Raw genomic sequence first — 72,089 nt, forward strand, 5'->3', positions numbered from 1 at the left:
TGAGGCTCAGGCTGATTCTCTGGGTCCCACTCAAGTGAAGTTCTTCACTATGATTGCCTGGAACTGAGAGAGTGATCTTGGGGTTTCTCTGTATCTTATGATGCTGAATGGTTTCTCCAGGAAAATGAGCTTCAGGAGTAGTCTCTGTTTTCTTGTGTGTTAGAAGTGGGAGCATGTTGACACACTACAGTTTTGACCCCAGAACTGAGCCTTGCATTGAGTTCTGGCCTTTTTCTGGCATTTAGAGAAAAGGACATGTAGTGGGAAAGTCAGTCTAGGTGCTGAGAGGGCAAGTTTGCATTCAGCTCCACCACTATGTGTTCCGAGCCCTGGACAGGTTGTTATGCTTAACTTTTCTGAGCTTCAGTTTCCTCATATGTGAAATGAATGTGATAACCCCCATCACTCATGACCATTGCAAGAATTAAAGCAGATGAAACAAATGGGAAGTGACTGTTATATGGGTGTGTGTGTGTCTCAGGTTCAGGCCCTTTAGACAAGAACAACACAAAATAGAACAAAACAGAACCTAGTTCCATGGTATTTATCCTGCTCAAATTACTACATGTGTCTCCTCTCATGAGCCAAGCTCATCTGTGTTCTTGTTTCTTTTAAAGTTATAAAATATACAAAATGCATATAAAATATACTTCATCAACTGTTAGCACTTTACCATATTTTTCATGTATTCTTTGTAGACCTTAACCTTTTAGGTACACATTTGAAATTCTTGTGTGTGCCTTTTCCCTCCTTGTGCACCAGAAATATCTGCTCTCTAACTTTGGCATTTGTCATTCCCACATGTTTTAAATTTTTCACTACATGTTATAAGCTTTTATTATATATCTGTACAAATGGTAATACTCTTTTGTTTATTTTCTTGAAGTCATTTAAGGTGTTTCCAAATGTTTATTAGAAACAAAGTTATGGTGAACATTTTTTACTTGTCTCCTAATGGGTATGAATAAGAGCTTTTGGGATCAGCGTGCCTTTCAAATACCAAGTCTTGGCCTATTACTGGGTCATAAAATCAAATAGTGGTCAAGGTCAGCATGACAAAGAAGGTGGCATGATAGAATACAAAATAACAGTGTATCACATGTGAAAAGGATAGTATTTTTCATGGAATAAACATACACATATACATCATACACACCTATGTGTTCTGTATATTGCATTAATATGTAAATAAAGTGGGTTTTCTACATGGATCCAGGTAAGAAGCATTTGGAAGCCTAAGTTCTGGTTATATACCTAAGAGAGATTTGCTGATCATATGGTAGGTGCACCTTTCAATATGCCAGATATCTCCAGATTCATCACCAAAATGGTCATGTTAACTTTTATACAACTTGCCCATTTTTAAACTAATTTGTTGGTTAAGAAATTGTATCTCATTATGGTTTTAATTTGCCTTTCCTAGATTAGTGGTCTAGGCTGAGCACTTCACCACATTTATTTCCCATTTAAGTTGCCTGCACATGTTTCCCGCCCCCCTTGTTTATTGAGTTATTTGCTTTTTTCTTTATGATTTGTTAGGCATATATACTTGACATGAATCATTTTCTTTTACATGTATAGCTAATCTTCTCCTTGTCTATCTTGTCTTCTCACATTATTTAACATGTCTTTTGTGTAAGTTTGTATTTTATTTTTATTTTAGTTTTTTAAAGATTTTATTTATTTATCTGACAGAGAGAGAGACAGCCAGAGAGGGAACACAAGCAGGGGGATTGTTAAAGGGAGAAGCAGGCTACTTGCTGAGCAAGGAGGCCAATGTGGGGCTCAAACCCAGGACCCTGGGATCCTGACCTGAGCTGACAGCAGACACTTAATGACTGAGCCACCCAGATGCCCCATAAGTTTATATTTTAACATGTCAAAATGATCGATCTTTTCCTTTATGAATTGTTCCTTTTGAAACTCTTTTTTTATTATGTTATGTTAATCACCACATTACATCATTAGTTTTTGATGTAGTGTTCCATGATTCATTCTTTGAGTATGACACCTGGCCCTCCATGCAGTATGTGCCCTCTTTAATATCCATCACCAAGCTAATCCATCCCCCCACCCCACTCCCCTCTAGAACCCTCAGTTTGTTTCTCAGAGTCCAAGTCTCTCATGGCTCATCTCACCCTCCAATTTCCCCCCCTTCATTTTTCCCTTCCTGCTATGTTCTTTTCTTTTTTTTTCTTTTAACATATAATGTATTATTTGTTTCAGAGGTACAGGTCTGTGATTCAACAGTCTTACACAATTCACAGCGCTCACCATAGCACATACCCTCCCCAATGTCTATCCCCCAACCACACCAACCCTCTCACCTACCACCACTGCAGCAACCCTCAGTTTCTTTCCTAAGATTAAGAATTCCTCATATCAGTGAGGTCATATGATACATGTCTTTCTCTGATTGACTTATTTCGCTCAGCGTAATACCCTCCAGTTCCATCCATGACACGTTGCAAATGACAAGATTTCATTCCTTTTGATGGCTGCATAATATTCCACTGTATATATATACACCACTTCTTCTTTATCCATTCATCTGTCGATGGACATCTTGGCTCTTTCCACAGTTTGGCTATTGTGGACATTGCTGCTATAAACATTTGGGTGCACGTACCCCTTCGGATCCCTACATTTGTGTCTTTGGGGTAAATACCCAGTAGTGCAATTCCTGGGTCGATTGGTAGCTCTATTTTCAACTTCTTGAGGAATCTCCATACTGTTTTCCAGAGTGGCTGCACGGGCTTGCATTCCCACCAACAGCATAGGAGGGTTCCCCTTTCTTGGCATCCCCGCCAAAATCTGTCCTTTCCTGACTTGTTAATTTTAGCCATTCTGACTGGTGTGAGGAGGTATCTCATTGAGGTTGATTTGGATTTCCCTGATGCTGAGTGATGCTGAACACTTTTTCATGTGTCTGTTGGCCATGTGGATGTCTTTGGAAAAAATGTCTGTTCATGTCTTCCGCCCATTTCTTGACTGGATCATTGTTCTTTGGGTGTTGAGTTTAAGAAGTTCTTTATAGATTTTGGATGCTAGCCCTTTATCTGATATGTCATTTGCAAATATCTTCCCCCATTCTGTCGGTTGTCTTTTAGTTTTGTTGACTGTTTCTTTTTTTGTTTTGTTTCTTTTTTTTTTTAAGATTTTATTTATTTATTCATGAGAGACAGAGAGAGAGACACAGAGGGAGAAGCAGGCTCCCAAGGAGCAGGGAGCCTGATGTGAGACCCGATCCCAGGACCCTGAGATCATGACCTGAGCCGAAGGCAGACGCTTAACAACTGAGCCACCCAGGCGTCCTTGTTGACGGTTTCTTTTGCTGTGCAAAAGCTTTTTATCTTGATGATGTCCCAATAGTTCATTTTTGCCCTTGCTTCCCTTGCCTTTGATGATGTTTCTAGGAAGAAGTTGCTGTGGCTGAGTTTGAAGAGGTTGCTGCCTGTGTTTTTCTTTAGGATTTTGATGGACTCCTATCTCACATTTAGGTCTTTTAACCATTTTGAGTCTATTTTTGTGTGTGGTGTAAGGAAATGGTCCAGTTTCATTCTTCTGCATGTGGCTGTCCAATTTTCCCAACACCATTTGTGGAAGAGACTGTCTTTATTTCCATTGGACATTCTTTACTGCTTTGTGGTGGATTAGTTGACCATAGGGTTGAGGGTCCATTTCTGGGCTCTCTATTCTATTCCATTGATCTATGTGTCTGTTTTTGTGCCAGTACCATACTGTCTTGATGATGACGGCTTTGTAATAGAGCTTGAAGTCCGGAACTGTGATGCCACCAGCTTTGGTTTTCTTTTTCAAAATTCCTCTGGCTATTCAGGGTCTTTTCTGATTCCATACAAACTTTAGGATTATTTGTTCCATTTCTTTGAAAAAAGTTGATGGTATTTTGATAGGGATTGCTTTAAATGTGTAGATTGCTCTAGATAGCATTGACATCTTCAAAATATTTGTTCTTGCAATCCATGTGCATGGAACATTTTTCCATTTCTTTGTGTCTTCCTCAATGTCTTTCATGAGTATTCTATACTTCTCTGAGTACAGATCCCTTGCCTCTTTGGTTAGATTTATTCCTAGGTATCTAATGGTTTTGAGTGCAATTGTAAATAGGATTGACTCCTTAATTTATCTTTCTTCTGTCTTGTTGTTGATGTGGTAGTAGTGGTAGAAAGGCCACTGATTTCTGTTCATTGATTTTATATCCTGCCACTTTACTGAATTCCTGTATGAGTTCTAGCAGTTTTGGGATGGGGGTCTTTTGGGTTTTCCACATAAAGTATCATATCATCTGCAAAGAGTGAGACTTTGACTTCTTCTTTGCCAATTTGGATGTCTTTTATTTATTTTTGTTGTCTGATTGCTGTGGCTAGGACTTCTAATACTATGTTGAATAGCAGTGGAGATAGTGGACATCCCTGCCGTGCTCCTGACCTTAAGGGGAAAGCTCTCTGTTTTTACCCATTGAGAATGATGTTCACTGTGTGTTTTTCATGGATGGCTTTTATGTTATTGAGGTATGTACCCTCTATCCCTACACTCTGAAGAGTTTTGATCAAGAAAGGATGCTGTCCTTTGTCAAATGCTTTCTCTGCATCTATTGAGAGGATCATATGGTTCTTGTTCTTTCTTTTATTAATGTATTTTTTAAATTTTTTTATTGTTATGTTAATCACCATATATTACATAATTTGTTTTGTGTAGTGTTCCATGATTCATTGTTTGTTCATAACACCCAGTGCTCCATGCAGAATGTGCCCTCTTTAATACCCATCACCAGGCTAACCCATCCCCCTACCCTCCTCCCCTCTAGAAACCTCAGTTTGTTTTTCAGAGTCCATCATCTCTCCTGGTTCATCTCCCCCTCTGACTTACTCCCCTTCATTCTTCCTCTCCTGCTATCTTCTTCTTTTTCTTTTTTCTTAAAATATGTTGCGTTACTTGTTTCAGAAGTAGAGATCTGTGATTCAACAGTCTTACACAATTCACAGCGCTCACCGTAGCACATATCTTCCCCAATGTCTATCACCCAGCCACCCCATCCCTCCCACCCCCGACCACTCCAGCAACCCTCAGTTTGTTCCTGAGATTAAGAATTCCTCATATCAGTGAGGTCATATGATACATGTCTTTCTCTGATTGACTTATTTCACTCAGCATAACACCCTCCAGTTCCATCCACATCGTTGCAAATGGCAAGATCTCATTCCTTTTGATGGCTGCATAATATTCCATTGTGTATATATACCACCTCTTCTTTATCCATTCATCTGTCGATGGACATCTTGGCTCTTTCCACAGTTTGGCTATTGTGGACATTGCTGCTATAAACATTGGGGTGCACGTACCCCTTCGGGTCCCTACATTTGTATCTTTGGGGTAAATACCCAGTGGTGCAATTGCTGGATCGAATGGTAGCTCTAATTTCAACTGTTTGAGGAACCTCCATACTGTTTTCCAGAGGGGTTGCACCAGCTTGCATTCCCACCAACAGTGTAGGAGGGTTCCCCTTTCTCCACATCCCCGCCAACATCTGTTGTTCCCTGACTTGTTAATTTTAGCCATTCTGACGGGTGTGAGGTGGTATCTCATTGAGGTTTTGATTTGGATTTCTGTGATGCCGAGCGATGTTGAACACTTTTTCACCTGTCTGTTGGCCATTTGGATGTCTTCTTTGGAGAAATGTCTGTTCATGTCTTCTGCCCATTTCCTGATTGGATTATTTGTTCTTTGGGTGTTGAGTTTGATAAGTTCTTTATAGATTTTGGATACTAGCCCTTTATCTGATATGTCATTTGCAAATATTTTCTCCCATTCTGTCGGTTGTCTTTTGGTTTTGTGGACTGTTTCTTTTGCTGTGCAAAAGCTTTTTACCTTGATGAAATCCCAATAGTTCATTTTTGCCCTGGCTTCCTGTGCCTTTGGTGATGTTTCTAGGAAGAAGTTGTTGCGGCTGAGGTCGAAGAGGTTGCTACCTGTGTTCTCCTTTAGGATTTGGATGGACTCCTGTCTCACGTTTAGGTCTTTCAACCATTTGGAGTCTATTTTTGTGTGTGGTGTAAGGAAATGGTCCAGTTTCATTCTTCTGCATGTGGCTGTCCAAATTTTCCTAACACCATTTGTTGAAGAGACTGTCTTTTTTCCACTGGACATTCTTTCTTATTAATGTATTTTATCACATTGATTATAATGTGGGTGTTGAACCAAACTTGCAGCCCACGAATAAATCCCACTTGGTCCTGGTGAATAATTCTTTTAAAGTACTGTTGGATCCTTTTGGCTAATATTTTGGTGAGAATTTCTGCATCCATGTTCATCAAGGATATTGGTCTGTAATTCTCCTTTTTGATGGGATCTTTGTCTGGTTTTGGGATCAAGGTAATGGTGGCCTCATAAAATGAGTTTGGAAGTTTTCCTTCCATTTATTTTTTTGGAACATTTTCAGAAGAATAGGTGTTAATTCTTCTTTAAGTGTTTGGTAGAAATCCCCTTGGAAGCCATCTGGCCCGGGGCTTTTGTTTGTTGGGAGATTTTTGATGATTGCTTCAAGTTCCTTAGTGATTATAGGTTTGTTCAAGTTTTCTACTTCTTCCTGGTTCAGTTTTGGTAGTTGATACATCTCTAGGAATGCATCCATTTCTTCCAGATTAGCTAATTTGCTGGCATATAGTAGCTCATAATATGTTCTTATAATCGTTTGTATTTCTTTGGTGTTCATTCGTGATTTTATTTTTTTTGGTCCTTTCTCTTTTCTTTTTAATAAGTCTGGCCAGGAGTTTATCAATCTTGTTAATTCTTTCAAAGAACCAGCTCCTAGTTTCATTGATCTGTTCTACTGTTCTTTTGGTTTCTATTTCATTGATCTCTGCTCTGATCTTTATTATTTCTCTTCTCCTGCTGGGTTTAGGCTTTATTTGCTGTTCTTTCTCCAGCTCCTTCAGGTGTGGGGTTTGATTGTGTATTTCACCTTTCTTGTCTCTTGAGAAAGGCTTGTATTGCTATATACTTTCCTCTCAGGACTGCCTTTGCTGCATCCCAAAGATTTTGAACAGTTGTGTTTTCATTTTCATTTGTTTCCATATATTTTTTAAATTCTTCTTTAATTTCCTGGTTGACCCATTCATTCTTTAGTAGGATGCTCTTAGCCTCCATATATTTGAGTTCTTTCTGACTTTCCTCTTGTGATTGAGTTCTAGTTTCAAAGCATTGTAGTCTGAAAATATGCAGGAAATGATCCCAGTCTTTTGGTACTGGTTGAGACCTGACTTGTGACCTAGAATGTGATCTATTCTGGAGAATGTTCCATGGGCACTAGAGAAGAATGTGTATTCTGTTGCTTTGGGATGGAATGTTCTGAATATGTCTGTGAAGTCCATTTGGCCCAGTGTGTCATTTAAAGCCTTTATTTCCTTGTTGATCTTTTGCTTAGATGATCTGTCCACTTCAGTGAAGGGGGTGTTAAAGTCCCGTGCTATTATTGTATTGTTGTCGATGTGTTTCTTTGCTATTGTTTTAATTGGCTTATATAATTGGCTGCTCCCATGTTAGGGGCAGAGATATTACAATTGTTAGATCTTCTTGTTGGATATACCCTATAAGTAGGATATAGTGTCCTTCCTCATCTCTTATTATAGACTTTGATTTAAAATCTAATTTGTCTGATATAAGGATTGCCACCCCAGCTTTCTTTTGGTGTCCATTAGCATAGTAAATGGTTTTCCACCCCCTCACTTTCAATCTGGGATGTCTTTGGGTAAAATGAGTCTCTTGCAGAGAGTATATCGATGGGTCTTGTTTTTTTTTATCCAATCTGATACCGGTGTCTTTTGATTGGGGCATTTAGCCCATTTACATTCAGGGTAACTATTGAACAATATGAATTTAGTGCCATTCTATTGCCTGGAAGGGGACTGTTACTGTAATTGTCTCCATTCCTTTCCGGTCTATGTTACTTTTAGGCTCTCTCTTTGCTTAGAGGACCCCTTTCAATATTTCTTGTAGGGATAGTTTTGTGTTTGCAAATTCCTTTAGTTTTTGTTTTTCCTGGAAGCTTTTTGTCTGTCCTTCTATTTTCAGTGACACCCTAGCTGAATATAGTGGGGCTGCATATTTTTCTCATTTAGTGCTTTGAATATATCATGCCAGTCCTTTCTGGCCTGCCAGGTCTCTGTGGATAGGTCTGTTGCCAATCTAATGTTTCATACCTCTTGTCCCGAGCTGCTTTCAGGATTTTCTCTTTGTCTCTGAGACTCATAAGTTTTACCATTAGATGTCGGGGTGTTGACCTATTTTTATTGATTTTGAGGGGGTTTCTCTGTGCCTCCTGGGTTTTGATGCTGTTTCCTTCCCCAAATTAGGGAAGCTCTCTGATATAATTTGCTCCAATATACCTTCTGCCCCTCTCTCTCTTTCTTCTTCTCCCGGTATCCCAATTATTCTAATATTGTTTCGTCTTATGGTATCACTTATCTCTCGAATTTTGCCCTCGTAATCCAGTAGTTGTTTATCTCTCTTTTTCTCAGCTTCCTTATTTTCCATCATTTGGTCTTCTAGATCACTCATTCTCTCTTCTGCCTCATTTATCCTAGCAGTTAGACCCTCTATTTTTATTGCACCTCATTAATATCCTTTTTGATTTCAAACTTAGATTTTAGTTCTTTTATTTCTTCAGAAAGCATTTCTCTAATATCTTCCATGCTTTTTTCAAGCCCAGCTAGTATCTTTAACATCGTCATTCTGAACTCTAGTCCTGACATCTTACTAATGCCCATATTGATTAAGTCCCTGGCAGTCGGTATTGCCTCTTGTTCTTTTTGTTGAGGTGATTTTTTTCTGTCTTGTCATTTTGTCCAGAGGAGATAGATGAATGAGAGAACAAAATACTAACATGATAACAACGACCCCAGAAAAATATACACTAAACAAATCAGAAGAGATCTGAAACTGGAGGGAAAGAAAAGGAAAGAAAGAAAAAAAAATAAAGAAAAAGAAAAAAAGAATATGATCAACTATGATCAGGCTGGTGCATAGATCTGTGCCACTTACTAGATTTTGGGTGTATTTTGGTCTGTTAGAAGAAACTGCCTCCCAAAATTTTAAAGAAAGAAAAACTTATATATGTACAAAAATAAGGGTAAATATCATGAAGGGCTGGAATGTGAGTGTAAAGATGAAAATTATAAAAGATTTTATAAAAGGAATTGATAAGAAACTGGTTGCAAAAAGGAGGATTAAAAAAAGGGGGGGAGAGAATGTGATCAGGCAGGAGACTAGAACAAAGCCATACACTAGAGATTTAGGGTATATTTTTGTCTGTTAGAAGAAGCTGTATCCCAAAATTTAAAAGAGAGAAGAACTTATATATATATATATATATATATATATATATATATATATATATATATACCAAAAATAAGGTTAACTACTATGACGTGATAGAATATATCTGTAAAAATGAAAAATTAAAAAGATTTTTTAAAAAAGGGATTCATAAGGTGTTTGAAAAATGGGAAAAAAATTCAAAAAGAAAAAGAAAGTTAAAAAAAATTAACTTTGAAAGACAAAGAATCATGGGGAAAAAGCCATGAATTCTATGTGCAGTATTTCCCCTAGCACTGGAGTTCTGCCGTTCTCATTGATCAATAAACTTGGTCTTGGCTGGCTGTTCTTGCTGATCTTCTTGGGGAGGGGCCTGTTGCTGTGGTTCTCAGATGTCTTTGCCAGAGGTGGAATTGCCCCACCCTGGCTGGGTCCAGGCTAAGTAATCTGCTTGGTTTTGCTCTCGGGAGCTTTTGTTCCCTGCAAGGTTTCCATACAGCTTTGGAGGATGAGAGTGAAAATGGCGGCTTCCCAATCTCGGCCTGGAGGAGCTGAGAACTCGGTGTCCCACTCCTCAGTGAGCCCCCAGAGAAAAGAAGTCAATCACTCCTGTGTCCCTGGTCTCCAGCTGCACCCTGTGCTCACCCGGCCTGTGACTGAGTATTTCTATCTCTGGCACACAACCCCGTGTAGAGTCTCCAAACCCAGCAGATTCCTGCGGTGTACTCCTGCTCTCCTTGTCCAGGTGGAGGAAGGAGAGTCTCCCTGGATCTGCCACTTGTCGGGTCTTTGCTGGAAGAGCAGTGGCCCGACTGTGCCGCGGATCATGGTTTATGGCAACCCCAAACTGAGAGCCCACTCCTCGGCTCTGTCTCTGCAGCCAGCTTCCCTGCTCTGATACCTGGGAGCTCTGCCACACTCAGGCACCCCCAGTTTCTCTGTGACCACCAAGGGTCCTGAGACCACACTGTCCTAGCGATGGTTCCACCCCTGCTTAGCCACTGGAACGACGTCCCTCAGCGGAACCGACTTCTAAAAGTTCTGATTTTGTGCTCTGCTATCACTTGCCAGTAGCGGCTGATGGAGGCCCCCTCCCCTGCTGTCTATCTTCCCAAATATCGCCTCAGACTCACTTCTCTGCACGTCCTACCTTCCAAAAAGTGGTCGCTTTTCTGTTCAGAGAGTTGCTGCTATTCTTTTCTTCGATCTCCTGTTGAGTTCATAGGTGTTCAGAATGATTTGATCCCTATCTAGCTGAATTCCTGGGACCAGATGAAATTTGGGTCTCTTACTCCTCTGCCATCTTGCTCCCCGCCCCCCTTTTGAAACTTTTTTAAGGAATCCTTTCCTATCTGGAGGTCAGAGAGATATTATCCTATGTTTCCTATTGAAGCATTCAAAGAACAAATTAACTCTGTTCCATCTATCAAATAGTCTATGCCTCCTCTACTGATATATTACATACCATATATACATGATTTTGTGTCTGGGTTTTCTGTTCTCACCTTGAGTCTACCTCTGCCCCAATGTCAGCACCCCATTGTCCTAATTGTATTATTATCTGCCCTGATAGGGCCAGGCACCCACATTCTTCTTAAAAACTGTCTTGTTTGTCTCTGTCCCTTTGGCCCCTTTATAAAATTATAGAATCTTGTCAAGTTCCATGAAAATTTTATGGCATTTTTATTATAATGTCATTGAATTTATATATTTGGGAATAATTGACCTTTTTTGATATCAAACCTTCTAATTTATGGACATTTCTCTCCATATATGCAGGTTTTCTTTAATGGTTTTCAGTCATGATTTTTAAGTTTTCCTATAATTTCTTTTACACATTTATTCTTATAAATGTGAATAATTTTTAACTACTTTTGAAAAATTTTTTATTGCATATTATAATTGGTAATTGTTGATGTGCAGAAGTACTATTTATTTTTGAATGTTGATCTTATATGTAGTCAGCATGTTATTCTCTCTCCTTAGTTATGATTTTATCCATAGCTCCTTTTCAATTTTTATGTAGCTTATCATAATTTCAAAACAAGGATGATTTAGTCACTTCCTTCACAGTTTTGATACTTTTCTTTGTTTAATTTTTACACTCACATCCTTAATGAACATTGTTTTTTCAAACTGAAGTGTTATACGTGCACTGGTTAAATGTTTTAAACTACAGAAATGTAGAATGAAGAAAATGAAGTCCATAATGTTGCGACTAGAGTAAAATTGTTAATTTTTTTTTACTATTTAAAAACTTAATTTTACATACAGTAAAATTTATTGTTTTTTGAGTACACTTTGTGAATTTTGACAGATGTATAGAGTCTTGAAACCATCAATATATTCAGGATACTTAAAAGTTCCCTCATCCCTCAGTTTTCCTTCTTGCTGCCTCTTTGCAAACAAACCCTCCTTTCACGTCTAATCTCTGGAGACTATCAATCTATCCTCTCTCCTTATAGCTTTGACTTTTCCAGAATGCCATATAAACAGAAGCATATAGTATGCAAGCTTTTGATTCTGACTTCTTTCACTTACAATAATGCATTTTAGATTTATCCATTGATAGGTGTATCAATCATTCATTTTTTGAATGTTGAGTAATATTGCATTATAGAGATATACCCGTTTGTTTCTCCATTCAACTACTGAGAGATTTGAATTGTTTCAGTTCTTGGCAATTATGACTAATGCTGCTATAAACATCCAAATGCAGGTTTTTGAGTGAAAATAAGGTTTCTTTTTTTTCATTTTTTAAAGCATATGATAAATGTATGATTGAAATATAAAAAAAAACCCACACCAAAAACCAAGAAATAAAACAAACTATTTTCCATAACACCTTTACCATTTTGCACTCCTTCTAGCAATATATGAGATTTCTAAATGCCTTGTATCTTTACCAGCACTTGATGCTGCTTTTTTTTTTTAATCTGCACTCTTCTGATAGGTGAATATTGGTATCTCATTGTGGTTTTAATGTTCCAAATGACTAACGATGTTTAGCATCCATTCGTAAGCCACCTGTCTTCTTCAGTAAAGTGTTTGTTCAAATCTTTCAACCATTATTTAATGGTTCTTTTTCTTTATTGTTGAGTTTTGAGAGTACTTTATAAATTCTGAATACAAGTCCTTTGTCACATTTATGATTTGCAAATATGTGCTCTTAATCTCTAGTTTTCCATCTTTTAGACAATGTCTTCCATAAGGGGAATTTTTTTCCATTTTAATGAAGTCCAATTATTATTTTTTCTTTTGATTATTATGCTTTTAGTGATGTATCTAAAAATCTTCACTAACCCAAGGACACAAAGATTTTCTTCATTTTTTTCCCTAAGAGCTTCATAGTTTTACCTATTAACTTTAGGTCTATGATCCGTTTTAAGTTACTTTTGTATAAAGTGAGAGGTATAGGTCAAGGTTTATTTTATTTTAAAGGTTACACAATTATCCCAACATCATTTTGGAAAATACTTTCTTTTCTCCACTGAATTGCTTTTGAATCTGTCAAAACCTCATTGGCCCTATTTGGTGGCTCTATTTCTAGACTCTGTTCTGTTCTGTTGATACATGTGTCTGTCATTTCCCCAGCACCACAGTCTTGGTTACTGAAGCTTTAAGCATTATCTTCCTTGATGACTACATTTCCAAGGGGTGGTCCCCAGGTTCTTTAGGAAGACATCTCCTGAGTTGTAGAACTAGCAAGACACTGTGACAAGATTTACATATGTATCAAAATGGACAGAGAGGGGGCTTACAATTATAAGTTTTCTTAAAAAAAATGCTCTGAGCACTGGATGCTATATGTAACTAATAAATCATTGAACACTACATCAAAAGCTAATGATGTACTATACAGTGGCTAACTGAACATAAAAAAATGCTTTAAGCAGCACTGTCTACAATAGCCAAACTGTGGAAGGAGCTGAGATGCCCTTCAACAGATGAATGGATAAAGAAGATGTGGTTCATATATACAATGGAATATTACTCAGCCATCAGAAAGGACGAATACCTACCATTTGCATTGGCATAGATGTAACTGGAGGGGATTATGCTAAGTGAAATAAGTGAAGCAGAGAAAGAAAATTATCGTATGGTCTCACTCATATGTTGAACATAAGGAATGACACAGAGGACCATAGGGAGGGAAAACCGAAGGGGAAGAAATCAGAGAGGGAGACAAACCATGAGAGACTATGGACCATGGTAAACAAACTGAGGGTTTCAGAAGGGAGGGGGTTGGGGGGATGGGGTAGCCTGGTGATGGGTATTAAGGAGGGCACGTGTGGTAATGAGCACTGGGGGTTACAGGCAACTAATGAATCATTGAACACTATATCAAAAACTAATGATGCACTATATGTTGGCTAACTGAACATAATAAAAAAATGCTCTAAGGAATGGAAGCTCAGGGGATGACAGGCAGAAAGAAGACTGACTAAGGTTTGGTCAAGCTAAGGGACACTTGAAGGATGTCTTGGTCACCCCTGAGAGAAACAATTTTATCATTAAGAACTCAGTGCTTATGTGCAAGTGTTTTTTTGCCATTATAGATGTCACATATTTTCAAAATTACTTCAGTCAGCATCTTTTCCCCCACTCTCTTCAGTAAGGTTGTTCTATATGCTTATAATAGAGTTAGGTTGTTTTTTGACATTCTGCAGTTCATGCTGGGATCCTTCAACCTCTTAATTTAAAAATAACATGCATATATTAAGGTTTACTTTTTGTCTGGTGAAATTCTATGGGTTTTGAAAAAGAAATAATGTTATGAATCTATTGTATTAGTTTCCTAAGGCTTCAAAATACCAAAGGATGCGAAGTTTAAACAACGGAAATTTATTTTCTCACAGTTCTGGAGTTTGGAAGACCAAGATCAAAGCATCATAAGATTGGGTTTCTTCTGAGGCCCCTCTCCTTAGATTGTAGACAGCCATCTTCTTTCTGTTTTCCTCTGTGTTCTAATTTCTTGTATGACACCAGTCACTTTGGATTAGGATCCACCCTAATGACCTCATTTTAACTTGATCACCTCTTTACAATCCTGTCTCCAAATAAGGTTATCTTCTGAAGTATTGTGGGTTAGAACTTCAATATATGAATTTTACAGGGACACAATTCAGCCCATATCTACTATTAGAGTATCAAGCAGAATAATTACACTACCTTTAAAAAATATCATATGCTTCACCCATTCCACTGCCTCCCCAGTCCAAACCCCTAGCAACCTCTGATTTTTTTTTAAGATTTATTTATTTATTTATTTATTTATTTATTTATTTATTTATTTGACAGAGAGAGACACAGTGAGAGAGGGAACACAAGCAGGGAGAGTAGGAGAGGGAGAAGCAGGCTTCCTGCTGAACAGGGAGCCCGATGTGGGGCTCGATCCCAGGACACTGGGATCATGACCTGAGCTCAAGGCAGACACTTAACGACTGAGCCACCTAGGCACCCCTGATATATTTTTAAAAATTGTCTCTGTAGTTTTACTTTTTCTGGAATGTCATATAATAAAATCACACCATATGTAGCCTTTTCAGATTGACATCTTTCAGTTAATTATATGTATTTAAGAATTTTAAAGATTTTATTTATTTATTAGAGAGAGAGAGAGTATGGGGAGGAGCAGAAGGAGAGGGACAAGCAGACTCCACACTGAGTGAAGAGCCCAATGCAGGTCTTGATCTCAGGGCCCTGAGATCATGACCTGAGCTGAAATCAAGAGTTGAATGCTCAACTGACTGAACCACCCAGGTGTCCCTGTATTTAAGATTCATCTATGTCCTTCTGTGGCTTGATACCTCATTTCTTTTGGTCGCTGATTCTTTTTATCTATTTGATGAATGCACTACAGTTTGCATACTAATTCATTTACTGAAAATTATCTTTGCTGCTTTCAGTTTTTGGCAATTATGAATAAAGCTGCTATAGACATGCATGTGCAGGTTTTTATTTGGACATAATTTTTCAAATCAATTGGGGCACAATTTCTGGATTATATGGTAAAACTATGTATAGCTCTGTAAGACACTGCCAAACTATCTTTGAAACTACCTATACATTTTTTTTTTAAATTTCTCCACCAATTAATGAATGTTTTTGCTCCAAATCCTTGTTGGCATTGTCAGTTTTTATACTTTAACCATTCTAGTAGGAATATGATAGTATCTCATTGTTTTAGTATGAAATTCCCAAATGCCAAATAATGTTGAGCATCTTTTTACATGTTTATTTTCTACCTACTTCATATGTGCTTTGGTGATACATTTGTTGCTTATTTTTATTATTTATTTATTTATTATTTTTTGAGATATAGGGATTATTTTTATTGGCTTGTTCACTTTACTTTTTTTAATTTAAATTTTCTTTTGCTAGTATATTGTTGAGGAATTTTGCATCTATTTCATCAGGGATACCGGCCCGTAGTTCTCTTTTTTAGTGGAGTCTTTTTATTATTATTATTATGTTATATTAATCACCATACATTACATCATTAGTTTTTGATGTACTGTTCCATGATTCATTGTTAGCGTATAACACCCAGTGCTCCATGCAGAATATTCCCTCTTTAATACCCATCACCAGGTTAACCCATCTCCCCACCCCCCTCCCTTCTAGAGTCTTTATCTGGTTTTGGTATCAGGGTGATACTGGCCTCATAGAATGAATTTAGAAGTTTTCCTTCCTTTTCTATTTTTTGGAATAGTTTGTGAAGAATGGGTGTTACCTCTTCTTTAAATGTTTGTAGAATTCCCTTTGAGGACTTCTAGTCCTGGACTCTTGTTTTTTGGGAGATTTCTGATTCAAATTCTTTGCCGGTTACCAGTCTGTTCAAGTTTTCCATTTCTTCCTGCTTCAGTTTTGGTAGTTTATATGTTTCTAGAAATGTATCCATTTCTTGCAGGTTATCCAATTGTTGGCATATAGTTTTTCATAATATTTTCTTATAATTGTTTGCATTTTTGTGATGTTGGTTGTTATTTCTCCTCTTTCATTCGTGATTTTGTTTATTTGAGTCTTTTTTTTCTCTCTCTCTTTTTGTTTGTTTTTGATGAGTCTCGCTAAAGATTTATCAATTTTGTTGATGTTTTCAAAGAACCAGCTCCTGGTTTCATTGATGTGTTCTATTGTTCTTTTAGTTTCTATATCATTCATTTCTGTTCTAATCTTATTATTTCCTTCCTTCTGCTTATTTTGGGTTTTGTTTGTTGCTCTTTTTTCTAGCTACTTTAGGTGTAAGATTGCATTGTTTATTTGAGATTATCTTGCTTCTTGAGGTAGGCCCGTATTTCTATAAACTTCCCTTTTACAACTTTGGCTATATCCCAAAGGTTTGGGATTATTGTGTTTTATTTTCATTTTATTATTTCTTCTTTGATTTTGTTGGGCAATCTCTGTGCCTCCTGAATCTGGAGCTTTGTTTCCCTCCCCAGATTCAGGAAGTTTTCAGCTATTATTTCTTCAAATACGTTTTCTGCTCTCCTATCTCTCTCTTCTCCTTCTGAGATCCCTGTAATGCGAATGTTATTACACTTGATGGAGTCATTGAGTTCTCTAAATCTATTCTTTTTATGCAGTATTTTTTGTCTCTCACCTATTGGGCTTGATTGCTTTCCATCACTCTATCCTCCAGGTCATTGATATATTTCTCCACTTCCTGTAACCCACTATTTATTCCATCTGTTGTATTTTTAATTTCATTTGAGTTCTTCATCTCTGACATGTTATTTTTTTATCTCTTTTTCAGGGGCCCCACTGATGTCCTCCACTCTTTTCTCAAGTCTAGTGGGTAACTTTAAATTTTTCATCAGGCTTATTACTTATTTCTGTATCTCTTAGATGTCCTGCTGTAATTTTGTCCTGTTCTTTCTGTCCTACACTTGATCTTAGCCAAAAGGCTGAGAAACAATCTTTGGGATATATTCCTCTGTCTACTCATTTTGTCTATCTCTCTGTGTCTGTTTCTGTGTGTTAAGAAAGTGAGATATGTATCCTGCTCTTAAAAGTAGTGGCTTTAACCATGAGAGACGATGGACTCTGAAAAACAAACTGAGGGTTCTAGAGGGGAGGGGGGTGGGAGGATGGGTTAGCCTGGTGATGGGTATTAAAGAGGGCACGTTCTGCATGGAGCACTGGGTGTTATGCACAAACAATGAATCACTATATCAAAAACTAATGATATAAGGTATGGTGATTAACATAACAATAAAAATTTTTAAAAAAAGTAGTGGCCTTATTATTCTTTTCTTTCTTTCTTTCTTTCTTTTTTTTTTTTAGTAGTGGCCTTATGAAGAAGAAGTCCTGTAGTGCCCTCCAGTTCAGTGTCCCCTATTCACCAGAACCTGGCACTTCAGGGGAGTCTTCTATGTGTATTGCTTGTGTCCTGCTATTTGTCTGAGTTGCTTTTTCTTTCAGTCTAGATGTCTGCACTGACTCTCTGCCATTTCTGGGCTGTGTTTGCTCTCTGTGGTGTTAGTAAGATTGAGGCATGCCAATTCTGAGAGGGCATGAACAGAGGGTCCAGGGGTGGGGTGGTGGTGTTAGCAAAATTTGCACTGAGTCCCTAGTCCTAGGCTCGCTTCCCCAAACATGGTGGCTTCCAGGAGGCATGGCACTCAGCAACCAGGGTGTGTTATCTGTGTATGTGGTGGCTGGGTGGGACACACACAGCATTAACAAAATTTGTGTTAAGTCCTTGGCTGAGGCCAATAGGCTTGGAGTGAACAAGTCCTCAGAAGAACTTGTGGGTGGGGTACGCTGCTAACAGGTTAGGTGGCAAGTGTCTGTGCAGTGCCTCCTTCCATAGGTTGTTGCCTATTTTTTAATTAGGTTGTTTCTTTTGTTATTTTCAAGTTTTAAGATATTTTTTGGTATCTTTTGGATACATGTCCTTTATTAAATTTGTATTTTTCACATATTTTCTCCCATTCTGTGCCTTGCTCTTTCATGCTTTTAGTATTATTTCCATAGTAAATAACTTTTAATTTTAATAAAGTTGCATTTATCCATAGTTTGTTTTTAAAGGATCATTCTTTGCTGTTGCATGTAAAAACTCAACACCAAACCCAGTCTCAGATAGTTGAGTCCACAAACATTGTTCTTCTTCAGTATTGTGTTAGTTATTCTAGGTCTGAAGAAGAGTTACTGTAGTGCCTTTCCATATATACTTTAAAATTTGTTGTTATTTGTGAAAAAACTTTTTGGCACATAAAATTGCCAGGGATCCTAAATAGCCAAAACATTCTTGAAAAAGGAGAACAAATTTAGAGGACTCACATTTTCTGGTTTCAATGTATATTATAATATACCACAATGTTATAGTGATCTAAACAGTTTGGTACTGGCATAAGACTAGACATAGAGACCAGTGGAATAAACTGAGATTCCAGAAATTAATCAATATATTTATGGTCAACTGATCTTTAACAAGAGTGCCAAGACCATTTTCAATAGGGCAAATAGTAGTCTCTTGAATAACTTGTGCTAGGATAACTGGTTATGCACACTCAGTACAATGGGATCTTATGTCACAACATATACAAAAATTAACTCAAAATACAACAAATACCCAAATGTAAAGATAGAACTATGTAATTCCTAGGAAAAAACATACGAGCAATTATTTTTGATCTTCGACTTGACGACTGATTCTTAAATATGGCACCAAAAATATAAGAAACAGAAGGAAAAAATAAATACATTGGTGTATCTGGGTGGCTCAGTCAGTTAAGCATCTGCCCTCAGCTCAGGTCATGAACCCAGGGTCCTTGCATTGAGCCCTATGTTGGACTCTCTGCTCAGCGGGGAGCCTGCTTCTCCCTCTCCTTCTGTCTGCCACTCCCCCTGCTTGTGCTCTCTCTCTCTCTGTCAAATAAATAAAATATCTTTTAAAAACAATTAAATACATTGGATTTCATTAAAGTTATGTTTAACTTTATATATATTTATATATACACATTTATATATAAACATTTATATATAAAAAATGTTTGCTCATCAAAGGGCAATATAAAAAACATGGAAAGTTAATCCATATTATGGAAGAAATATTTGCAAATAATAAATCTGAGAGTGGTTCTGAACTCTTAAACATCAACAATGAAAATATAAACAATCCAATTAAAATCTGGGCAAATAACTTAAATGAATATTTCTCTAAAGGAGATGTACAAATGGCCAAAAAGTACTTGAAAAGATGTTCAATATCATTAGTTTCTAGGAAAAGGTAAATTAAAATCACCGTGGGATAATACTTAAAACCTACTAGGATAATTATAATAATTTAAAAATAGAAAACATGTTGGTGAGGATGTGGAGTAATCGTAAATTTTGTATATTGCTGGTGGGGATGCACAATGGTTCAGCTGTCATGAAAACAGTTTGGTGCTCAAAAAAAATTAATGTAGACTTCATTTTTGACTTAGAAATTCCACTCCTAGGAATATACTCCCAAATTGTAAACATATATTCAATCAAATGCTTGTGCACAAATGTTTATAGCAACACTATTCACAGTATCCAAAAGCTGGAAACAACCGAAATACGCATCAATGGATGAATGGGCAAACAAAATAGGATATAATCATAGAATGGAATATTATTCAGTCATAAGAAAAAATTAAGTACTAAAACATGCAACAGTGGATGTGCCTCAAACACATTATGTGAACCAAAAAAAAAAAGCAAAAAAAAATGGTCACATATTATATGATTCCATTTGTATAAAATATCCAGAAAGGTAAATCCACAGAGACAGAAAATAAGTTAGTGGTTGCCAGGGAATGGGAAAAAGAGGGAATGAGAAGTAACTGCTTTAAGGGCAAAAGAAGTAACTGCTTTAAGGATTTTGAGGTGACAGAAAAGTTCTGTAGTTTCAGTATGGGAAAATGAAAAAGCTCTGGAGATAGATTATAATAGTCACACAATATTGTGAATATACTAAATGCCACTGAAGCCATATACTTTAAAATGTTTAGTTTTATGTTATTTTAATTTCATCTCAATAAAAAAAACAAATCGTGCTGGAATTTTTATTTAGCTTGCGTTAAATAAATAGATTGATTTGGGAAGAACTGGTATCTTAACAATGCTAAGATTCCCAATTCATGAGCATGGACTATCTTTCCATTTATTTAGATCTTTTTTGATTTTTTTAATCAATATTTTTCTTATGTTTTTCTATATAAACCTGTAAATATTTTTGTTAGATTTATATATAAATATTTTAATTGTTGGGGTTAATGAAGGTGAAGATTGTTTTCTAATTAAAATTGCAATACTTCATTGCTGATTCACACAAAAGCAATTTATTTTTGTATATTTAGCTTATATTCTGCACCCCTGCTATACTTGTTACAATAATTATTTGTTGCTTCTTTGGGAGTTTATTCATGAATTCAGGCCATTTGTGAATAAAGATAGCTTATTTATTCCTTTCTTATATGTAGCTTTTTAAAAATTTTTTAATTGTTATGTTAATCACCATATATTACATCATTTGTTTTTGATGTAGTGTTCCATGATTCATTGTTTGTTCATAACACCCAGTGCTTCATGCAGAATGGGCCCTCTTTAATACCCATCACCAGGCTAACCCGTCCCCCTACCCTCTTCCCCTCTAGGACCCTCAGTTTGTTTTTCAGAGTCCATCATCTCTCATGCTTCGTCTCCCCCTCCGACTTACTCCCCTTCATTCTTGTTCTTCTGTTATCTTCTTCTTTTTCTTTTTTCTTAAAATATGTTGTGTTATTTGTTTCAGAAGTACAGATCTGTGATTCAACAGTCGTGCACAATTCACAGGGCTCACCGTAGCACATACCCTCCCCAATGTCTATCACCCAGCCACCCCATCCCTCCCACCCCCAACCACTCCAGTAACACTCAGTTTGTTTCCTGAGATTAAGAATTCCTCATATCAGTGAGGTCATATGATACATGGCTTTCTCTGATTAACTTATTTCACTAAGCATAACACCCTCCAGTTCCATCCACATCATTGCAAATGGGAAGATCTCATTCCTTTTGATGGCTACATAATATTCCATTGTGTATATATACCACCTCTTCTTTATCCATTCATCTGTCGATGGACATCTTGGCTCTTTCCACAGTTTGGCTATTGTGGACATTGCTGCTATAAACATTGGGGTACACATACCTCTTCGGGTCCCTACATTTGTATCTTTGGAGTAAATACCCAGTAGTGCAATTGCTGGATCGAACGGTAGCTCTAATTTCAACTGTTTGAGGAACCTCCATACTGTTTTCCAGAGGGGTTGCACCAGCTTGCATTCCCACCAACAGTGTAGGAGGGTTCCCCTTTCTCCACATCCCCGCCAACATCTGTCATTCCCTGACTTGTTAATTTTAGCCATTCTGACGGGTGTGAGGTGGTATCTCATTGAGGTTTTGATTTGGATTTCCGTGATGCCGAGCGATGTTGAGCACTTTTTCATGTGTCTGTTGGCCATTTGGATGTCTTCTTTGGAAAAATGTCTGTTCATGTCTTCTGCCCATTTCTTGATTGGATTATTTGTTCTTTGGGTGTTGAGTTTGATAAGTTCTTTATAGATTTTGGATACTAACCCATTATCTGATATGTCATTTGCAAATATTTACTCCCATTCTGTAGGCTGTCTTTTGGTTTTGTGGACTGTTTCTTTTGCTGTGCAAAAGCTTTTTATCTTGAAGATGTCCCAATAGTTCATTTTTGCCCGGGCTTCCCGTGCCTTTGGCGATGTTTCTAGGAAGAAGTTGCTGCGGCTCAGGTTGAAGAGGTTGCTACCTGTGTTCTCCTTTAGGATTTTGATGTACTCCTGTCTCACGTTTAGGTCTTTCAACCATTTGGAGTCTATTTTTGTGTGTGGTGTAAGGAAATGGTCCAGTTTCATTCTTCTGCATGTGGCTGTCCAATTTTCCCAACATCATTTGTTGAAGAGACTGTCTTTTTGCCATTAGACATTCTTTCCTGCTTTGTCAAAGATAAGTTGACCATAGAGTTGAGGGTCCATTTCTAGGCTCTCAATTCTGTTCCATTGATCTCTGTGTCTGTTTTTGTGCCAGTACCATACTGTCTTAATGATAACAGCTTTGTAATAGAGCTGGAAGTCCGGAATTGTGATGCCGCCAGCTTTGCTTTTCTTTTTCAATATTCCTCTGGCTATTCGGGGTCTCTTCTGGTTCCATACAAATTTTAGGATTTTTTGTTCCATTTCTTTGAAAAAAGTGGATGGTATTTTGATGGGGATTGCATTGAATGTGTAGATTGCTCTAGGTAGCATTGACATCTTCACAATGTTGGTTCTCCCAATCCATGAGCATGGAACGTTTTTCCATTTCTTTGTGTCTTCTTCAATTTCTTTCATGAGTATTTTATAGTTTTCTGAGTACAGATCCTTTGCCTCTTTGGTTAAATTTATTCCTAGGTATCTAATGGTTTTGGGTGCAATTGTAAATGGGATCGACTCCTTGATTTGTCTCTCTTCTGTCTTGTTGTTGGTGTATAGGAATGCCACTGATTTCTGCACATTGATTTTATATCCTGCTACTTGACTGAATTCCTGTAGGAGTTCTAGCAGTTTTGGGGTGGAGTCTTTTGGGTTTTCCACATACAGTATCATATCATCTGCAAAGAGTGAGAGTTTGACTTCCTCTTTGCCGATTTGGATGCCTTTGATTTCTTTTTGTTGTCTGATTGCTGTGGCTAGGACTTCTAATACTATGTTGAATAGCAGTGGTGAGAGTGGACATCCCTGCCGCCTTCCTGACCTTAGGGGAAAAGCTCTCAGCCTTTCCCCATTGAAAATGATATTTGCTGTAGGTTTTTCATAGATGGCTTTTATGATATTGAGGTATGTACCCTCTATCCCTACACTCTGAAGAGTTTTGATCAAGAAAGGATGCTGTACTTTGTCAAAGGCTTTTTCTGCATCTATTGAGAGGATCATATGATTCTTGTTCTTTCTTTTGTTAATGTATTGTATCACGTTGATTGATTTGCGGATGTTGAACCAGCCTTGCAGCCCAGGGATAAATCCCACTTGGTCGTGGTGAATAATCCTTTTACTGTACTGTTGGATCCTATTGGCTAGTATTTTGGTGAGAATTTTTGCATCCATGTTCATCAAAGATATTGGTGTGTAATTCTCCTTTTTGATGGGGTCTTTGTCTGCTTTTGGGATCAAGGTAATGCTGGCCTCATAAAATGAGTTTGGAAGTTTTCCTTCCATTTCTATTTTTTGGAACAGTTTCAGGAGAATAGGTATTAATTCTTCTTTAAATGTCTGAAAGATTTCCCCTGGGAAGCCATCTGGCCCTGGGGTTTTGTTTCATGGGAGATTTTTGATGACTGCTTCAATTTCCTTAGTGGTTATAGGTCTGTTCAGGTTTTCTATTTCTTCCTGGTTCAATATTGGTAGTTGATACATCTCTAGGAATGCACCCATTTCTTCAAGGTTATCTAATTTGCTGGCATAGAGTTGCTCATAAATGTTCTTATAATTGTTTGTATTTCTTTGCTGTTGGTTGTGATCTCTCCTCTTTCATTCATGATTTTGTTGATTTGGGTCATTTCTCTTTTCTTTTTGATCAGTCTGGCCTGGGGTTTATCAATCTTGTTAATTCTTTCAATGAACCAGCTCCTAATTTCGTTGATCTGTTCTACTGTTCTTTTGGTTTCTGTTTCATTGATTTCTGCTCTGATCTTTATTATTTCTCTTCTGCTGCTGGGTTTAGGCTTTATTTGCTGTTCCTTCTCCAGCTCCTTTAGGTGTAGGGTTAGGTTGTGTATTTGAGACCTTTCTTGTTTCTTGAGAAAGGCTTTATTGCTATGTACTTTCCTCTCAGGACTGCCTTTGCTATATCCCAAAGATTTTGAACAGTTGTGTTTTCATTTTCATTGGTTTCCATGAATTTTTTTAATTCTTCTTTAATTTCTTGGTTGACCCATTCATTCTTTAGTAGGATGCTCTTTAGCCTCCATGTATTTGAGTTCTTTCTGACTTTCCTCTTGTGATTGAGTTCTAGTTTCAAAGCATTGTGGTCTGAAAATATGCAGGGAATGATCCCAATCTTTTGGTACCGATTGAGACCTGATTTGTGACCTAGGATGTGATCAATTCTGGAGAATGTTCCATGGGCACTAGAGAAGAATGTGTATTCCGTTGCTTTGGGATGGAATGTTCTGAATATGTCTGTGAAGTCCATTTGGCCCAGTGTGTCATTTAAAGTCTTTATTTCCTTGTTGATCTTTTGCTTAGATGATCTGTCCATTTCAGTGAGGGCAGTGTTAAAATCCCCCACTATTATTGTATTGTTGTCAATGTGTTTCTTTGCTTTTGTTATTAATTGCCTTATATAATTGGCTGCTCCCATGTTTGGGGCATAGATATTTACAATTGTTAGATCTTCTTGTTGGGATAGACCCTTTAAGTAGGATATAGTGTCCTTCCTCATCTCTTATTACAGTCTTTGTTTTAAAATCTAGTTTGTCCTATATAAGGATTGCCACCCCAGCTTTCTTTTGGTGTCCATTAGTATGGTAAATGGTTTTCCACCCCCTCACTTTCAATCTGGGGGTGTCTTTGGGTCTAAAATGAGTCTCTTGCAGACAGCATATTGATGGGTCTTGTTTTTTAATCCAATCTGATAGTCTGTGTCTTTTGATTGGGGCATTTAGCCCATTTACATACAGGGTAACTATTGAAAGGTATGAATTTAGTGCCAATGTATTACCTGTACGGTGACTGTTAACTGTTTGTTGTCTGTGTTCCTTTCTGATCTTTGTTGCTTTTAGGCTCTCTCTTTGCTTAGAGGACCCCTTTCAATGTTTCTTGGAGGGCTGGTTTCGTGTTTGCAAATTCCTTTAGTTTTTGTTTGTTCTGGAAGCTTTTTATCTCTCCTATTTTCAATGACAGCCTAGCTGGATATAGTATTCTTGGCTGCATATTTTTCTCGTTTAGTGCTCTGAAGATATCTTGCCAGTCCTTTCTGGCCTGCCAGGTCTCTGTGGATAGGTCTGTTGCCAATCTAATGTTTCTACCATTGTAGGTTACATATCTCTTCTCCCGAGCTGCTTTCAGGATTTTCTCTTTGTCTCTGAGACTCCTAAGTTTTACTATTAGATGTCGGGGTGTTGACCTATTATTATTGATTTTGAGAGGGGTTCTCTGTGCCTCCTGGATTTTGATGCCTGTTTCCTTCCTCACATTAGGGAAGTTCTCTGCTATTATTTGCTCCAATATACCTTCTGCCCCTCTCTCTCTCTCTTCTTCTTCTGGGATCCCAATTATTCTAATGTTGTTTCGTCTTATCATATCACTTATCTCTCGAATTCTGCCCTCGTGATCCTGTAGTTATTTCTCTCTCTTGTTCTCAGCCTCTTTATTTTCCATCATTTGGTCTTCTATATCACTGATTCTCTCTTCTGCCTCATTTATCCTAGCATTTAGTGCCCGCATTTTTTATTGCACCTCATCAATAGCCTTTTTGATTTTGACTTGGTTAGATTTTAGTTCTTTTATTTCTCCAGAAAGTGTTTCTCTAATAACTTCCACGCTTTTTTCAAGCCCAGCTAGTATCTTTAAAGTCATGATTCTGAACTCTAGGTCCGACATAATACTAATGTCCATATTGAGTAGGTCCCTGGCTGATGGTACTACCTTTTGTTCTTTTTGCTGAGGTGATATTTTTCGTCTTGTCATTTTGTCCAGAGGAGAATAGATGAATGAGAGAACAAAATGCTAACAGGTTTACAACGTCCCCAGCAAATATACTGTATACAAATCAGAAAAGACCTGAAACCAGGGGAAAAGAAAGGGAAAGAAAAAAAAAGAAAGAGAAAAAAAAGAAAAAAAGATAAAAACAAAAACAGAACAATACAAAAAAAGCAGAATATGATCAAATATTATCAGACTAGTGCATAGATCAGTGCCACACCCTAGATTTTGGGCATATTTTGGTCTGTTAGAAAAAAGTGCCTCCTAAAATTTTAAAGGAAGAAAGACATATATGTACAAAATAAGGGTTGATAAAATGAAGGGATAGAAGATGACTGTAAAGATGAAAATTATAAAAGATTTTATAAAAGGACTTGATAAGATAAGAAGTTGTTTGAAAAAAGAAAGAAGATTTAAGAAAAAAAAAGGAAAAAGGGAGAGAATGTGATCAGGCAGGAGACTAGAACAAAGCCATACACTAGTGATTTAGGGTATATTTTGATCTGTTAGAAGAAACTGTATCTCAAAATTTTAAAGAGAGAACCACTTATATATATATGCCAAAAATAAGGGTAACTACTATGAAGGGATAAAATATGACTAAAAATGAAAAATAAAAAATGTTTTTTTTTTTTAAAAAAGGGATTGATAAGATGTTGGTTGAAAAAGGGAAAAAGAAAAATAAAAAAAAAACAGTTAACAAAAATTAACTTTGATGAACTAATGAATCATGGTAAAAAAAAAGCCATGAATTCTATGTGCAGTATTCCCCTAGCGCTGGAGTTCTCCCTTTCTCCTTGATCGGTAAACTTGGTCTTGGCTTGCTGGCTGTTCGTGCTGATCTTCTGGGGGAGGGGCCTGTTGCTGTGGTTTCCAAATGTCTTTGCCGGAGGCTGAATTGCCCCGCCCTTGTTGGTCCGGGCTAAGGAAGCTGCTCGGGTTTGCTCTCAGGAGCTTTTGTTCCCTGCAAGCTCTCGGTACAGCTTTGGAGGATCAGGGCAAAAATGGTGGCCTCCCAATCTCCACCCGGAGGAGCTGAGAACTCGGGGCTCCGCTCCTCAGTGTGCCCCCAAAGAAGAGCAGGCACTCCCGTCTCCCTGGTCTCCGGCGCACTCCGTGCTCACCTGGCCTGTGACTGAGCGTTGCTATCTCTGGCACCCGACTCCGTGTGGAGTCTCCAAACCCAGCAGATCGCTGAGGTGCGTTCCCGCACCGCTCCTCCCTGGGAAGGATGGGGAGTCTCCCCAGCTCTGCCGCTTGTTGGGTCCCTGCTGGAGGAGCAGTGGCCCGACTGGGCCGCGGATCACAGTTTATGGCAACCCCGAGCTTAGTGCCCGCGCCTCGGCTCCGTCTCTGCAGCCGGCTTCTCCGCTCTGATACCTGGGAGCTCTGGCACCCTCAGGCACCCCCGGTCTTTCTGTGACCCCAAAGGTCCTGAGACCACACTGTCCTGGGAGGATTCCACCCCCTGCTTAGCCACTGCAGGACGTCCCTCAGCGGAGCCAACTTCTAAAAGGTCCGATTTTGTGCTCCGCGGCTCTATCACTTGCCAGAAGCGGCCGACGGAGGCCCTTCCCCCACCGTCTATCCTCCCGAATATCGCCTTGGATTCACTTCTCCGCACGTCCTACCTTCCAGTAAGTGGTCGCTTCTCTGTTCAGAGAGTTGTTGCTACTCTCCTCTTTGATCTCCTGTTGAGTTCGTAGGTGTTCAGAATGGTTTGATCCCTATTCAGCTGAATTCCTGAGACCAGACGAAATCTAGGTCTCCTACTCCTCCGCCATCTTGCTCTGCCTCTCCCTCTTATATGTAGCTTTTATTTCATCTTTTGTCTTATTGAAATAGCTAGGACTTCTAATATGATATCGAATAGGAGTGTTTAGAGAATATACCCTTTTCTTTTCCTGATACTGAAGAGTGTTATCTTTCCTAATCATTAAGTATGAGCTAACATTGTATATTTAATATACCGAGTCTTAGAATTAGTCAATTCTCCAAGGACCCATGATTCCTTTTATTGGAGAGTGGAATTAGAAACCAAGATCTGTGCACTAGATGTGATGATGTGATACTTGTTACTGGAGTGTTGTCGATACCTCTCAGCTGACAGAGAAAGGAAAATATATGTTTGTATAGTAGCCTATGCACACACGCACAAACACACACGTATATATGTATGTATCCCTCGGTATCTATATTGATCTAAATATGAGTTTATACTGATATTTATTACCTCATGGATCATTCTATCTTCCCATTTCTTGTCTGTAATCTCCCACTTTAACAGCGTAAACATGGCTGTCAAACATGCCATAGGTAACAGCTTTACCATGTAGGAGACTGTGCTTATGTACATCTTCTTTTACACTTAGTTTTGAAGACTCCTTCATTTCCAAAGTTACATAGGTAAACACTCTTTCCCTCATCCTCAAGGTGAGATTTTGATTTATGGTTTAAGTATTATTGTTTTCCTACTTTGTTTTTGGTGCCAAGACTTGTAAATGTACGTATTTGTGATATCATTTGGTTATCTTCTATATTTATTACTTTTGAGATAATCTTTTCATCATTTCTTTTAAATTTTCTAGACATTTTTCATATTTCCTTTATATGACTTTATGTAGATTAAATATCAATTGTCTTTTGTTTTCCCTATAATTTGGTTTCCATTTCTGAAGTGATTTTGTCTTTTTCTTTTATTTTCTGAATTCTGTGTTTCCAACATTTTTCTGTTGCATGTCCATTTATTCTGTAAGATTTCTTTTTTGTTGTTGTTAAAGCATTTCATCATGTTCCTTCTTAACCATATTTGCTCATTTAAAAAATATGTTGGAATGTTGTGTTTCTATTTTCCTTTTATTTGTGGCAGTATTTTCTGGGTTTATTTTACTTCAAACAATCTCTTAATTTCTATTTTTAAAAATTCTGTCTTTGTGAGCACATGGCATTGTTTTGTATTAATAATGGAATGAGTTGACTTATCCTGGGTCACTTATTACCAAAAAACCCCATATTTTTGGGGGGTATTTAAAGCCACTTTCCCCATTTCTCAACTGAAGATCTCTCTTTTCTATTGCCACAGGGTGGATTCTTTCTTCCAAATATAGCTATCTCTTTAATTTTCCTGGACTTCTACTGTTCTCTCAACTCTTCTTTTCTTTTGTTCTGCTCTATTAGTTGTTAAATATATCTTCATCATTTGCACACTGGGTCAGGCAATTTGAAAATGAATGTTGCCTAATATTTTCTGGATACCACCTTCTTTGGGTGATGCGGGTAAATTACACATATTAGTCATAGATTTATGGGATTTTTTTCTGGATTCCTTCTTGATTCCATTCTATTGACCTGTATGTCTGCCTGTGCCAATATCACACTGTATTGATTATTGTAGCTCTGTAATAAAATTTAAAATTTGGAAGTGTGAGTCATCTGACTTTGTTCTACTTTTTCAATGTTGTTTTCTCTACTTGGAGTCCCTTTTAGTTCTATATGAATTTTTAGTATTAACCTTTTCATTTCTTCAGAGAAGGCCATTTAGATTTTCATAAGAATTGCATTGAATTAGTAGGTTACTTTGGGGCTTTGCCATCTTAACATTAATTCATTCAGTTTGTGAACATGGGATCTTTCTGTTTACTTAGGTCTTCTTTATTTTCTTTCAATAAAATTTTGTGGTTTATAGCCTGCCCTCCTTGGTAAAATTTATTCTTAAGTATGATATTATTTTAAGTGCTATTATAAATGAATTGTTTTCTTAATTTCCTTTTCAGATTATTTTTATTACTAGTATATGGAAGCACAGCTGATTTTCGTGTGTTCATCTTCTATCCTGAAATTGGGTTAAATTCATTTATTAGCTCTAAAAAGTTTTTTTTGTGTATGTATTATTTTGGATTTTTTTACACATAAGATCATATTATCTGAAAATAGAGTTAGTTTTACTTCTTTCTGTCTAATTTGGATGCCAATTATTTCTTCTTACCTGACTGCTTTGGTTAGAATTTCTAGTACAATGTTAGATGGAAATATAAAAAGGATACTAGACCTTTATCAGATATGTCATTTGCAAATATCTGCTCCCATTCTGAAGTCTGCCTTTTAGTTTTGTTTGTTTACAGTATAGAAGATTTTTATCTTGATGAAGTCCCAATAGTTTATTTTTGCTTTTGTTTCCCTTGCCTGAGGAGATATATCTAGAAAAATGTTGCTATAGCTGATGTCAAAGATGCAACTGCCTGTATTATACTCTGGGATTTTGATGATTTCCTGTCTCACATTTAGGTCTTTCATCAATTTTGAATTTATTTTGTTTTGTGTATGATGTAATAAAGTGGTCCAGCTTCATTCTTGCAGAGAAAGGGGTGGGAATGCAAACTGGTACAGCCACTCTGGAAAACAGTATGGAGGTTCCTCAAAAAGTTAAAAGTAGACACAAAAATACCTATTCAAAGGGATACATGCACCCCGATGTTTATAGCAGCATTATCAACAATAGCCAAATTATGGAAAGAGACCAAATGTCCATCAACTGATGAATGGATAAAGAAGAAGTGGTACACACACACACACACACACACACACACACACACACACACACACAGTGGAATGGAATATTACTCAGCCATAAGAAAGAATGAAATCTTGTCATTTGCAACGATGTGCATGGAGCTAGAGAGTATTATGCTAAACAAAATAAGTCAGTTAGATAAAGACAAAAAACTTATGATTTCACTCATATGTGGAATTTGAGAAACAAAACAGATGAACATAGAGAAAAGAAGAGTCAAAATATAAAATAGCCTCTTAACTATAGAGAACAAACTGAGGGTTATTGGAGGGGAGGTGGGCAGTGGCATGGGTTAAAATGGTGGTGGGTGGTAAGGAGGGCACTTGTGATGAGCACTGGGTGTTGTATGTAAGTGATGGATCACTAAATTCTACACCTGAAAATAGTATTACACTGTATATTAACTAACTGTAATTTAAAGAAAAACTTGAGAAAAGAAAAAGAAAATATCGAAAGGAGGCATCATCATCATGATCCCAATCTTAAGGGAAAGCTTTCAGTATTTCACCACTGAGTATAGTGTTAGCTGCAAATTTTTCATATATTCCCTTTTCATGTTGAGGAAATTTCCTTCTATGACTAGTTTGTTGAGTGTTTTTATTGTGAAAAGATGTTGGATTTCTCAAATGCCTTTCCTGTACCAATTGAGATGATCATGAAGCTTTTTCCTTTATTCTATTAATGATTGATTTTCATATACTGAACCACCCTTACATTCCTAGGAAAACCAACTTTGTCATGATGTATAATTGTTTTTAATGTGCTGCTGTATTCATTTTACTGGTATTTTGTTGAAGATTTTGCACCTATATTCATAGAGATGCTGGCCTGTAGTTTTCTTTTCTTATGATGTATTTGTTTGTCTTTGGTGTCAGGGTAATTCTGACTCCATATATGAAAGAAATCATATAATTGTATTTCTTTGATTGGCTTATTTCTCTTAGCAATACCCTCACTTCCATTAACATTGTTGCAAATGGTAAGATTTCAATTTTTTGATGGCTGAGTAATATCCCATTTTTTATATATACCACATCTTCTTTATCCATTCATCTATCAATGGATATCTGGGCTTTTTCCATAGTTTGGCTACTGTGGACATTGCTGCTATAAACATTGGGGTGCAGATGCCCCTTCAAATCACTGCATTTGTATCTTTGGGGTAAACACCCAGTAGTGTAATTGCTGGCCAACAGACACATGAAAAATGATCCACATCACTTGGTATCAGGGAAATACAAATCAAAACCACCATGAGATACCATCTAGCCCCAGCAAAAATGGCTAAAATTAACAGGACAGGAAACAACGAATGTTGGTGAGGACATGGAGAAAAGGGAACCCTCTTACACTGTTGGTGGGATTACAAGCTGATACAGCCACCTGGAAAATAGTATGGAGGTTCCTCAAGAAGTTAAAAATAGAGCTACCCTATGACCCATCAATTGCACTACTAGGTATTTACCTCAAAGATACAAATGTAGTGATCCAAAGGGGCACCTGCACCACCATGTTTATAGCAGCAATGTCCACAGTAGCCAAACTGTGGAAAGAGCCCAGACTTCCTGTTATGAGTAACTAGTTCTTGCAGAGAAAGGGGTGGGAATGCAAACTGGTGTACCCACTCTGGAAAACAGTATGGAGGTTCCTCAAAAAGTTAAAAGTAGATACAAAAGTACTGATTCAAAGGGATACATGCACCCCGATGTTTATAGCATTATCAACAATAGCCAAATTATGGAAAGAGACCAAATGTCCATCCCACACTGGAATATTTCTCAGCCATCAAAAAGGGTGAAATCTTAACATTTACATTGGCATGGATGGAACTGGAGGGTATTATGCTGAGTGAAATAAGTCAATCAAAGAAAGACAATTATCATATGGTTTCACTTATATGTGGAATATGAGAAATAGCACAGAGGATCATAAGGGAAAGGAGGAAAAACTCAATGGGAAGAAATCAGAGAGGGAGACAAACCATGAGATACTCTTAACTATAGGAAACAAATTGAGGATTGCTGGAGGGAAGGTGGATGGGGGAATGGGGGTAACTGGGTGACAGGCATTAAGGAGGGCACATGAGGTGATGAGCACTGGGTGTTATATGCAACTAATGAATTACTGAACTCTACATCTGAAACTAATAATGTACTACATGTTGGCTAATTGAATTTAAATTAAAAATAAAAAGAACTAGTTACTCATAACAGAAATGCAAGATGCCATTTTCAGGATGACCACTGCATCAGGGCAATAGAGTAGAGCAAGAGTAACTTAAAATGCCTCAAAACTATCCTACCATGTTTCAGTACACTTTCATTTTGTTAAACTTGCACCTGGATGTTGTATGCCTTTGACTGTTACACAATATGATAAATTCTGATACATTTTTTTGGGAAGGGGCAGGATTTTGGTGTTTTTTGGGATAGATAGTCACTCATAGTTCCCTACTTTGCCATTTTTGCAGATGTCACTCCCTCCTGCTTCTATTCTCATTCTTCTTTCTATTTTAATTTCAATTTGGGAAGTTTTATTAACCTGTCTTCAAGCTCATTGATTCTTCCCTCTGCCTTGTCCAATCTTGATAATCTTATCAAAGACATTCTTTACTTCTGTTGCAGTTCTTTGATCTCTAGCATTTTGATTTAATTCTTTCTTAGATGTCTTTCTTAAATTTTCTATCTCTCTTCTTGAGACACTCATCTGTTCTTACATATTATCTATTTTTTATTAGATACCTTGGTATATTAATCATAGTTATTTTAAAATTCTGATAATTGAAACAATTGTTTCATATCTGAGTATGGTTCATATGTTTGCTCTGTCTCTCCAATCTTGTTCTTCCTTTTTGTTCAGGAAAGGGTTAACTCAGCAGACCTGGGTTGCCCAAACCTTACACACTTAGAGGAAAAGCCAGTGTTCAAGACTGTCACTTGATCAGCTCCTGGGAGATGAGCTCTAAGTCCTTCAAATATTCTTTCTAAGAAGAGTATTGTATGCTGGAGGCCTTGGACCATGTGAGTCACTTGATCAGATAGTCTCTGCTAACAGTCTGATTTGTGGTGAACATATATTTTTGTTCTGGGTGACTGGAGTCTGAGTAGCTAGGGTCAGTCATGCAGGAAATGTATTCCTTCATGAGTGACCTCCCATTCCAATAAGAAGCTTAAACATCAAGGCTTGGGTGACTTTCCCGGTTGACAAAGCTTTATAGGTGTTGCAACACATCATGAGAGAACCGAGCATGCCTATGTAACTCTTGGACTTCACCCATGCACTTTGTTTCTTTGCTGAATTTAATTTGTGTCCTTTCCCTCAGACAGCCACAGCCATGAGTATAACAGCTTTTCTGAACCTTATAGTCCTTCTAGAAAATTGAGGAGCCTGGTGATAGTCTTAGGGACCCCTGACACACTTACCTTTTAGTATGCCTTGTGATTCTTTTGTTGCTGGTTGTTTTACAATTTCAATTCCAGTCCATAAAAATGACTTCCTTACTTTTTAGCCTTTTTTTTTTTACTTTTTATTTTTTACTTTTTTAAAAATTAATTTATTTTTAAAATTATTTATTTGAGAGAGAGAGAGAGAGCATGCATGCACAAGTGGGGTAGGGGCAGAGGGAGAGGGAAAGAGAATCCTCAAGCAGACACCCCACTGAGCATGGAGCCTGATGCAGGGCTCCCAGGACCCTGAGATCATGACCTGAGTCAAAATCAAGAGTCTGCTGCTTAACTGACTGAACCACCCAGGCACCCAAACCTGTTTTCTTTTAAAAAATATTTTTGACAAGCTTTTTGTCTTTGCTATGTGCCTGGAGCAGAGAGAGGAGTGGTGAGGAGGGGGGCTGGAGTATGAATTCATGACCCTATCTGATTAGGTTTATTTCCTTTCTTTTCTATTTATTTTCTATTTATTATGTTTTTTTCCCCTTTGGGTTCTTTAATCTATTTCTCCTCTCTTTTTCATTGGTCATGATTTCTTTTTTCCTATTAATTTTTTTTCAATTTGGAACTTATCTCTGTCTTCCCTGTCTTTCTTTCTGCCTGTCTGCCTTACTGCCTTTCTACTTTTTTGCCTTCCATAGCTACTGTTGTGCTTTTAATATTCACACTTAACCTAAGAAATTCCATCAGTAATTAACAATCTCTTATCATTTTTCTGAATAAGACATGGACATGGAGTGCTTAAAAATTGTCTCCTGTCACACATTTATTTTCATCTTATTCTATAACTCTCAAATGAGGGATTTTTAAATTATTATTTATAAGTAAATTATTATTAGGCTCAACCCACTTATTTTCTTGTTTCTTCACTCATTTTTTTTTCTGTCTTGTTCTTTCCTTTGAGATAAATTTCATTCTTGAATTGAATTATTTTGTATTTCTTTGAACTAGAATTTGTGAGTAGTAAAATCTCAAAAATGTTCAAAAAGCTTTGATTTCTCCCATACTCTTGAATAATGGTTTAATTATGTATATGACTAGATTGACCATTATATTTTAACTGTACACTGAAGAAAGTATTTATGCTCTTTCAGATTTTGTTACTGCTTGTAAATATGCTGTCAGTCTAATTATAATTCCATTGAAGGTGATATGATTTTTTAAAAAAGTCAGCTTTCAAAATTTTACAGTCTTCGAAAATTTTTCAATTTTTACTACAATGTACCTACATATTATCTTCCTTTTATTTAGTTGATGGAATTGTTTTTCCTGGATGTGAGAAAGTATGCTTTTAATGAAATTTGAGAAATCTAAGCTGTTTTCTTTTCAAATATTGCTACTCTTCTATTGTATATTTTTCAAAATTCACATAAGACATAAATTAGATCTTGTAAGTCTATCTTCCAAATCTTGTAATTTCTTTCTAAATTTCTGCAATTGTTTTAATTTCTGTTTTTTCTTAATTTTTTGAAAGTAATTTTCTCTTAGTGTTTTTCCTTATTGTTTTGATTTACTTTATGTGTTTAATCATTTTAAAGTACTAATTGTGTACTCTTATTATCTGAAAAATTGGATAGCTATTTATTTTGATTCTGACCAAAGATCATGAAGGATTATTTTTCTTATGCATTTTATTACTTTGGATTGTGAACTCACTTTATATTTTTAAGTTTTATTTATTTAAGTAATCTTTACACCCAATGTGGGGCTCAGACTCATAATCCCAAGATCAAGAGTCTCATGCTGTTCCAACTGAACCAGAGAGGCACTCCATGGATTCTGAATTCATTTTCAAATGGTGCTTCACCTGTGGGAATCCTTTATATCCTACACTGAGAACCTTCTTAACAATAAGCTCTGTAAGGCACTCTAGAAACATCACTGGACTAAGACCAATTTTTATGTTAATATTTTAGGATCATGTGTTATTCCAGGTTTTCCAGTAAATAGAACCAATAGGATATCTATCTTTCTATATATTATCTATATTTCTACCTTCTACCATCTTCATCTATTTATCTATCATCTTCATCATATATAAAGAATGGGCTAATGCAATTATGGAGGCCAACAATTTCAAAATCTACAGAGCCAATGTTCCAGGTTGAATATGAAGATATTATTGAATCAGGAAGAATTGATATCCCAGTTTGAGTTTAAGGCCAGGAGACTGCTGTAGAACCAGGAAGAGTTGACGTTTGAAGGTATTCATGCAGGAGAATTATCTTTTACTTGAGAAAAGTTCTGCTTTTGTTCTATTCAGGATTTCAAATGATTGGATGAGGCACAGTTACATTATAGAAAGTAATTGCTTTGCTCAGTCCACTCATTTAAATGTTAATGTCATTCAAAAGCATACTCACCAAAGACTCAGAATACAGTTACACCAAATATCTGAAAACCTGAAGCCCGGTCAAGTTGACACATAAAATTAACCACCTCAGACCATGTTGTTAGAATAAAATCAAATTTCAGATGCAAATGTGAAATAGATTATATTATGTATTCTCAGGGGAGAATTATTTTGTCTTCTACCCTGGACCCAGGTGAAGTGAACTGTTTTTTTTTCCCTGTAATCTTATGTTGGTGGGTAAATCATTTCAAATTAAATAATTCACTAAAAATGCAGATATATTTAGATAATGGCCTTAGTTCCAATTTCCTATCTAATGCTCCTCTAAGGTATAGTCTATTATTTCCAAGATAGCATTAAATTCCATTTCTTTTTTAAAAAGATTTATTTATTTATTTTAGGAGGGGGCAGGAGGAAAGGGAGAGTCTCCAGCAGACTCCTCACTGAGTGCAGAGCCCAATAAAGGTCATGATCTCTGAGTTGTGAGATCATGACCCAAGCTGAAATCAAGAGTTGGATGCTTAACTGACTGACGCCCCCAGCCCCCCGCCCCCTCCAAATTCCATTTCTTGAATTGCAAAGACTGGTGACCTCCTCAGCTTATCCATCTCCTAGGGCAATTGCTGCATGATCTCTTGTGTTTACTGGTCTTTATTTCTTTTCTCTTCTTTTAGATTCTGAGGATTTCTTCATCACTCACATTATATTGTGCAAGCTGACTTCTGCGTTTAATGTAATGTTTGTTAAATAATTTCCTAGCATTTCTAGGTGCTTGTCATAGGAAATTTTCAGCGTATTTATTATCTATTATGCTAATATCAAGAAGGCAAATCAATTATTGTTATTTTGCAATTTGTGGAATCAATCTACACAAATACAGTATTACTATGTTATAAAAGTAGTGAAGTAAAACCAGTAGTTTCTGAAACTACCTGAACCAAATCATGATACCATTTAGCTTAATTCCTTTATTTATTGTAACGTCTATGTATTCTGTTTTTCCAAACTTCATTTTTAAGTACTGTTTAATTGTTTAATTGTAAAATTGTACATGGGTAATTAGGCAAACATACTTTCCCTTTGTTTATCCTCAAAGATATAAAATCATGATTAAAAGAAGAGATAAGTATTTTTATTTGATTTTATTCAGAAAATTTATGTTTAATGTTTTTATAGTATTTAATGGGAAACAAAATCATAAGCTTTAATAGCTTTAATAGAGCTTTTAAAAATTTTTTTTATTGTTATGTTAATCACCATATATTACATCATTAGTTTTTGATGTAGTGTTCCATGATTCATTGTTTGTGCATAACACCCAGTGCTCCATGCAGAATGTGCCCTCTTTAATACCCATCACCAGGCTAACCCATCCCCCTACCCTCCTCCCCTCTAGAACCCTCAGTTTGTTTTTCAGAGTCCATCGTCTCTCATGGTTCCTTTCCCCCTCTGACTTACTTCCCTTCATTCTATTTAATAGAGCTTTAATAGAACCTCTTGATACTTGATGTACAGTAGGCTGTGTTTTAAAAGTCAATAGGATAAGTGAGCTTTTATTCCCAAGGATGCTATATTATTCCCTGTATGGTCACCCTGGACACAGAATGATAAAATACTCCTTGCCTCAATTCTGCTGAGTCCCTTGTGTGGAGACTCTTAATTAGATTCTGGTGTTGGTTTGATCTTCCACAGAAAGAGGATTGCTGAATGTGGTTATCCATTGCAGAGTTAGAGCTCAAAGCAGCTGGGAGATCCAATTGGGAAATTGCAGAAATATGGATTCCAACATGGGATTCCAAAATTTTCAGGGAAGGCAATTATTGCAGGCCTAACAGGAATAGTCCAGAGTTACTTGGGCTGCTCAGGAAATGAAAAATAGGGCTATTTTTTAACTTATGAAATAAACTATTTTATAATGGATTTTGGTTTATAGAAAGCTTGCAATACAACACAGATTTCTCTTATATTATAGAACCAGTTTCTCTTATTATTAATATTTACACTAGAATGATTAAGTTTTACAATTAATGAACTACTATTGATACATCATTCTTACCTAAAGTCCATACTTTATTCAGAATTCCTGCATTCTACCTATAATCTTCTAGGATCCCACATAGGAAAACACATTAGACATAGTCACCAAGTCATTTCAGGCTCTTCTTGGCTCTGATAGATTTTCATACCTTCCTTGTTTTTGATGAAATTGAATTTTTAGGAGTACTGGCCAATTGGAGTTTGCCAGATGTTTTTCTCATGACTGAGATGGAGTTATGAGTTGGGGGAAAAACTACAGATGTGAAGTGCCATCTTCATCACATCATATCAAGAGGGCACACTGTTGACATGACATAACTATTGAAGTTAACCTTGATTACCATCCTGAAGTAGGGTTGCAAAATTACTCTTCTTTTTTTCAATACCATACTCTTTGGAAGGAAGTCACTATGTGTAGTTTGTACATAAAAAGTGGAGAACTAAACTCCACCTACTTGAAAGAATAGCAACTACATAAATCATTTAGTATTCTGACTGAGAGGTTTATTTATATTTCCCTTTTTAGAATTAAATTTTTTAAGATTTTATTTATTTGAGAGAGAGAGTGAGAGAGCACAGTGAGGGGTTAGGGGCAGAGGGAGAGGCAGACTCCCTGCAGAACAGGGAGCCTGATGAGGGGCTTGATCCCAGGACACCAGGATCATGACCTGAGCCAAAGGCAGGTGCTTAACAGACTGAGCCTCCTAGGCGCCCCTATGGAATTAATTTTAATCAATTCAATCATTATTTATATCATTATGGACTCATGGATATTTATGCCATACTTAGGGTTATAATCCAAAACTACCTTACTTGTTTTTTTGTTTTTGTTTTATTTATTTCCAGGTTTGGACATTAGGAATCACTTCTGTTGGCTATGTCCCTTGGATATATCCCTATAATTGTGGTTTGTTTGTTTGTTTGAGAACTTCCTTACTTTCTGAATTCTCCACAACTCATCTTGTATATTTCCTAATCCAGTCCTAGAATCAACCATTTCCCCAACCATTTTCCAGAGTTCCTTTTTTGGAAGAATGGTATTAGCAACCAAAATCTAGGCTTTTGGTATGCTCATTTTCTCTGAGGTACCATTGCTTCTAGAACCTCTCAGCTAACAGAGAAATATGTGTACATGTATGCATATATATATATATATGTACACCAACACATATATATATATATATATACACATACACATATGAATAAATATATATGTTTTTACAATCTGTATAAAAATAAACATGAGTTTATGCTGATATCTCCAGATCTAATTCATTACCATCCCTACTTATCTGGAACCTCCCACTCCAACGGTGAGAGATTGTCTCCCGCTATCTGCCATGCATTTATTTAATTTTTCAATTCCAGTACACATGTATATTTTGTTTAATCCACATCCCATGTAAAACTACTTTATCATTATTACTGTTCTTATGTGCAGATCCTTTTGCCTTTAGTTTATAGACTCCACACTTCCAAAGTTACTTAAGTCAATAACTTTTCTCACATTCCTTTCAGTAATGGAAGTTAGGTTATTTTGTCACATTCTGCTTTCTATCTGTTTATCTGCTGACTTCCACATTTTTAAAACTTTGCATACATAAATATTCATGCTTCCAGCTATAGAATTTTATGAGGTTTGACAAACGCTTAGTGTCATACATCCATCATTACAGAGTCATACAGAATAGTTGCACCACTCTAATAAAAACGCCCTGTTCATCTCCTATTGAACAGTTCTTTCCTTGAACCTGTGGCAACCACTGATCAGCTTATCATCTCTGTAATTTTCCATTTTCTGTAATGCCATATAAATCGAGTCATACACTCTGTGGCCTTTTCAAACTGATTTATTTCACTTAGCAATATGCATTTAGATTTATCATGCCTGTGCTGGATAGTTCTTTTTATTGCTGCATAGTATTGCATCGTATGGATATACCACAATTTGTCTATTCACTCCATTAACGAATATTGGTTGCTTCCAGTTTTTGGCAGTCATGAATAAGCTGCCACAAACATTAACTTGCAAGTTGTGTGAATGTAACTTTCAAATGGGTAAATATGTAGGTGCACAATTACTGGATTATATGGTGTGGTAAGGTGAATAAAGACCCCCAAAGAAATCCAGGTCCTAAATCTTAGAACTTGTAAATGTTATCTTTATGGGAAAAAAAATGGACTTTTCAGATGTGACAAATTTTGAAATGAGGAGATTATCCTTAATTATTTTGGTTAACCCTAAATATAATCACAAATGTTTTATATAAGAGGAAGAAACAAAATTGATTACAGTGTAGGAAATGATGTGACAAAAGTAGGAATTTGAAGATACTACAATGCTGGCCCTTGAAGAGCCCTTCGTCAAAGCCAAGGACTGCAAGAAATGCAGCTCTAGAAGCTGGAAAAAACAAGGAAATGAATTTTTGCCTAGAACTTCAGAAGAAGGGCTGGACAACACCTTGATTTTAGCCCAGTGAAATCGATTTTGGACCTATGGTTTTTGGAATTGTAAAAGGATAAATTTGCGTTGTTTTAAGTTACTAGAAGTTGTGTTAAATTTTTTACAACAGTTATAGGAAACATATATAGTAAAACTATGTTTGGTGTTGGAACAATATGTCAAACTGTCTTCCAATGTGACTGTACCGTTTTGCATTCCAACCACTGATAAATGAGAGTCTGTGTTCCTCCTCATCACAATCAGCAACAAGTATTGTCAGGTTTCTTGTGTGTGTGTGTGTGTGTGTGTGTGTGTGTGTGTGTTTAATTTTAGACATTCTATTACCTGTGTAGTGGTAATTCATTATTTGAATTTGCTTTTCTTTAATGACAAATGATGTCAGTGATTTATTCACATGTTTATTCTCAACCTGTATATTTGTTTTGGTGATATCTTTTCAGATCTTTGGCAAAGTTATTAATTACATCATTTATTTTGTTACAGTTAACTTATAAAGTTTTTTGTATATATTGAGTACAAGTTATTTATGATATATGGAATTTGCAAATATTTTCTCCCAGTCTATAATTTGTATGTTTGTTCTCTTGTGTATTTCACAGAGCAAAAGTTTTTTTTTCAAGAAGAGTTTTATTATATAATGAAAGCAAACAAAATTTTCCAAGAATAATTTGAAATTGGATAAAATATACGATGGTACTGGCAATTGATGACTTAATGTTGAAATAAATATTCTCATCTTTACTCATAGCATATTTTTGTAAAATATTTTACAATAAAGTTTATCTTTTTTAAAATTTTATTTTATTATGTTATGTTAATCACCATACATTACATCAGTAGTTTTTGTTGTAGTGTTCCATGATTCATTGTTTGCGTATAACACCCAGCAAAGCAAAAGTTTTTAATTGTAATAAATTTTAATTTATCAATTTGTTCTTTCTTGGATTATGTTTTTAGTGTTATATCTAAAAAGTTATCATTAAAATACTGTCACCTAAATTTTCAGTTTTTTCTATAATTTTTAGAGCTTTGTCTTTTACAATTAATTTTATAATACATTTTGAGTTAACTTTTGCATAAGATATAAGATTTGTATAAGATAACTTATTTTCCATACTAGGGTAGAAATTTTGAATTTAAGATTCAATATTATGCATTGTGTTTATATCTTGTAAAATTGGGCGGTCCTTGGATAGCTTAACTGCAAGTGTTCTTCCCCAATTTGCTCACATGGATATGGTTTCCAGCCAAAAAACAAACAACAAACAAACAAACAAACAAACAAAAAGACAAATCCCCACTATGTTATCATGGTAATTAGGCATTAGTGCCTTGTTATTCTTGAGTAGTGGACTTCAGTTCACTGCTAGCCTAAGAAATTATTCAAACAAACCAATCAAGTCCTCTAGAGATGACTAGGAGTCTTTCCATTTTTTGTTAATACAAAACCTGCCTCCCACAGTCTCTGCTTTTTCAAAACAGTATAAATCTTTTGGGCACTGTGCAGCTCATTGATCTTTTCTCCCAGTCTGTGTTCATATATGACTGGTAAACCACTGTCAATCTCATCTGTCTAGTGTCAGATGTATTTTGTTTGGCCTTTCAAAGGAAAAGTATGGGAATCCCTCACTCACAAACAGGTTGAAGATGATTCCAGTAACATTAGTTGAAAACACTATCCTTTTCCCATTGGATTGCTTTCATGCTTTTCTGAAACATCAGTTGACTATATTGTTGTGGGTTGATTTATGAGTCCTCTAGTCTAATTTATTGGTCTACATGCCAATTTCATTCTTCACCAATACCATACTTTTGCAGTACTTTTGCAGTAAATCTTGAAATTGTGTAGAGTGCATTCTTCAATTTTCTTTTGTCCTTCAGATTTGCATTCTAGGTCTTTTTCTCTTTTGTATAAATTTTAGAATCAGTTTGTCAATATCTACAAAGTAGCTTGTGAGGAATTTGATTTATACTGCATTGAATCTATATATCAATTTGGGAAGCATTGACAACTTAAGAGTATTAAGCCTTCCAATCCATGAATATGGAGAATCTTTTCATTTATTTATATCTTTGATTTTATTTTATAGCTTTCTGCATATACATATACATATACATATTTTGTGAGATTTATAGTTAAGCACTTTGTTTTTATAGTGCTAATTAGTATTTTTAAAATTTCAAATTTCAATTGGTTGTTGATGATACATAGGAAAGCAATTGATTTTTAATGTTGACTTTACATCCTTTGACCTTGCTATACTCAGTATTAGAAGTATTTTTTTTTTCTTTCTTGGTAGGTTTTTAGTGGTTTCCTTTGTAGGTTATGGTTTTATAAACAAAGACAGTTTTATTTGTTTCCTTTTTATTCTGAATACATTTTATTTCTTTTTCTTGCTTTGTTATACTGTGTAGGAATTCCAGAACAATGTTGAATAAATAGTGGTGAGAGAGGACACTCCTTCCTTGTTCCTGACCTTAGGAAGAAAGCATATCTTTTTCATGATTAAAGTTGAACTTTAGGTGTTGTTTTTTTGTGTATTTTCTTTTTCAGGGTGAAGAAGGTTGCCTATAAGCTAGTTGTCTGATTTTCTTTTAAACCATGATTGGGCACTGCATTTCACCAATTTTTTATGTGTGTCAGTAATATAATTATATATTTTTCATATTTTTTATATTTTTCTTGTTGATATTGTGGATTACATTGATTAACCTCCCTCCTTTGACTTTTTGAAGTATAAATGATAAACAAAATTGTAAATATTTAAAGTATGCAATCTGGTGATTTGATACACACGGTGAAAGAAGTACTAAACATTAACATCTATCAACTCCCAATGTTACATATTGTACATTAGATCCTTAAAACTTATTCATCTTAAAGCTAAAAGTTTGTACTCTTTGACCAACATCTCCCTATATCGTCCACTCACCAGTCCTTGACAATCACCATTCAATTCTATTCTTATGAGTTAGTTGTTTGTTTGAGTTTTTAAGATTCCACATAAAAGAGATACCATACAGTATTTCTCTGGGTGCTCTATACTGTTCCATTGATTGTTTATTTTTATGCCAGTATCATACTATGTTGATTACTATAATTTTGTAATATAGTTTGAAATCAGGAAATGTAGTGTCTCTAGATTTGTTCTTTCTCAAGATTGTTTGGCTATTTGGGATCTTTTGTGGTTCCATACAAATTTTAGGATTTCTTTATTTCTGTGAAAAAACATGCCATTGGAATTTTTTTCCCTTTTTTATTGTTATGTTAATCACCATACATTACATCATTTGTTTTTCATGTAGTGTTCCATGATTCATTGTTTGTGCATAACACCCTGTGCTCTATGCAGAACATGCCCTCTTTAATACCCATCACCAGGCTAACACATCCCCCCAACCCTCTCCCCTCTAGAACCCTCAGTTTGTTTTTCAGAGTCCATCTCTCATGGTTCATCTCCCCATCCGATTTAATCCAATTCATTCTTCCCCTCCTGCTATCTTATTCTTTTCTTTTTTTCTTAACATATATTGCATCATTTGTTTCAGAGGTACAGATCTGTGATTCAACAGTCTTGCACAATTCACAGCGCTCACCATAGCACATACCCTCCCCAATGACTATCACCCAGCCACTCCATCCCTCCCACCACCCCCACCACCATTCCAGCAACGCTCAGATTGTTTCTTGAGATTAAGAATTCCTCATATCAGTGAGGTCATATGATACATGTCTTTCTCTGTTTGACTTATTTCACTCAGCATAACACCCTCCAGTTCCATCCACATCGTTGCAAATGGCAAGATCTCATTCCTTTTGACGGCTGCATAATATTCCATTGTGTATATATACCACTTCTTCTTTATCCATTCATCTGTCGATGGACATCTTGGCTCTTTCCACAGTTTGGCTATTATGGACACTGCTGTTATAAACATTGGGGTGCAAGTACCCCTTCGGATCCCTACATTTGTATCTTTCGGGTAAATACCCAGGAGTGCAATTGCTGGATCGTATGGTAGCTCTATTTTCAACTGTTTGAGGAACCTCCATACTGTTTTCCAGAGTGGTTGCACCAGCTTACATTCCCACCAACAGTGTAGGAGGGTTCCCCTTTCTCCACATCCCCGCCAACATCTGTCCTTTCCTGACTTGTTAATTTTAGCCATTCTGACTGGTGTGAGGTGGTATCTCACTGAGGTTTTGATTTGGATTTCCCTGATGCCGAGCGATGTTGAGCACTTTTTCATATGTCTGTTGGCCATTTGGCTGTCTTCTTTGGAAAAAATGTCTGTTCATGTCTTGTGCCCATTTCTTGATTGGATTATTTGTTCTTTGGGTGTTGAGTTTGATAAGTTCTTTATAGATCTTGGATACTAGCCCTTTATCTGATATACATTTGCAAATATTTTATCCCAATCTGTCGGTTGTCTCTTGGTCTTGTTGACTGTTTCTTTTGCTATGCAAAAGGTTTTTATCTTGATGAAATTCCAATAGTTCATTTTTGCCCTTGCTTCCCTTGCCCTTGGCAACGTTTCTAGGAAGAAGTTGCTGTGGCTGAGTTTGAAGAGGTTGCTGCCTGTGTTCTCCTTTAGGATTTTGATGGACTCCTGCCTCACGTTTAGGTCTTTCAACCATTTGGAGTCTATTTTTGTGGGTGGTGTAAAGAAATAGTTCAGTTTCATTCTTCTGCATGTGGCTGTCCAATTTTCCCAACACCATTTGTGGAAGAGACTGTCTTTTTGCCATTGGACATTCTTTCCTGCTTTGTCAAAGATGAGTTGACCATAGAGTTGAGGGTCCATTTCTGGGCTCTCTATTCTGTTCCATTGATCTATGTGTCTGTTTTTGTGCCAGTACCATACTGTCTTGATGACAGCTTTGTAATAGAGCTGGAAGTCTGGAATTCTGATGCCGCCAGCTTTGCTTTTCTTTTTCAATATTCCTCTGGCTATTCGGGGTCTTTTCTGGTTCCACACAAATTTTAGGATTATTTGTTCCATTTCTTTGAAAAAAGTGGATGGGGGCGCCTGGGTGGCTCAGTTGGTTAAGCGACTGCCTTCGGCTCAGGTCATGATCCTGGAGTCCCGGGATCGAGTCCCGCATCAGGCTTCCTGCTCAGCAGGGAGTCTGTTTCTCCCTCTGACCCTCTTCCCTCTCATGCTTTCTATCTCTCATTCTCTCTCTCTCTCTCTCAAATAAATAAATAAAATCTTTAAAAAAATAAAAAAAGAAAAAAAAAGAAAAAAGTGGATGGTATTTTAATGGGGATTGCATTGAATGTGTAGATTGCTCTAGGTAGCATTGAATTCTTCACGATGTTTGTTCTTCCAATCCATGAGCATGGAACGTTTTTCCATTTCTTTGAGTCTTCTTCAATTTCTTTCATGAGTATTTTATAGTTTCCTGAGTACAGATACTTTGCCTCTTTGGTTAGATTTATTCCTAGGTGTCTTATGGTTTTGGGTGCAATTGTAAATGGGATCGACTCCTTAATTTGACTCTCTTCTCTCTTGTTGTTGGTGTATAGGAATGGCACTGATTTCTGTGCATTGATTTTATATCTTGCCACTTTACTGAATTCATGTATCAGTTCTAGCAGTATTTGGGTGGAGTCTTTTGGGTTTTCCACATAAAGTATCATAGCATCTGCAAAGAGTGAGAGTTTGACTTCCTCTTTGCCGATTTGGATGCCTTTGATTTCTTTTTGTTGTCTGATTGCTGTGGCTAGGACTTTTAATACTATGTTGAATAGCAGTGGTGATAGTGGACTTCCCTGCCGTACCCTGACCTTAGGGGGAAAGATTTCAGTTTTTCCTCATTGAGAATGATATTCACTGTGGGTTTTCATAGATGGCCTTTATGATATTGAGGTATGTACCCTCTATCCTTATACTCTGAAGAGTTTTGATCAAGAAAAGATGCTGTACTTTGTCAAATGGTTTTTCCACATCTATTGAGAGGATCATATGGTTCTTGTTGTTTCTTTTGTTAATGTATTGTATCACGTTGATTGATTTGCGGATGTTTAACCAACCTTGCAGCCCAGGGATAAATCCCACTTGGTCGTGGTGAATAATCCTTTTAATGTACTGTTGGATCCTATCGGCTAGTATTTTGGTGAGAATTTTTGCATCCATGTTCATCAAGGATATTGGTCTGCAATTCTTTTTGATGGGGTCTTTTTCTGGTTTTGGGATCAAGGTAATGCTGGCCGCAAAAATGAGTTTGGAAGTTTTCCTTCCATTTCTATTTTTTGGAACAGTTTCCGGAGAATAGGTATTAATTCTTCTTTAAATGTTTGGTAGAATTCCCCTGAGAAGCCATCTGGCCCTGGGCTTTGTTTGTTGGGAGATTTTTGATGACTGCTTCAATTTCCTTAGTGGTTATAGGTCTGTTTAGGTTTTCTACTTCTTCCTGGTTCAATTTTGATAGTTGATACATCTCTAGGAATGCATCCATTTCTTCCAGATTATCTAATTTGCTGGCATAGAGTTTCTCATAATATGTTCTTATATTTGTTTGTATTTCTTTGGTGTTGGTTGTGATATCTCCTCTTTCATTCGTGATTTTGTTGATTTGGGTCATTTCTCTTTTCTTTTTGATAAGTCTGGCCAGGGGTTTATCAATCTTGTTAATTCTTTCGAAGAACCAGCTCCTAGTTTCCTTGACCTGTTCTACTGTTCTTTTGTTTTCTATTCCATTGATTTCTGCTCTGATCTTATTATTTCTCTTCTCCTGCTGGGTTTAGGCTTTATTTGCTGTTTTTTGTCCAGCTTCTTTAGGTGTAGGTTTAGGTTATGTATTTGAGACCTTTCTTGTTTCTTGAGAAAGGCTTGTATTGCTATATACTTTCCTCTTAGGACTGCCTTTGCTGCATCCCAAAAATATTGAACAGTTGTGTTTTTGTTTTTATTGGTTTGCATGAATTTTTTTAATTCTTCTTTAATTTCCTGGTTGACCCATTCATTCTTTAGTAGGATGCTCTTTATCCTCCATGGATTTGAGTTCTTTCTGACTTTCCTCTTGTGATTGAGTTCTAGATTCAAAGCATTGTGGTCTGAAAATATGCAGGGAATAATCCCAATCTTTTGGTACCCGGTTGAGACCTGATTTGTGACCTAGGATGTGATCTGTTCTGGAGAATGTTTCAAGGGCACTAGAGAAGAATGTGTATTCTGTTGCTTTGGGATGCAGTATTCTGAATATGTCTGTGAAGTCCATTTGGTCCAGTGTGTCATTTAAAGTTTTTATTTCCTTGTTGATCTTTGCTTAGATGATCTGTCCATTTCAGTGAGGGTGGTGTTAAAGTCCCCCACTATTATTGTATTTTTGTCAATGTGTTTCTTTGCTTTTGTTATTAATTGCCTTATATAATTGGCTGCTCCCATGTTAGCGGCATAGATATTTACAACTGTGAGATTTTCTTTTTGGATAGACCCTTTAAGTAGGATATAATGTCTTTCCTCATCTCTTATTACAGTCTTTCGTTTACAATTTAATTTGTCTGATATAAGGATTGCCACCCCAGCTTTTTTTGGTATCCAATAGCATGGTAAATGGTTTTCCACCCCTTCAATTTCAATGTGGGAGTGTCTTTGGGTCTAAAATGAGTCTCTTGCAGACAGCATATCGATGGGTCTTGTTTTTTAATCCAATCTGATAGCTTGTGTCCTTTGATTGAGGCATTTAGCCCATTTACATTCGGGGTAACTATTGAAAGATATGAATTTAGTGCCATTGTATTGCCTGTAAGGTGACTGTTACTGTATATTTTCTGTGTTCCCTTCTGGTCTATGCTGCTTTTAGGCTCTCTGTTTGCTTAGAGGAGCCTTTTCAATATTTCTTGGAGGGCTGGTTTCATGTTTGCAAATTCCTTTAGTTTTTGTTTGTCCTGGAAGTTTTTTATCTCTCCTTCTATTTCAATGACAGCCTAGCTGGATATAGTATTCTTGGCTGCATAGTTTTCTCGTTTAGTGCTCTGAAGATATCATGCCAGTCCTTTCTGGCCTGCTGGGTCTCTGTGGATCCGTCTGTTGCCAATCTAATATTCTACCATTGTAGGTTATATATCTCTTCTCCCAGCTGCTTTCAAGATTTTCTCTTTGTCTCTGAGACTCGTAAGTTTTACTATTAGATGTCAGGGTGTTGACCTATTTTTATTGATTTTGAGCGGGGTTCTCTGTGCCTCCTGGATTTTGATTTCTGCTTCCTTCCCCACATTAGGGAAGTTCTCTGCTATTATTTGCTCCAATATACCTTCTGCCCCTCTCTTTCTTCTTCTTCTGGGATCCCAATTATTCTAATGTTATTTTGTTTTATCGTATTGCTTATCTCTCGAATTCTGCCCTCGTGATCCAGTCGTTGTTTATCTCTCTTTTTCTCAGCTTCTTTATTTTCCTTCATTTGGTCTTTTATATCGTTGGTTCTCTCTTCTGCCTCCCTTATCCTAGCAGTTAGTGCCCCCATTTTTGATTGCACCTCATTAGTAGCCTTTTTGATTTCGATTTCATTAGATTTTAGTTCTTTTATTTCTCCAGGAAGGGTGTCTCTAATAACTTCCATGCTTTTTTCAAGCCCAGCTAGTATCTTTAAAGTCATGATTCTGAACTCTAGGTCCGACATCGCACTAATGTCCGTATTGAGTAGGTCCCTGGCAGACAGTACAACTTCTTGTTCTTTTTGTTGAGGTGATTTTTTTCATGATGTCCAGAGGAGAATAAATGAATGAGAGAACAAAATGCTAACAGGTTAACAACGTCCCCAGCAAATATACTCTAAACAAATCAGAAAAGGCCTGAAACCAGGAGAAAAGAAAGGGAAATAAAAAAAAGAAAGAGGAAAACAAAGAATAAGAAAAAACAAACAAACAAAAACAGAACAGAACAAAAAAACCCAGAATATGATAAAATATGATCAGGCTAGTGCATAGCTCAGTGCCACACACTAGATTTTGGGTGTATTTTGGGTGTTAGAAGAAAGTGCTTCCTAAAATTTTAAAGAAAGAAAGACTTATATATGTATAAAATAAAGGTTGATACAATGAAGGGATGGAATATGACTGTAAGGATGAAAATTATAAAAGATTTTTTAAAAAGCAATTGACAAGGTAAGAAGTTGTTTGACAAAAGAAAGAGGATTTAAGAAAAAGAAAAGAAAAGAGAAAAAAAAGGGGTGAGAATGTGATCAGGCAGGAGACTAGAACAAAGCCATACGCTGGTGATTTAGGGTATATTTTGATCTGTTAGAAGAAACTCTATCTCAAAACTTTAAAGAGAGAACAACTTATATATATATATGCCAAAAATAAGGGTAACTACTATGAAGGGATAGAATATGACTCTAAAAATGAAAAATAAAAATGTTTTTTTTAAAGGGATTGATAAGATGTTGGTTGAAAAAGGGAAAAAGAAACATTAAAAAAAAACTTAAAAAAATTAACTTTGAAAAACTAATGAATCATGGTAAAAAACCCATGAATTCTATGTGCAGTATTCCCCTAGCGCTGGAGTTCTCCCGTTCTCCTTGATCGGTAAACTTGGTCTTGGCTGGCTGTTCTTGCTGATCTTCTGGGGGAGGGGCCTGTTGCCATGGTTCCCAAATGTCTTTGCTGGAGGCGGAATTGCCCCACCCTTGTTTGTTCGGCCTAAGCAATCTGCTCGAGTTAGTTCTCGGGAGCTTTTGTTCCCTGCAAGCTCTCGGTACAGCTTTGGAGATGAGAGTGAAAATGGTGACCTCCCATTTCCACCTGGAGGAGCCAAGAACTCGGGGCCCCACTCCTCAGTGCGCCCCCAGTGAAAAGCAGTCAGTCACTCCCGGTCTCTGGCCACCCTCCGTGCTCACGCAGCCTGTGACCTAGTGTTTCTATCTCTGGCACCTGACCCCGTGTAGAGTCTCTAAGCCCAGCAGATCCCTGCGGTGTGCTCCCCCGCCACTCCTCCCATGTGAGGGAGGGGAGTCTCCCTGGCTCTGCCGCTTGTTGTGTCACTGCTGGAGGAGCAGTGGCCCGACTGGGCCGTGGATCACAGTTTATGGCAACCCCGAGCTGAGAGCCCATGCCTCGGCTCCGTCTTTGCAGCCAGCTTCCCTGCTCCAATACCAGGGAGCTCTACCACACTCAGGCACCCCCGGTCTTTCTGTGATCCCGACGGTCCTGAGACCACACTGTCCTGTGAGGGGTCCACCCCCCGCTTAGCCACTGGAGCGACTTCCCTCAGCGGAGCCGACTTCTAAAAGTTCCGATTTTGTGCTCCGCGGCTCTATCACTTGCCAGAAGCGGCCGACGGAGGCCCCCTCCCCCACCATCTATCCTCCCAGATATCACCTCGGATTCACTTCTCCGCACGTCCTACCTTCCAGTAAGTGGTCGTTTTTCTGTTCAGAGAGTTGTTATTCTTTTCTTCGATCTCCTGTTGAGTTCGTAGGTATTCAGAATGGTTTGATCCCTATTCAGCTGAATTCCTGAGACCAGACGAAATCCAGGTCTCCTACTCCTCCACCATCTTGCTCCGCTCCCTCTGGAATTTTAATAAAGATTACATTGAATCTGTCAATCACTTTGGTTGTGTAGGGATTTTAACAATATTAATTTTTCCAATCTGAGAACATGAGATATCTTTCCTATGTGTGTCTTCCTCAATTTCTTTCAATGTCTCATAGTTTACAGTGTATATATCTTTTGCCTCCTTGGTTAATTTTATTCCTAAGTATGTTGTTTATTTTTTAAAGCTATTATAATTGGGATTGATGCCTTAATTTTTCTCTTAGATGGCTTTTTGTAAGTGATAGAAGAGTAACTGAGTTTTGTATGTTGGTTTTGTTTCCTGCAACTTTCATTTCTTAGACTAATAAGTTTTTGCTGGAGTCTTTGGGGTTTTCTGTATATAAATTATGCCATCTGAAAACAGATAATTTTATTCTTTATAATTTGGATGCCTTTTAATTCTTTCTCTTGCATAATTGCTGTGGTTGGGACTTTTAGTACTATGTTGAACAGAAGTGGAAGAGTGGAAATTCTTGTCTTGCTCTTGATCTTAAAGGAAAAGCTTTTAACTTTTCACCATTGAGTTTGGTGTTAGCTGTTGGTTTGTAATACATAGCTTTTATTATGTTGAGGTATGTTTCTTGTATAATGACTTCATTAAGAGTTTTTATTATGAAAGAATATTGCATTTCTCAAGTGTGTTTTCTGCATCTATTGAGATGATCGTGTGATTTTTATCTTTTTTTCTTTATTTACTGATTTGTATGCACGGAACCAATCTTGATTCCTGGGGATAAATCTCACTTGATCATGATGTATGATTTTTTTATTTTCATATTTTATTTATTTAATTTTTTATTTTACTTTTATTTTTTATTTTACATTTTTTTATTTTATTGCATTATGTTAATTGCCGTACATTACATCATTATTTTTGATGTAGTGTTCCATGATTCATTGTTTTTGTATAACACCCAGTGCTCCATTCAGTACATGCTTTCTTTAATACCCATCACCAGGCTACCCCATCCACCCACCCCCCTCCCCTGTAGAACAATCAGTTTCTTTCTCAGAGTCCACAGTCTCTCATGGATCATCTCCCCCTCCAATTTCCTCCCATCATTTTTCCCTTCTTACTATCTTTTCTTTTTTTAACCTATAATGTATTATTTGTTTCAGAGGTACAGGCTTGTGATTCACCAGTCTTACACACAGTGCTCACCATAGCACATACCCACACCAATGTCTATCTCCCAGCAACCCCATCCCTCCCACGCCCCACCACTCCAGTAACCCTAAGTTTGTTCCTGAGATTAAGAATTCCTCATATCAGTGAGATCATATGATACATGTCTTTCTCTGATTGACTTATTTTGCTTAGCATAACACCATCCAATTCCATTCACGTCATTGCAAATGTCAAGATTCCATTCCTTTTGACGGCTGCATAATATTCCATTGTGTGTGTGTGTGTGTGTGTGTGTGTGTGTGTGTGTGTGTGTATACCACATCTTCTTTATCCATTCATCTGTTTATGGACATTTTGGCTCTTTCCACAGTTTGCCTATTGTGGACATTGCTGCTATAAACATCAGGGTGCACGTACCCCTTCGGATCCCTACATTTGTATCCTTGGGGTAAATACCCAGTAGTGCAATTGCTGGGTCATAGGGCAGCTATACTTTCAACTTTTTGAGGAACCTCCATACTGTTTTCCAGAGTGGCTGCAGCAGCTTGCATCCCCACCAACAGTGTAGGAGGGTTCCCCTTTCTTGGCATCCCTACCAACATCTGTCATTTCCTGACTTGTTAATTTTATCCATTCTGACTGGTGTGAGGTGGTATCTCACTGAGGTTTTCATTTGGAATTCCCTGATGCGGAGCAATGTTGAACACTTTTTCATGTGTCTGTTGGCTATTTGAATGGCTACTTTGGAAAAATGTCTTTCATCTATACAGTCATATTCCATCCCTTCATCGTATTTATCTTTATTTTCATCCATATATGTTTTTCTTTCTTTAAATTTTGGGAGGCACTTTCTTCTAACAGATCTAAGTACGCCCAAAATCTAGTATGTGGCACAGATCTATGCACCAGCCTGATCATTGTTGATCATATTCTTTTTTTAATCTTTTTCTTTTTTTTCTTTTTTCTTCCTTTCCCCCCAGTTTCAAGTCTCTTCTGATTTTTTAGTGTATATTTTTCTGGGGTCGTTGTTACCCTGTTACCATTTTGTTCTCTCATTCATCTATTCTCCTCTGGACAAAATGACAAGATGGAAAAATCACTTCAAAAAAAAAAAAAAAAAGAACAAGAGGCAGTATCGAATGCCAGGGACCTAATCATTACGGACATTAGTAAGATGTTGGAACTAGAGTTCAGAATGATGATTTTAAAGATACTAGCTGGGCTTGAATAAAGCATGGAAGATATTAGAGAAACGCTTTCTGGAGAAATAGAAGAACTAAAACCTAACCAAGTTGAAATCAAAAAGGCTAATAATGACGTGCAACAAAAAATGGAGGGTCTACAGTGGCACCTGGGTTGCTCAGTCATTAATCATCTGCCTTCGGCTCGGGTCATGATCCCAGGGTTCTGGGATCAAACCCTCCATCGGGCTCCCTGCTATGCGGGAAGCCTGCTTCTCCCTCTCCCACTTCCCCTGCTGTGTTCTCTCACTCACTGTGTCTCTCTCTGTCAAATAAATAAACAAAATCTTTAAAAAAATAGGTGTTATCATTAAAAAAAATGAAGAGTCTAACTGCTAGGCTAAATGAGGCAGAAGAGAAAATTAGTGACCTAGAAGACCAAATGATGGAAAATAAGGAAGCTGAGAAAAAGAGATAAACAACTCCTGGATCATGAGGGCAGAATTCGAGAGATAAGTGATACCATAAGACAAAACAATATTAGAATAATTGGGATCCCAGGAGAAGAAGAAAGAGAGAGAGGGGCAGAAGGTATATTGGAGCAAATTATAGCAGAGAACTTCCCTAATTTGAGGAAGGAAACAGCCATCAAAATCCAGGAGGCAAAGAGAACACCCCTCAAAATCAATAAAAATAGGTCAACACCCCGATATCTAATAGTAAAACTTACGAGTCTCAGAGACAGAGTAAATCCTGAAAGCAGACCGGGAAAAGAGATCTGTAACCTACAATGGTAGAAACATTAGATTGGCAACAGACCTATTCACAGAGCCCTGGCAGGAGATTAGGAGAAGGGACTGGCACTAAATGAGAAAAATATACAGCCAAGAATACTATACCCAGCTAGGCTGTCATTGAAAATAGAAGGAGAGATAAAAAGCTTCCAGGACAAACAAATCTAAAGGAATTTGCGAACATGAAACCAACCATACAAGAAATATTGAAGGGAGTCCTCTAAGCAAAGAGAGAGCCTAAAAGTAACATAGACCAGAATGGAACACAGACAACATACGGTAACGGTTGCATCCAGGCAATATAATGGCACCAAATTCATATCTTTCAATAGTTACCCTGAATGTAAATGGGCTAAATGCCCCAATCAAAGGACACAGGGTATCAGATTGGATAAAAAAAAACAAGACCCATCGATATGCTGTCTGCAAGAGACTCATTTTAGACCCAAAGACACCCCCAGATTGAAAGTGAGTGGGTGGAAAACAATTTACCATGCTAATGGACACCAAAAGAAAGCTGGGGTGGCAATTCTTAGAAAAATTAGATTTTAAACCAAAGACTATAATAAGAGATGAAGAAGGACACTATATCCTACTTAAAGGGTCTACTCAACAAAAAGATCTAACAATTGTAAATATCTATGCCCCTAACATGGGAACAGCCAATTTTATAAGCCAATTAATAACAAAAGCAAAGAAACACATCGACAACAATACAATAATAGCAGGGGACTTTAACCCCCGCCTCACTGAAATGGACAGATCATCTAAGCAAAAGATCAACAAGGAAATAAAGACTTTAAATGACACACTGGACCAAATGGACTTCACAGACATATTCAGAACATTCCATCCCAAAGCAACAGAATACACATTCTTCTCTAGTGTTCATGGAACATTCTCCAGAATAGATCACATCCTAGGTCACAAGTCAGGTCTCAACCAGTACTAAAAGACTGGGATCATTCCCTGCATATTTTCAGACCACAGTGCTTTGAAACTAGAACTCAATCACAAGAGGAAAGTCAGAAAGAACTCAAATCCATGGAGGCTAAAGAGCATCTTACTAAAGAATGAATGGGTCAACCAGGAAATTAAGAATTTAAAAAAAAATATGGAAACAAATGAAAATGAAAACACAACTCTTCAAAATCTTTGGGATGCAGCAAAGGCAGTCCTAAGAGGAAAGTATATAGCAATACAAGCCTTTCTCAAGAAACAAGAAAGGTCTGAAATACACAACGGAACCCTACAGCTAATGAGCTGGAGAAAGAACAGCAAATAAAGCCTAAACCCAGCAGGAGGAGAGAAATAATAAAGATCAGAGCAGAAATCAATGAAATAGAAACCAAAAGAAACAGATCAACGAAACTAGGAGCTGGTTCTTTGAAGGAATTAATAAGATTGATAAACCCCTGGCCAGACTTATTAAAAAGAAAAGAGAAAGGACTGAAAGAATTAAAATCATGAATGAAAGAGGAGAGATCACAACCAACACCAAAGAAATACAAATAATTATAAGAACATATTATGAGCAACTATATGCCAGCAAATTAGATAATCTGGAAGAAATGGATGCATTCCTAGAGATGTATCAACTACCAAAATTGAACCAGGAAGAAGTAGAAAACCTGAACAGACCTATAACCACTAAGGAAATTGAAGCAGTTATCAAAAATCTCCCAACAAACAAAAGTCCAGGGCCAGATGGCTTCCCAGGGGAATTCTACCAAACATTTCAAGAAGAATTAATACCTATTCTTCTGAAACTGTTCCAAAAAAAAAAAAAAAAAACCCAGAAATGAAAGGACAACTTCCAAACTCATTTTATGAGGCCACCATTACCTTGATCCCAAAACTAGACAAAGACCCCATCAAAAAGAACTAGAGGCCAATATCCTTGATGAACATGGATGCAAAAATTGTCACCAAAATACTAGCCAATAGGATCCAACAGTACTTTAAAAGGATTATTCACCACGACCAAGTTGGATTTATTCCTGGGCTTCAAGGTTGTTTCCACATCTGCAATTCATCAATGTGATACAATACATTAGTAAAAGAAAGAACAAGAACCAATATGATCCTCTCAATAGATGCAGAAAAAGCATTTGACAAAGTACAGCATCCTTTCTTGATCAAAACTCTTCAGAGTATAAGGATAGAGGGTACATACCTCAATATCATAAAAGCCATCTATGAAAAACCCACAGCAAATATAATTCTTAATGGTGATAATGATTTTTTAAATATGCTGTTGAATTCAGTTTGCCTTTAGTTTTGGGCCTTTTTTCATATATGTTTATCAAGAATATTGCCTTGTAATTTTGGCCTCTTGTAGTCTTTAAGTCTGGATTTAGTATCAGGGTAATTGTGATCTTGCAAAATGAGTTTGACATTTTTCTTTCCTCTTAAGTTTTTTGGAAGAGTTGGAGAAGGGTTGCCCTTAATTCTTCTTTAAATATTTGGTAAATTTACCCATGAAGCTGTTTTATTTTTTTTCTGCTGTTTTGTTTTTTGAGAGGTTTTGTCTACTGATTCAATATCCTACTAGTTATTCTTCTTTTAAGATTTTATTTTTCATCATGACTCAATCTTGATATGTTGTATGTTTTTAGGAATTTATTCATTTCTTTTAGGTTATCCAATTTATAGTGTATAATTGTTCATAATACTTCTTATGATTATTGTATTTCTGTGGTATCAGTTGTAATGTTTTCTCCTTCATCTCTGATTGTATTTACTGTCTTTTCTTTTTTTTTTTAGGTCACTTAAAGGTTTTCCAATTTTGTTTATCATTTCAAAAAGACAACCCTAATTTCATTGATCTTTTCTATTTTGTTTCTTGTCCTTATTTCATTTATTTCTGCTCTGATCTTTGTTGTTTCCCTATTTTGCCAACTTTAGTTTCATTTTATTGTTCTTTTTTATACTTTCCTGAGGTGAAAAGTTAGGCTGTTTATTTAAAATCTTTTATTCTTAATGTAGGCATTTATCAATATAAGCATCCTTATATGTACATCCTTAATGTAGGCATTATAAAGTTTCTTCCTAGTACTTCTTTTCTTTTTTTGCACCCATTATTTTGGTATATTATATTTATTTATTTGTCTCAAGATATTTGCTGCTCAGAAGAATGTAAACTTGCACATATGTGAGGCTCTTCCAGTTTTCTTCCTGTTACTGATTTCTAGTTTCATACAACTGTGATTAGAGAGGATATGACATAATCTCAATTCTTCTTAAATTTGCTAAGATTCCTTTCATGACCTAACATTGAATTCATCCTGAAGAACGTTCTTTTTTGTGCACTTGAGAAGAGTGTGAATTCTGCTGCTGTTTTCTGGAATGTTATGTATATTCCATTATTTTGTCAAATATATTCAAGCTTAATATTTCCTCATTGATATTCTATCTGAATTATCTACCAATTGTCGAAAGTGCAGTATTGATTCCCTGCTATTGTGTTGTTTTCTTTTTCTCTCTTCAAATTGTTATTTGCTTAATATATTTAAGCTCATACATGTGCATACATACTTAGAATTGATAAATTCTCTTAATGATTTGATATTTTTATCCTTATATCATAACTTTCTATCTCTCTTTTTTTTAAGATTTTATTTATTTATTTGATGGAGACACAGCAAGAGAGGGAACACAAGCAGGGGGAGTGGGAGAGGGAGAAACAGGCTTCCCGCAGAGCAGGGAGCCCGATGCGGGTTTGATCCCAGGACCTTGGGATCATGACCTGAGCCGAAGGCAGATGCTTAACGACTGAGCCACCCATGCGCCCCTGTCTCTTGTCGTTTTTTAATTTAAATTTTATTTTGTTTATATAAGTATAACCACTCCCATTCTCTTTTGGTTTTCATTTGCATGAAATATTATTTTGCATCCCTTCATCTTGGGCCCTTAAAGCTGAAGTGAGTCTCTTGTAGGCAACATGTAGTTGAGTCTTTTTTGTTTCTTCTTCTTCTTCAGAATAGCAGTTTTGTATACACACATGCATATACACACAATACAAAAACAAAAGCCTTTTCATCCGTGTATATGGTGGCTATCTAATTATTACTTCAATTAGGAGGGTGCTATTAAATTTTCTATTGCATTTTGAGTCAGTAACTTAAATTTCAAGTAATTTGTCTATTCATCCAAGTTACCAAATTTGTTGGACAAAACTATAATAAAATATGTAAAATAATAACATAGTATAAATTATAATAGTTCTTTACTATTATTTTAATATCAGTTAGACCATAGTGAATACCACTCTTTCATTCCTGTTATTGGTAATTCTATTTTCTTTTTCCTTGATCAGCTTTTTTCATTTTTTTAAATTTTTTATTCTTTCATTCCTGTTATTGGTAATTCTATTTTCTTTCTCCTTGATCAGTTTATTTTTTTATTTAAAAAGTTTTTTTTTATTATGTTCAGTTAGCCACTGTATAGTACATCATTAGTTTATGATGTAGTGTTCAATATTTCATTAGTTATGTATAACACCCAGTGCTCATCACAACATGTGCCCTCTTCAACACCCATCACCCTTCCTCACACCCCCCTCCCCTCTGAAACCCTCAGTTTGTTTCCCATGGTCCACAGTCTCTCATCGTTTGTCTCCCTCTCTGATTTGTCTCCCTTCAGAATTCCCTCCCTTCCCCTGTGGTCCTCCATGCTATTGCTTATATTCCACATATGAGTGAGACCATATGATAATTATCTTTCTCTCCTTGACTTACTTCACTTAGCATAATCCCCTCTAGTTCTATCCATGTCGATACAAATGGTGGGTATTCATCCTTTCTGATGGCTGAGTAATATTCCATTGTATATATGGACCACATGTTCTTTATCCATTCATCTTTTGAAGGGCATCTCGGCTGCTTCCACAGTTTGGCTATTGTGGACATTGCTGCTATGAACATTGGGGTGCATGTGCCCCTTCTTTTCACTACATCTGTATCTTTGGGGTAGTTGAGTCTTTTTTTAAATTCCATTCACCTATGCTATGTCTTTTGATCGGATAATTTAATCTATTTAACTTAATGTAATTATTGATAGGTGAGAACTTACTTTTCCCATCTTAATTGTTTTCTATTTCATAGTTCCTTTTATTCTTCCTCTTTTGGTGTCTTTCTCTGTGATTTGATGATTTCTATAGTGGTATGGTTTGATTCCTTTTTCTTCATTTTTTTGTGTATCTACCACAGGTTTTTACTTTGTTATTACCATGAAGCTTACATAAAATGTCTTATAACAATCTATTTTAAGCAGATAACTTCAATTGTATATAAGAACTGCACCTTTTTATTCTCTTTCCATATTTTATCTTTTTGATGTCAAAATTTAGATCCTTTTATATTGTTTAGCTATCAAAAAATTGTAGCTATACTTATTTTTAAAATTCTTGTTTTTTAACTTTTATACTAGAGTTAAGTGATTTACATACTATCATTACAGTTTTAGACTACCTTGAGTTTGACTATATACTTATCAATGAGTTTTATACTGTAATGTTTTCATGTTACTAATTAGTTTCCTTTTATTTCAGCTTGAAGAACTCCCTTTAGTTTTTCTGGTAAAGCAGGTCAAATTGTGATGAATTCCCTTAGCTTTCATTTGTCTGGGAATGTATTTATCATTTCTTCATTTTTGAAGGAGAACTTTCCTCGGTAATGTATTCTAGGTTGGCAGTTTTTATTTTTCTTTCAGCACTTTGAATATATCAGCCTACTCTCTTCTTGCCTGGACATTTCTGCTGAGAAATTCACTGATAGCTCTATAGAGTTCTCTTTGAGATTTTTTTTTCTCTTGCTACTTTCAAGACATTCTCTTTGTCTTTGATTTTTGTCAGTTTGATTATAAAGTGTCTTGGTGTTGACTTTGGATTGAATCTATTTGGGGACCTATAAAGCTTCATGTACCTGGAATTTATATCTCCTCCTAGATTTGGGAAATCAGCCATTCTTTCTCTTTCTTTCTTTCTTTCTTTCTTTCTTTCTTTCTTTCTTTCTTTCTTTCTTTCTTTCTTTCTTTTTCTTTCTTTCTTCCTTCCTTCCTTCCTTTTTCTTTCTTTCTCTTTCTTTCTCCTTTCTTTCTTCTTTCTTCTTTCTTTCTTTCTTTCTTTCTTTCTTTCTTTCTTTCTTTCTTTCTTTCTTTCTTTCTTTCTTTCTTTCTTTCTTTCTTTCTTTCTTTCTTTCTTTCTTTCTTTCTTTCTTTCTTTCTTTCTTTCTTTCTTTCTTTCTTTCTTCCTTCCTTCCTTCCTTCCTTCCTTCCTTCCTTCCTTCCTTTCTTTCTTTCTTTCTTTCTTTCTTTCTTTCTTTCTTTCTTTCTTTCTTTCTTTCTTTCTCTTTTTTTCTTCTTTCTTTCTTTCTCTTTCTTTCTTTCTCTCTCTCTCTCTCTCTCTCTTTCTTTCTTTCTTTCTTTCTTTCTTTTCTTTTTGTTTTGTATTGTTTAGAGAGGTGGGGGAGGGATAGAAGGAGAGAGAGAATCACAAGCAGACTCCATGCCCAGTGCCATGCTTCTTGCAGGGCTCAATTTCATGATCCTGAGATTATGACCTAAACCAAAATCAAGAGTTGGATGCCTAACTGACTGAGCCACCCAGGCACCCCACAGCCATTTTTTCTTTCTCTTTTAAAGATTTTATTTATTTATTTGAAAGAGAGAGAGTGAGTGAGAGAGAGCACAAGCAGGGGTGAGGGGCAGAGGGAGAGGAAGAAGCAGACTCTCTGCTGAGCAGGGATCCTGACATGAGGCTCGATTCCAGGACCCTAGGCTCATGACCTGAGCCCAAGGCAGATGCTTAACTAACTGAGCCACCCAGGTGCCCCTGCCATTATTTTTTTAAATAAGCTTTATTTTATTTTATTTTAAAGATTTTTTTGTAATTTTTTTAAATTTTATTTTATTTTATTATATTAGTCACCATACAGTATTTTTTGTTTATTTATTTGAGAGAGAGAGAATGAGAGACAGAGAGAGAGCATGAGAGGGGTGAGGGGCAGAGGGAGAAGCAGACGCCCTGCTGAGCAGGGAGCCCAAAGCGGGACTCGATCCTGGGACTCCAGGATCATGACCTGAGCCGAAGCTAGTCACTCAAACATCTGAGCCACCCAGGTGCCCAAATTTCTTTAAATAAGTTTTCTGTCCCCTTCTCTTCTTTGACTTTTGGGACGCCCATAATTTAAATATTGTTTTATTCGGTGGTACCCATAATTCATGTAGGCTTTCTTCAGACTTTTTAATGTTTTTCTTTTTGTCCTCTGACTGGATAATTTCAAATTACTTGTCTTTGTGTTCACAGATTCTTTTTCTGCTCAGTCAACTCTGCTCTCAATGCTCTCTATTATATTGTTCATTTTTTTCATTGTATTCTTCACCTATAGAATTGTTCTTTCTTTCTTATTATTTTTATTTCTTAATTGAACTTCTCATTTTATTCATTGTTTTTCTGATTTTGTTGAGTTGTTCTGTGTTTTCTTATAGCTGGCTGAGCTTCCTTAAAACAATTATTTTGAATTTTTTGTATGAAAACTCATAGTCTTTATTTCTTTACGGTTTGTTACTTTGTTGTTGTATTTCCTTATTGGTGTCTTATTCTCCTGATTTTTCATGTTTCTTTTTTTCAAATTTTTTATTGTTATGTTAATCACCATACATCATTAGTTTTTGATGTAGTGTTCCATGATTCATTGTTTGTGCATAACACTCAGTGCTCCACGCAGAACGTGCCCTCTTTAATACCCATCACCAGGCTAACCCATCCCCCCAACGCCCTCCCTTCTAGAAACCTGTTTGTTTTTCAGAGTCCATTGTCTCTCATGGTTCGTCTAGCCCTCCCACTTACTCCCCTTCATTCTTCCCCTCCTGCTATCTTCTTCTTCTTTTTTTTTTCTTAACATATATTGCATTATTTGTTTCAGAAGTACTGATCTCTGATTCAACAGTCTTGCACAACTCACAGTGCTCACCATAGCACATACCCTCCCCAATGTCTGTTACTCAGCCACCCCATCCCTCCCACACCCCACCACTCCAGCATACCTCAGTTTGTTTCCCGAGGTTAAAAATTCCTCATATCAGCGAGGTCATATGATACATGTCTTTCTCTGATTGACTTATTTCACTCAGCATAACACCCTCCAGTTCCATCCATGTCGTTGCAAATGGCAAGATCTCATTCCTTTTGACGGCTGCATAATATTCCATTGTGTATATATACCACTTCTTCTTTATCCATTCAACTGTCGATGGACATCTTGGGTCTTTCCACAGTTTGACTATTGTGGACATTGCTGCTATAAACATCGGGGTGCACGTACCCCTTCAGATCCCTACATTTGTATCTTTGGGGTAAATACCCAGTAGTGCAATTGCTGGATCATATGGTAGCTCTATTTTCAACTTTTTGATGAATCTCCATACTGTTTTCCAGAGTAGCTGCACCATCTTGCATTCCCACCAACAGTGTAGGAGGGTTCCCCTTTCCCCACATCCCCGCCAACATCTGTCATTTCCTGACTTGTTAATTTTAGCCATTCTGATCGGTGTGAGGTGGTATCTCATTGAGGTTTTGATTTGGATTTCCCCGATGCCGAGCGATGTTGAACACTTTTTCATGTGTCTGTTGGCCATTTGGATGTCTTCTTTGGAAAAATGTCTGTTCATGTATTCTGCCCATTTTTTGATTGGTTATTTGTTTTTTGGGTGTTGAGTTTGATAAGTTCTTTATAGATTTTGGATACTAGCCCTTTATCTGATATGTCATTTGCAAATATCTTCTCCCATTCTGTCAGTTGTCTTTTGGTTTAGTTGACTGTTCCTTTTGCTGTGCAAAAGCTTTTTATCTTGATGACGTCCCAATAGTTCATTTTTGCCCTTGCTTCCCTTGCCCTTGGCGATGTTTCTAGGAAGTAGTTGCTGAGGCTGAGGTCAAAGAGTTTGCTGCCTGTGTTCTCCTTTAGGATTTTGATGGATTCCTGTCTCACATCTAGGTCTTTCAACCATTTTGAGTCTATTTTTGTGTGTGGTGTAAGGAAATGGTCCAGTTTCATTCTTCTGCTTGTGACTGTCCAATTTTCCCAACACCATTTGTGGAAGAGACTGTCTTTTTCCATTGGACATTCTTTCCTGCTTTGTCGAAGATTAGTTGACCATAGAGTTGAGGGTCCATTTCTGGGCTCTCGATTCTGTTCCATTGATCTATGTGTCTGTTCTTGTGCTAGTACCATACTGTCTTGGTGATGACAGCTTTGTAATAGAGCTTGAAGTCCGGATGCCACCAGCTTTGCTTTTCTTTTTCAACATTCCTCTGGCTATTCGGGGTCTTTTCTGCTTCCATACAAACTTTGGGATTATTTGTTTCATTTCTTTGAAAAAAGTTAATGGTATTTTGATAGGGATTGCATTAAATGTGTAGATTGCTCTAGATACATTGACATTTTCAAAATATTTGTTCTTGCAATCCATGTGAATGGAACATTTTTCCATTTCTTGGTGTCTTTCTCAATTTCTTTCATGAGTATTCTATACTTCTCTGAATACAGATCCTTTGCCTCTTTGGTTAGATTTATTCCTAGGTATCTTATGGTTTTGGGTGCAATTTTAAATATGATCGACTCCTTAATTTGTCTTTCTTCTGTCTGGTTGTTGGTGTGTAGAAAGGCCATTGATTTCTGTGCATTGATTTTATATCCTGCCACTTTACTGAATTCCTGTATGAGTTCTAGCAGTTTTGGGGTGGAGTCTTTTGGGTTTTCCATATCATCTGCAAAAAGTGAGATTTTTCACTTCTTCTTTGCCAATTTGGATGCCTTTTATTTCTTTTTGTTGTCTGATTGCTGAGTCTAGGACTTCTAGTACTATGTTGAATAGCAGTGAATAGCATCTCTGCCATGTTCTTGATCTTAGGGGAAGAGATCTCAGTTTTTCCACATTGAGAATGATATTCGCTGTGCGTTTTTCATAGATGGCTTTTATCATATTGAGGAATGTTCCCTCTACCCCTACACTGTGAAGAGTTTTAATCCAGAAAGGATGCTGTACTTTGTCAAATGCTTTTTCTGCATCTATTGAGAGGATCATATGGTTCTTGTTCTCTCTTTTATTAATGTATTGTATCACATTGATTGATTTGCAGGTGTTGAACCAACCTGGCAGCCCAGGGCAAATCTCACTTGGTCTTAATGAATAATCCTTTTAAGGTACTGTTGGATCCTATTGGCTAGTATTTTGGTGAGCATCCATGTTCATCAGGGATATTCGTCTGTAGTTCTCCTTTTTGATGGGGACTTTGTCTGGTTTTGGGATCAAGGTAATGGTGGCCTCATAAAATGAGTTTGGAAGTTTTCCTTCCATTTCTATTTTTTGGAACAGTTTGAGAAGAATAGTTATTAATTTTTCTTTAAATGTTTGGTAGAATTCCCCTGGGAAGCTATCTGTCCCTGGGCTCTTGTTTTTTTGGGAGATTTTTGATTACTATTTCAATTTACTTACTGGTTAGGGGTCTGTCGGGTTTTCTATTTCGTCCTGGTTCAGATATGATAGTTCATATGTCCTTAAGAAAGCATCCATTTCTTCCAGATTGCCTAATTTGCTGGCATATTGTTGCTTATAATATGTTCTTATAATTGTATTTCTTTGGTGTTGGTTGTAATCTCTCCTCTTTCATTCACGATTTTATTTATTTGGATTCTTTCTCTTTCCTTTTTCAATAAGTCTGGGCAGGGGTTTATGAATCTTATTAATGCTTTGAAAGAACCAGCTCCTAGTTTTGTTGATCTGTTCTACTGTTCTTTTGGTTTCTAGTTCATTGATTTCTACTCTGATCTTTATTATTTCTCTTCTCCTGCCAGATTTAGGCTTTATTTGCTGTTCTTTCTCCAGCTCCTTTAAGTGTAGGGTTAAGTTTTGTATTTCAGACTGTTCTTGTTTCTTGAGGAAGGCTTGTATTGCTATCTACTTTTCTCTTAGGACCGCCTTTGCTGCATCCCAAAGATTTTGAACAGTTGTGTTTTTATTTTCATTTGTGTCCATAAATTTCTTTAATTCCTCTTTAATTTCCTTGTTGACCCATTCATTCTTTAGTAGGATGCTCTTTAGCCTCCATGTACTTGAGTTCTTTCCGACTTTTCTCTTGTGATTGAGCTCTAGTTTCAAAGCACTGTGGTCTGAAAATATGCAGGGGATGATCGCAATATTTTGGTACCAGGTGAGCCCTGATTTGTGACCCAGGATGTGATCTCTTCTGGAGAATGTTCCATGTGCCCTAGAGAAGAATGTGTATTCTGTTGTTTTGGGATGGAATGGTCTGAATATACCTGTGACGTCCATCTGATCCAGTGTGTCATTAAAGCCTTTTTTCCTTGTTGATCTTTTGCTTAGATGTTCTGTCCATTTCAGTGAGGAGGGGGTGTTAAAGTCCCCTACTATTGTAATATTGTCGATGTCTTTCTTTGATTTTGTTGTGAATTGCCTTATATAATTGGTTGCTCTCATGGTAGGGGCATAGATATTCACAATTATTTGTTCTTGTTAGATAGAACCTTTAAGTATGATATAGTGTCCTTCCTCATCTCTTATTATAGTTTTTGTTTTAAAATCTAATTTGTCTGATATAAGGATTTCCACCCCAGCTTTCTTTTGGTGTCCATTAGCATGGTAAATGGTTTTCCACCCCCTCACTTTCAATCTGGAGGTGTCTTTGTGTCTAAAATTAGTCTTTTGCAGACAGCCTATCGATGTGTCTGATACGCTGTGTCTTTTGATTGGGACATTTAGCCCATTTACATTCAGGGTAACTATTGAAAGATATGAATTTAGTGCCATTGTATTGCCTGTAGGTGACTGTTTCTGTATATTGTCTCTGTTCCTTTCTGATCTATGTTACGTTTAAGCTCTCTCTTTGCTTTGAGGATCCCTTTCAATATTTTTTTTAGGGCAAATTCTTTTAGTTTTTGTTCTTTCTTGAAGGTTTTTATCTCTCCTTCTCTTTTCAATTACAACCTAGCTGGATGTAGTATTGTTGGCTGCATATTTTTCTCTTTTTGTGCCCTGAATATATCATGGCAGTCCTTTCTGGCCTATCAGGTCTTTGTGGATAGTTCTGTTGCCAATCTAATATTTCTACCATTGTAGTTTACAGACCTCTCATCTCAAGCTACTTTCAGGATTTTCTCTTTGTCTCTGAGACTTGTAAATTTTACTCTTAGATGTTGGGGTGTTGACCTATTTTTATTGGTTTTTCAGGGGAGTTCTGTGTGCGTCCTGGATTTTGATGCTTGTTTCCTTCCCTAAATTAGGGAAGTTCTCTGCTATAATTTGCTCCAATATACCTTCTGCATCCCTCTCTCTTTCTTCTTCTTCTGGGATCCCAATTATTGTAATATTGTTTCATCTTGTGGTATCACTTTTCTCTCGAATTCCCCCCTTGTGATCCAGTAATTGTTTATCTCTGTTTTTCTCAGTTCCTTTATTTTCCATCATTTGGTCTTCTATATCACTAATTCTCTCTTCTGCCTCATTTATCCTAACAGTTAGAGCCTCTATTTTTTATTGTTATGTTAATCACTATACATTACGTCATTAGTTTTTGATATAGTGTTCCATGATTCGTTATTTGCATATAACACCCAGTCCTCCATGCAGAATGTGTCCTCTTTAATACCCATCACCAGACTAACCTATCCTCCAACCCCCCTCTTATTTTTGATTGCACCTCATTAATAGCCTTTTTGATTTTGACTGGGTTAGATTTTAGTTTTTTTTATTTCTACAGAAAGGGATTCTCTAGTATCCTCTATGCTTTTCTCAAGCCCAGCTAGTATCTTTATAATTTTTATTCTCAACTCTAGTTCTGACATCTTACTAATGTCTGTATTGATTAGGTCCCTGGCTGTTGGTACTGCCTCTTGTTCTTTTTTTTGAGAAGAGTTTTTCAATTTTGTCATTTTGTCTAGAGAAGAATAGATGAATGAGAAAATAAAATGCTAAATGAGTAAGAGCAACTCCAGAAATATATACACTAAACAAATTAGAAGAGACCTGAAACTGGGGGTAAAGATTAGAAAAAAAAAAGAATATGATCAGGCTGGTGAATAGAACAGAGCCACACACTAGATTTTGGTTGTATTTTGGTCTGTTAGAAGAAACTGCCTCCCAAAATATTAAAGAAAGAAAATCATATATATATATATATGTATATATATATGTATATATATATATATATATATATATGTATATATATATATATATATATAAATCAGGGCAAATACGATGAGGGGATGGAATATGGTGTAAAGATGAAAATTAAAGAAAAGATTTTAAAAAACGAATTGATAAGAAGGTGGTTGAAAAAGAAAGAAAAAAATTAAAAAAAAAAGCAGAGAATGTGGTCAAGTGGAAGAACTAGAACAAAGCCATACACTAGATTAGATTTATGGTATATTTTGGTCTGTTAGAAGAAACTATATCCCAAGATTTAAAAAAAAGAAAAACATATATATATGTTTTTATTTAACTTTATATATATATATATGTTAAATACAATGACGGGATAGCATATGACTTTAAAAATGACAATTAAAAATATTTTAAAAAAGGAATTGATAAGATGCTGGTTGAAAATAGAAGAAAAATTTTAAAAAAATATAGACAAAAGGAAATTAAAAAAAATAACTTTTGAAAGACTAAAGAATCATGGGGAATAAACCATGAACTCTATGTGTTGTATTCCTCTAGTGCTTGGGTTTTGCAGTTCTCATTGATTGGTAAACTTGGTCTTGGCTGCATGTTCTTGCTGATCTTCTGGGGAAGGGGACCTGTTGCAGTGATTCTCAAATGTCTTTGCCCAAGATGGAATTTCACCACTGTTGCCTGAGGTCAGGCTAAGTAATCTGCTCAGGTTTGCTCTCAGTAATTTTTGTTCCCTGAAAGCTTTCCATACAGGTTTGGAGGACAAGAATGAAAATGGTGGCCTCCCAATCTCTGGCCCCAGAGGAGCCGAGTACTCATGGCCCCACTCCTCAGTGAGCCCTCAGAGAAAAGCAGTCAATCACTCCTGTCTCTCTGGTCTCTGGCCACACTCCGGCTTACCCCTATGACCTAGCAATTCTATCTCTGGTGCATGACCCCATTTGGAGTTTCCAAACCCAGCAGATTCCTGCAATGCACTCCTCCCGAGGGAGGAAGTGGAGTCTCTCCAGATCTGCCACTTGTTGGGTCCCTGCTTGAAAAGCAGTGGCCCAACTGCCACAGATCACAGATTATGGGAACCCTGAGCTGAGAGCCCACTCCTCAGCTCCATCTTTGCACCCAGCTTCCCCACTCTGATACCTGGGAGCTCTGGTCTTTCTGTGACCTCCGGGTTCCTGAGACCACCCTGTCCCAGTGAGGGTTCCACCCCCTCCTTAGCCACTGGAGCGATGTCCCTCAGTGGAGCAGACTTCTAAAAGTTCTGATTTTGTGTTCCACTGCTTTATCACTTGCTGGTAGCCAGCTGATGGAGGCTCCCTCCCCCGCTGTCTATCTTCCCAAATATCACCTTGGATTCACTTCTCTGCACATCCTACCTTCCACAAAGTGGTCACTTTTCTGTTCATAGAATTGCTGCTATTCTTTTCTTCAATCTCCTGTTGAGTTTGTAGGTGTTCAGAATGGTTTGATAACTATCTAGCTGAATTCCTGGGACCAGACAAAATTTAGGTCTCCTACTCCACCATCTTACTCCTCCCCACATCAAACATTTTTAAGATGTGGTAGTTGCCATAGAGTTTACAGTATACATTTTAAGCTAATAAAAGTCTACTTTTAAATAATAGTATAGCACTTCACATGTAGTGAAGATTCCTTATAGCAGAGTGTTATTTATTTCTCCCTCTAAGCCTTTTGGGTATTACTGTCATTCATTTCACTTTTTCATATGTCATAACCAGACACATTTTACTATTGTTGCTTTACTTTTTTATTGAAGTACAATTGGCACACAATGTTACATTAGTTTCAGATTTAAAACATAGTGATTTTTACAGCTCCATATATCATGCTATCCTCACCACAATGGTAGTTACCATTTATCACCATGCAACAGTATTACTGTTTACTATATTCTCTATGCTGTACCTTTCATCCCTGTGATTTATTCATTCTATAACTGGAAGCATGCATCTCTCACTCTCCTTGACCCATTTCACCCATTTCCCTATCCCCTTTCCCCTTTGGCAACTATCATTTTGTTCTCTGTATTAATGATTCTGTTTCTGTTTTTTGTTTGTTCATTTCTTTTGTTTTTTAGGTTTCACATATGAAAGTGAAATCATGATATTTGTCTTTCTCTCTTTGACTTATTTCACTTAGCATAATTCCCTCTATGTCCATCCATGTTGTCACAAATGGCAAGATCTCCTTTTTTATGGCTGAGTAATATTACATTGTGTGTATATATATATATATATGTTACATTATACTTACATATACACATATATATGAGTGTATATATGTGTATATATATAATATATAATATATATATCCATTATCCATTTACTCATAGCCACTGAACAGCAAACCCAAAACCAAAACCAAAAAATCTCAACAAACAAAAAGGCAATTTACAGAATGGGAAAAAATGTTTATAAATGATATATCTGATAAGGGGTAAATATCCAAAATATATAAATAACTTATACAACTCAACATCACAAAAACAAATAATCTGCTTAAAAATGGAGAGAAGATCTGATAGATTTTTTTTTCCAAAAAGGACATACAAATGAGCAACAGACACCTGAAAATATGTTCAGCATAACTAATCATCAGGGAAATGCAAATCAAAACCACAATGAGATATCACCTTACATGTGTCAAGTGGCTAATATCAAAAAGACAAGTAATAACATGTTTTGATTAGGATATGGAAAAAAGGAAACTGTTGGTGGGAATGTAAATTGGTGCAACCACTGTGGAAGAGTATGGAGGTTTCTCAAAAAACTAAAAATAGAAATATAATACAATTCAGTAATCCCAATAGTGGTTATTTATTCAAAGAAAACAAAAACATGAATGCAAAAAGATATATGCACACCTATGTTTATTGCAGCATTATTTGCAAAAACCAAGGTATGGATGCAACTATTATTGCATTAAACAAAGTTACTTTTTTGATCAATTAAGAATTAGAAAAGAAAAATAAAATATCTTGTAGTGATTTATTCATTTTATGAAGATTTTCCTTACTTAATGTATGTTCTGATGTCTGACTTCCATCATTTTTCTCCTATCTGAAAATTCTTTCAACACTTCTTATCGATCAGATTCGCTGCTGGTAAATTCTTTCTCCCACTACAATATATATATATATTTTTTTTGGCCTGAGAAATTTTATTTCTCTTTCACATCTTGAACATTGTTTTGCTCAATATAGACTCTAGGCAGGAAGGGCGGAGCAAGATGGCGGAGGAGTAGGAGACCTGGATTTCGTCTGGTCTCAGGAATTCAGCTCAATAGGGATCAAACCATTCTGAGCACCTACAAACTCAACAGGAGATTGAAGAAGAGAGTAGCAACAACTCTCTGAACAGAGAAGTGACCACTTACTGGAAGGTAGGACGTGCGGAGAAGTAAATCCAAGGCAATATTCGGGAGGATAGACGGTGGGGGAGGGGGCCTCCGTCGGCCGCTTCTAGCAAGTGATAGAGCCGCAGAGCACAAAACCGGAACTTTTAGAAGTCGGCTCCGCTGAGAGACATCGCTCCAGTGGCTAAGCGGGGGGTGGACCCCTCACAGGACAGTGTGGACTCAGGACCCTCGGGGTCACAGAAAGACCGGGGGTGCCTGAGTGTGGCAGAGCTCTCAGGTATCGGAGCGGGGAAGCCAGCTGCAGAGACGGAGCCAAGGTGTGGGCTCTCAGCTCAGGGTTGCCATAAACTGTGATCCGCGGCCCAGTCGGGCCACTGCTCCTCCGGCAGGGACCCAACAAGTGGCAGAGCTGGGGAGACTCCCCTTCCTCCCTGGGGAGGAGTGGTGTGGGAGCGCACTGCAAGGATTTGCTGGGTTTGGAGACTCCACATGGGGTCGGGTGCCAGAGATAGAAACGCTCGGTCACAGGCCGGGTGAGCATGGAGTGCGGCCGGAGACCAGGGAGATGGGAGTGCCTGCTTTTCTCTGGGGGCACACTGAGGAGCAGGGACCCGAGTTCTCAGCTCCTCTGGGTGGAGATTGGGAGGCCACCATTTTCACCCTGGTCCTCCAAAGCTGTACCGAGAGCTTGCAGGGAACAAAACTCCTGAGAGCAAACCCGAGCAGCTTGCTTAGCCCGGACCAAAAAGGGCGGAGCAAATCCGCCTCCGGCAAAGACATTTGGGAACCACAGCAACAGGCCCCTACCCCAGAAGATCAGCACAAACAGTCAGCAAGCCAAGACCAAGTTTACTGATCAAGGCTAACGGGAGAACTCCAGGACTAGGGGAATACTGCACATAGAATTCATAGTTTTTTTTTACCATGATTCATTTGTTTTTC

Source organism: Eumetopias jubatus, unplaced genomic scaffold (assembly GCF_037043125.1).
Source record: "Eumetopias jubatus isolate StellerSeaLion01/CBP00866 unplaced genomic scaffold, mEumJub1_p1.0 scaffold_3, whole genome shotgun sequence".
Lineage (NCBI taxonomy): Eukaryota > Metazoa > Chordata > Mammalia > Carnivora > Otariidae > Eumetopias > Eumetopias jubatus.